The sequence below is a fragment of the Struthio camelus genome, chromosome 11 (genome assembly GCF_040807025.1).
Source record: "Struthio camelus isolate bStrCam1 chromosome 11, bStrCam1.hap1, whole genome shotgun sequence".
NCBI lineage: Eukaryota > Metazoa > Chordata > Aves > Struthioniformes > Struthionidae > Struthio > Struthio camelus.
In genome coordinates, this window is record NC_090952.1 from 28,210,623 (window position 1) to 28,281,614 (window position 70,992).

Below are 70,992 nucleotides of genomic sequence, written 5' to 3' on the forward strand. Positions count from 1 at the left end.
TGTTTCTAACAGCTCAGATGTCTCTTATGTCTCTTTTTTTCAATGCCAGACAATATCATTTTGCAGCAATTATCTCAATCATTGACCATAGATTGAGCTGGAATAAATTTTCCCAAATAGTTCCTTGCTATAAATCTCCTTAGATATTTCCATTGTAGAGTAGGCATTTCCCTTTGAATTGACAATTAAACTATCTTTGCTCAGTTGTAACCATTATATATAACCTCTGTTGAGTCTCTTTTTTTTTTAGTTTTTTATAGCCAGTGTGTTTCCCTCTCTCCATATAAGTCTCACTTAAGTTTTTCATTGTATTTTTAAGGTCCCTAACCAAAATTAAGACATTTCCCATTTTAACTTATAACACCTTGTAATGCTTCTAAACCATTACAAATATTCTTTGAAATATCTCAGGGCCAGATCTAATGCACAAATGGAGTTACAGGTTGCTAGTTTAGAGCTGAGTCATTAACTTTACTGGACAAAATGTTTCTCCTCCCTCAGGTTTTTCAACTCAACACAGGTACAGCACCTGCATTAACAATTAGAAAGCTATTAAGTGATACTGCTTTTAAAATTAATTGTAACTGTTACCTATTCACTGAAGCACTGCTGTAGATTTCTGCACCATTTCCCTAGCTACAGGATTATATATTGTGTTTTCTTTGGAAGTGTCATTCTATTGTGCTTCAGTATACACTTTAAAGGATACGATGTTACCAGTTACAAGCAGTACTTGTCAATCCCTCGCAGTTTGTTTTGGAGTTAATGAATTTAGGAAGGTTCCCATATATCTGTCCTACTCTTCAGTGCGCCTGGGAACATGCTTGGCTTGAACTGTCCAGCATGTTTCTGAGAGAGGTTTTTTTCGCCCCACTCACCAAGATTAATTTTGTATAGGCATTTTCAGATGCCGGGGGCAAAAAAAAATCCCAAAACCACCTGGAATCAATTGTCAACACAATGGAGGTTGGCATAGCTAATGCTGGGGAGAAAGGGGTGGACAATAGCTTATTTATCGGAAATATTGCTTTGGGGACAATCAAAACTATTGGTGAGTTAGTGCCAAGCTGGATGAATAGAGCAGATTGGAAAAAAAATTAAGAGGAAAAAAAACCCTGGAAAAGTCAAAATCTTTAGTCACACTATTTTCTGAAAGGAATTTGTTTTTGTTTTGGAGAGACATTGAACAATTTTCATAAATTTGAGTTTGAGATTTAAAGTGAAAACCAAGCAAACTATTTTAGTTTGGTTTGGATATAGCTTTTCGGCTGATTATAATGATTGTTTCTTCCCTTCTCTCACTTTGCTTTGAAAACAGCAATGGTAAAAACTGTCCTGGGCCACCTCAGGGGATTCCTGTGGTTCCCCGGGGTGCCCGGGCTTCCCGCGCTGCCCTGGCCGAAGGCCTGCCATGCCGTGGCGAGGAGCGAGGCCAGAGCGCCGCCGCGGCAGCCCCAGGCGTCGGCGAGGGTGCCGCCCGCTCTCCCCGGCGAGACCGCGGAAAGCTGCAGGTCTGCGCTGGGTCGCTCCCACGCCGTGCTTCCCCGGGCTCCCCTGCCGGCGCGGGGGCACAGTCACTCTGCCACTCTTCACTCTCTGGCCTGTGTTACCTTCCCTTCTTCCAGCCCTTGCCCGCTGTGTTTATTCACGCTGTAAACTCTTCGTGACAGGGTCTGTCTCACATTGCATTTGTTTTGAAGCCCTGTCCCCACTCACGGCTTATCTCTAGGCATGCTGATAACGACAACCAACAGCCCTCTTTGCCTATATCACCATCTCTCTTAAACGTTTTCATAATCTAAACCAGGGCTTCTATCTCTTCTTCGTTCCTCCGTGTAAAAGCACCCGGTGCATGTAACACTAACGGGCCCAGCTCATGGAGAAAGGTTATTGCCTGCACTTGAGCCTCATTTTCTGCAGCCCCTGTGGAAGTGAGGGAAATGTCAAACTTGTGCTTAAACTGATGCCATGTTTCTGCAAGATTCCCTTACGAATGTAGCGGCCTTGGGAGAAATAATTGCTCCATCTTTACGTCAATATAACTTTTGACATCGGGTAATGTTTAATAAGCACCCAGGAGTAGAGTTTATCAGGGGAGGAGGCACCATACTTTCACTTCAGCTCTCAGTTCGTTGTGAGTCACAACTGCCTCCTAGAAACATACCATCTGTCCTGGGTGTGCTGGAGACCGAACGTGAGGCTGTGCGGTCCTGCGCAGGCAGAGAACTTAAACAAAAAATATGACATAAGACAGAGCAGGATGCTGACAGGGTCTGAATATGGCACTCACAGCAGAGATCATGGAATTAGTCCTGAAACCCTGCACAAGAAAGAACAAGAACTGCTGTCATTTAAGCTAAGATGCTCTCTGCTTTCTCCCTTCTCCCCACAGCCACATCCCACCTCCAGGGTGGAAACTAGGAATTCTCCTCTGAAGTCTTCTTCACAGCCCCAGCACACATCTCCTGCCCAGCAGTCTTATGTCTCCTTAGGACAATGGAGGCCACATTCCCTCCAAACCAGAGAGATGGGCACAATCTTGCCTCTTGCACATTCAGGAACCAGCCCAGGATCTGCTGTGACAGTTCCTGCTGAGAAGTTTGTAAGATCTCAGCCTTTGAAAGCCAGAAGAGGTGTAATTAGGGACAGAGGCCTAGAAGAAAAAACAGGGGGTATGTCTCCCAAAGCAGCAAGAGCTTCCTTCAGATAAGGTTGGATGGCTGTGGCAGCACAGAAAGGGCTCTGCTTCCTGTCCTTTGGGTGTCCTGTCATGACTCCGTGGTTGTCTCAGCGCACATGTGACCCTGGGTATGAGAGAGATGTATCAGATACTGTTTGGAAGATGCACGCTTGTCTCTTTGCATATGTGTGCTTCCGTACATGCATTTGTGCATTTGTCTGAGTATGAGCTCCTAATGCACAGATCATGAGGGGTCACTTGTTTAGGACTGGAATTTGCTGTCTGTTCGAGCAGGCACACACCTATCTACGTGGTGCACTTTGCTTGGGTATCCACGCAAAGCTTTGATTCAGGATCACCTCCAAGATTTCTTGTTTGCTATTTTGTCTTCATTGATTTTCAGTGCCTATATCAACACAGTCTTTTTCTGTGCTACTTCCCATAGATTTGGGTCTCTCTGCTTGTGCACTATGGAAAGACAGCCATGCAACTGTATTTCAACATATGTATCAACACGTGTGCATCTGGCAATGGTGCATATTGCCTATGTGAATTCTGGGTTTCCTTATGTCCATGTTAGCGAAGATACGTGTACCAGGTTGGAGGCCTGTGAGACGCTGTCTGACTACAGGTTAATCTGTCTGCACAGCAGAATGCCTGTGGGGGTGTTTTTTTCTGTTTTTTGCCCCCATGGGAAGAGGAGTGTCTGTCTTTGTGTGCGTGTATGTGCGCGTGTGCCTGGATGTATGTCTTCGTGGGTGCAGAGCATGTGTGCGCCACTCATCTGTCAGTTTGCACTGATTACCAGAAGGGAAGTGAATACTGCCAGAGATTGAAGGTCAGCAGAAGGACATTTCAATTATTCTGTGTCATCTGCAAGGAACTCGACTCTTGTCAGAGTCCCAGTGGAGTGCAATGAAACAGTAACTCGGCTGGAGGAAAAAAAGAAAGCAGAAAAAAAAGGAAAGAAAAGGAAAAAAAGTCCCATGCAGTCTGCACAGAAGCTAAGGTCAGTGGGATTGACAGCTGCTAGGAGATATCTCTATTTCTTGTGCCGAAAATAACACCTCTCTGGGCTACAGATCTGCGTTTTCAATTAAATATTGGGCAGTGAAGAGGGGAAAAAAAATCTCAGAGATAATTTCAGAGAAGGAGGAGGAAATGGAAAACAGGCTTATGAAGGAAATTTGTCTTGCTGGTTCCAGTAACCTTATTTCCCCTGGATTGTCCTGTATATTTCTCCTTCTCTCTTGCCTCTTCTCTTTAGCTCTCCTTTTCAAGTCCTGGGAAACACTGAAGGCAGCAAATAGAGGAATAACTCTGGATACAGAGAAGAGGGAGAAAGAGTCTTTCCCTTTGCATCGCCCTCTGTGTGAAGAATAACCAATCCCCAATGGCATTTCTGATCCAAGTTAATCTGTGACTCGGTTCTGTGCTAGGCTGGGCCACAGACATCATCATGTAATCCTCGACATTTTCGATTGATTTTTATTTGTTTCATGCCAATGTGGTGTCTTCGTTAAGTACAGTTAATTCACAGCCAAGGACTCCCTCTCTGTACAGATGGGATTTTCTCATTCAGCCTGCGCTAGCACGGGCTGACGGCAAAGAGGAATAAGGTAGGCACTAAGGTTTCGTCGTTGCAGGACTGTCCCTCACACGTGCTTTGGCTGTGCCCGTTTCCATTGCCCAGGTGATGGAGTTCCCAGCGTGTTTCCGAGTGCGTCATCTGCAGCCAGCGTTTCACAGGTCCTAGTTCTCACACCGAATATTCCTTTGCAAAGTGTCTTGTCACTGTTCCCGAGAGCCTCATCGTGTCCTGGCTTCAGTGTCCTGTTGTGACATGCACACACACACACGTCTCTGTCTGCCTGTCTGTTAACGTATCGGCAGTCATACCCTGAAGTGCCTACAAATACATATAGTGACATGCCTGTTTTCATCTGTGTGCTGAGATCAGAAATTACGTCAGCTGCGCTGCAAGGACAAAAAGCGTCTGAATTTATCATGGTCCTATATTATTGGCTCCTCCCATTAGTTTCTAGGTCTGCTCATGTTCCTACAGGTCAAGCACAGCTGCCGCATCTCCCTTTACCACGTGGCCTTGCTTCCTGTCTGGGGGATTCAAAAATGAATGTGTTTCTTTAGTGCAAGAGGGATGGAAAAGTGTTTCTGGAGGGAAGAGCCCTTGAAAGCTCCATGGTGGGCTGATTTGTCAGGATGCACTTGGCCAGCAGATGTCTGGGGACTTTTCTGCAGGTAACTGTACCGATACCACTGGGAATCCCCTGTCGAAGACTCTGGGGCTTCAGAGTTTCAGCACTGACAACAGCTAAAATAACAATAGCAGACTCTGTAATTATTGCCATTGTTCTCAAGCACAAGCCTGCATCAACATCGTCATTACAAATTACTAATATGCAACACTGTTGCATGATTGCAAAAGCATTGCTATTGTTGATATAGAATTAATTAATAAAGGGCTTCAGCCTGCTAACCATGTTCAGTCAAGAACCAGGCAGGCTGCCAGGGTGCTGGTGGGAAGGCGCAGGGGAGCTGTGCTGAACAGCCAGCCCTGAGACACGGGGAGGCCAGGGCAGTCCGCTCTCCCCTCGCCCTCACGGGCGCCCATCGCTCTGAGGCCCCGAGGCTGCCCAGCCTCTCCTGCTCCCTGGAGGCTGCCGAGGAGCAGCCTGTGGTTAGCCCAGCAGTGGACGCAGGTTGAAGTATCCCCAAGAGCTGCGCAAGGCTAATGCTAATTGTTTAAGTCCAGAAGTCATTACTGAGGAATCCAGAGTATTTCTGTGCTCCTCTCCAAAATTACTGCATGTGCTAGTCCCCAGTCTTCGGCACATTATCGCATCTCTCCAGCTTCCTGTCTTTTTGCCCCTGTGTTCCTGAGCCCAAAGAGCATTGGGCCTGATCTGTCCCCCAGCCCCAGTCCAGCCCCGCAGCTCTGCCACTCGATGAGTTAAAGTGGCCGGGGTGTGGCAAATCCACCTGCTCACGACAAGAAAGCTGCAATCCACTGGGTCACAGTGACCTGAGGCTGCCTCTCTCCATCTGATTGCAGAGGAAATGCCAACATCTCAATCTGTGGGAGCGCGCTGCAGCCGCCAGGCTGTCGTCAGGGCACGCGGGCCGGCAGCCAGCGGGGCTGGGGCTGTCACGGGGCGAGCTGGAGCCAGGAGAAGGTACCGTCTTCACGGCTGGTTTGTCTGCAAGCTGCAGCAGGTGGCATTTCACGGCCTGTCTTGCTGAGCAGCAGCTCTCGCTCCTGCTTTCCCTCATCTCCTCTGAACACATCCTGTCGGGCAGCCTTTTCCTGTAGCCTGTGCCCAAATGAATGCTTCAGTTCCCGAGTCTGCTGCAAGGCTCCTGCAAGCAGGCCAAGGGGCAGACGGGCTGGCTCTGGGGCACTGCGGCAAAGCCAGCAGGCTGATGAGATTGCCGACCGTTTGGAGTCTGACACGCACATTAAAAAATTAGCTAACAGAATTGATGATGTGTGGTCTGTCAGACGATGCCCAAGAGCGGAGCCTTTGCAAAGTGATAATTCAGTGAGGGAGGTTTGTTAATACTGTCGTAAACTGCCTGGGATGGTGTTCTAGACCCCGCAGCTGGATTACAGCCCCAGGCAGCCCTAACAGTCCATGGCTTGTCAGTGGGAAGCAAACATCTAAAGAAGATTCATGACCTCAAAACACATGTATACACAGAGACGGGCAGGTTTGCAGTGATGTCTAGCCGGATGCTAAAAGGCATTGGTAATGCAATATGCAACCCTTGCCATTAGGTCAGCCTTTCAAAACCCTCTGAGACCCAGGAATAATCAAGAAGCACAACTTTCCTGTGGGTTTTGCTGTGCGATATGAAATGAACTTGCTCACATCATAGGAAAAAACATGCAAGCAAACCCAGCAGCACCCTGCTGGCATTTTTTCTTTGAGGAGGGTTTAGGCCGTACTGACAGACCTGCTCTTCTGCTCTTAGACATGGCCTATTCTACCTGGATCCCTGTGGCCCTCTGGAGAGAGGGCTGCTGCCTCTAGCTTTCCCAGTTCAGTATCTTCACCAAACAGAGCCAGCCTATCTGCCAGTATAGGCTGTATTTGCCAGGCAAGGGTTGATGCTCATTATGAAGCAATCTTTTCTCTTGAGTGTTGGCTGGAGACACCTCTTCCCCCTCTTGGCTTAAGAAACACTCTCTGTGGAATACCCCCTTCGCTGTAAATGGGTCCTTGCAAAAGGAACATAAAACCAAGGCCAGATGTGACTGCCACCATGGAGTGCCAACATATTAGAGGGCACACTTTTCACTTATCTTGCCATTGTACATACATCCTGTAGTCCCCTGGTAAAGGAGGCAGCAGTGTGACCTGTCCGTCAGAAAAGGATATGCTTTCTGCTCCAGCTAGGAGAAACTATGCTGAGCTTGAAGATGGGTGCTTGTTCCATCAGAATACTGATGTCCTCAAAGTCATGTATGCCAACTTCCTCTATTGAGTGCTTGCACTCAGGAGGTGGCCCAAAGGCCGAGAGAAATCCAGAGGATGCTTCTTGCAGAAGGCTACGAAGAAGCCAAAGGTCTCCTCTGAACAGCACACTGCCCACAGCCCAAGCATGCCCAACCGTGTCCAAGGAGGAGAAGAGGCAGTGACTGGATCATTTCCATCAATGTTTGTGCACAGCCCAGTACAGAGAAGCTGGGGTGGTGGGGCACGGGGAAGAGGAGGGCTGCTCCTGACATTGGATCCCTTTGTTCTGAACCAACCGTGGAAGACCTCTGGAGTCTTGGGACTGGCAGATGTCTTCAGATGCTGGCTAGCTATGGAAAAATGGTCTAAAAGGAGCTTATTTTATCAGCTTGAACTTTACAACTATGTGCGCCAGTTTGTGCCTTCTCTCCTTCCTCCCCTTCTTTTTTCATGAGAGAAAAGTATCTGAGCGAGCAGAGGAGAGAAGCACTGTGGAAGACACAGAAGATGCAGGGATTAGGTACGTCCCTACCAAACCCTGACAGACAGCAAAAACCATGATCTCTGAATTACACCCTACCCACCCACTCATTTTCCCATCACAGCTTATTTACATCTTCATTGTCTTCCCCATAAAAAAGAGACTAAAGCTGGATACTGTTATCCTGAGAAAGTGAGGGAAAGAAGCTGTGAGGATAAAGGCAAAGACAAAGCAATCAGCTACCAGGCTTCCTGCTGGATGGAGAAGTGTGCGGTGTAAGGGAGAGACAGAGAATCGGGCAGGGCTGAACAGGCAGAGTATTGTGTACCTTCTATGAACCCGGGAAAACCCTAAACACTTCTGCACTATTAGGACTGAAGAGACATCACATGATTTTTGAATGTGAATCTGTGTGCAAACACTGCTTCCAGATGGAGAGAGCAGTCAGCCCAGGCACACGGGGAACCTGAGCTCTGCCATCGTGGAGAGCTCACATACTGGAAGTGTGGAACACAGAGGGATACGAGAGCAAGGAAAGGGAAGTGTGATGCACAGGCTTGAGAAGCTGGGAGGTGTTTTGCCTGTGGAGCAATTTGTGAGCTTCTGGTTCTTGCCAGAAGAGGCCTGCTTGCCATTTAGAAATGCCAGACCAAACGACTTAAATTTCTCTCGATCTGGTTTCCTCTCTGTCATTTCCAATGGTGATGCTGGTTTTCCAGAGAGGCTCCACCTTTCATCCTGACCATCTGGACGCCCTGTGTGCCAGTGCATGGATGGCACAGTGGGCTGGAAAGATAGCTGGGGAGATGCAGCTGTGAGGCCAGGCAGTGAAGCACATCAAGTGTTTTCTCTCCCACGCAGCTGTCATCCCCACATGCATTTGCCTTCTAGGAGTCTAGAAGGAGACAGTCTTCCTTTTGCCCTTTGGCTTTCTGTTGGGGAGCTGAATAAAGCAAGTAACCAAGGAGTCATCTGCTTTGTGAGGAGGCTCTGCTCCCTTTTCCCTCACTCTTGAACCAATGCACTGGGAATCATGCTCACACATCATAAATTGTATCCGCTGTTGCACTGACAGGCTTCCCTGGAACATGGGCCTATTTATTTTATATGCCGAGAAACATAAATGTTTGCACTAAGCAGCAGACATGATGGGAGCAGATGCAGGTACTTCACCTTTGAATCCTGGCCTTGCCGGCTTGCTAGGAGCTAAGCGGGAGGCTGATGAATTGCAAACACATTAAGACCCCGACTTGCTGGCAGACCTCTTGCCTGGCTCTGTAAGCTGTTTAGCCGATGAGTTGTTTAAGTGGTCTTTTTATTGTGCTTCCTTTCCAGTCGTTCAGATGTTGTAATGGTAGGAGACTTTACTGAGCTCTGGGCAGCCTTCTCAAAGCCTTCAGGCCTATCTTTTACACCAGTATGTCATTCTGAGCCCTTTTGGGCTGGCCCAGCCAATGGCCGGTAGAAAGAAAGCCTGTACTGCGCCCACCTTTACACTGACTCTGCTGGGTCCAGGGTTTTTGTAACATAGATCACCTATTGTGATTTGACTTAGGTTTGTTTTTATTAGAGTCATGTGAACTCGTTTGTTACCATCCTGAACTTCTGCCCACAACCTGAACAACCATTCTTTCCCCTCAAAAGCTTCTATTGAGATGCCAAAGCATTTAAGTGAAATTGATGTTATTTCCTGGCCTAACATTGCCTCTCTGCTTCTTCCGAGCTTTGTCCAGAAAATCAGAAGTTCCCATGAGAATGTGTTTACCTGGAACTAGGAGCTGATGTCTAATCTCTCAAGATTTGCAGCCCAGTTTTGCAGACACATCACATTAGCAGTTTTGCCCCTGGATGTGCTTCTCAGAACTCACCTTGCGGATCTGCCAAGCTTCCCCCACCATTGGCCTTCACCTGCACAGAAAGAAAGCAGTCCACGCTGCTTTTGAATTATAAGAAAAACCTTAGAGGCTTTCTAGCCCACATGGCCAGGAATGCTGATTCCCAGAGCACACTGTGCCATCATTGGGGTCCCCTCCTACGGCAGGTGTGAAAGGTGGTGGCTCTGAACACAAAAATCTGACTTCATGGAAAAACGATAACCATATAAGCTGAGTTCAGCTACCCAGAGCACTATGCAGGCCTGATGTTTTTGGGGTTGGAAATACTGAGCTGTTCTCTGGGCTCTCAGGGTATTGCCACACTGAAGTAGGTCAGAGACTTAAAGAAAGCTGAGCAGGAGAAGTTGTGGCAGAGAGAGAGGGGAGCTGCACAGGAATGGCAGGATGGCGAGACAGAAGCACCTGGAAAGAATTAACACTTACTCTCAGCAATAGCTGGTAAGGCGAAAGAACAAAGCCTGCGAGGAAAAACCAGAACAAGAACAAAATGGTGCTAGTGGGAAAAGGCATTCCTACTTCTCTGTAAGGGGAAAAGAAGTCTGAGTAGTACTTCAGTACTTTTTAGGAAGAGCTGCTCCCTGGAAGAGTTTCAGCCTTTCTCACATTTTCTTTACTAGTAACTTCTGCCTCACTTTTTCTCCCCTTTGCCTTTCTTTCCCTTTCTGATTTTTTTCCCATCTTCCCTTCTCTATTATCTCTGCTTTTTTGTCTGTATCTTTCTCACGCTCTCCTCCCTTTTTTGGTTTATCATTCCAGATGGTAGTAAGATGGTAGTTATTTCTGTGCCCAAAGACCATTTCCATTTTCTCAGGAGCGTGTGGATTTAGTATCCCCCATTGTCCTTTCTCCAAGATGGAACCTGAATTCTAATTCTTACCATCAGTTCCCTGTGTTGAGATGCAAAAAGGGGGATGAGTAGAGTCTGAACATTGCTGCCTTTAGGTAACTTAACAGACCTTCTGCAAATTGTCCCTGATTTGAGATGACCCATTTTTGCAAGAGATACTGTGCATGTGTACCTCCAGTGAGCTCCAGCTAGCACCCCACTCCCCTAGCCTACCATTAACATTTCAGCTGTCTGCAGGGGACATGAGTGGAAGAGCACAGCTTCAGGGAGGGAAAAGCCTGAGGGAGACCCAGAAGGTCAGTCGGTTTGCACAGGGCTTCAGCGCTAGAGACATACTGTTGCAGACAGTTCCAGCTAAAGAGCCAGCGCAACATCCTATCATGTTACTATCCCACAGATCATCCATAAAACACTCAGCACCTCTGAAAAGCACACACTGAGAGCCAGAGCTCCTTCAAATCTGTAGGTGCTCTTGTCTGTTCTGAGAGCCACTATCTCTGTGATGCACCTACAGGACTTTCTGCTGGACCCCTACTCTGCTTAGGTGCAAGCTTCCTGCCAACTAAGGAAGAGAAAAGTTGTCATTCAATGGAAAATTCAACTGAGAAGACAAAGGAGCAGTGAATAATATCTCCTTAAGACTGCTGATGTTATTTGTTTTTACCCCTCCAAGTCACGTGCTACCTGCTTCCCGAAGATCTTTAAGTAAATACGATCGTTAGCCTCCTGACTGATTTCTGCTTGCAGTCTACCAGGCCTGATCACACCAACTATTCAAAGAGGAAAAAAATTGCATTTCACAAAGGAGTTTTTCTCCTTTGTATCTTCCTTGTGCATTTTGTTTTGGAAGGAGGCATTCTTCATACTATGAAGGCCACCGAGTTGCGAGCCAGACTCTGTGCCAGTTTATTCCAATCGACAGTCTTGAATACACTTTTCAGAGGAATTTATTTCCTAAGCCTAGTATGCGTAGCAGTAATAACATTTGCAACCCTCCTTACTCTTTGATTGTGCTGGAGCTCTGGCTGAGTGTAACTCTGGCTCAGTTACCATACAAAATTCTGGAGTAGAAGAGCAGAGCTGAGGTTATAAAACAGAGCTCTTGGACCTAGGAAATTGCTGGGCCTTTTTAGGGAGCAGATAAAATGAAAACCCCTCCTGAGTCCCCAAAACACTCAGCTGCAAAACAAAGTAAAGCCATACATTTGGGCAGTTGAGAAGGGTTTCTGTAATCTTTCTTTCTCTAACCTTGTTTTCAGTGTTGCTGAGACCAGTTTATCTGTTGATATTTCTGGCCTGACTGAGAGCAGAAGTCACCTGAGATCTCCAACAAGGTCCTGCAGCCAGGAGAGTTTTAGCCAATTTTGTTGGCTTGAGGTGCTCGACAAGCTTGGAGAAGTACACAAACATCTGAGTGTTTTACCCAAACTTGAACTCTAGTAGAGTTAGTGACAGAAAGGACCTATATAACTCATCCACTCCATCTCCCTGAAATTTCCAACTTCCTGAGTTTCTCCCACCACCATCTTCTGTCCCAATAGGGCCTGATGTAATAGGGTAGCAGTAAAAAGTTACTAGGTATAAATGAACTGATGGGGATTAAAGAACCAGCACATGCCTCCTGGAAGGCTTTAAAAGCATCCTGTTTAGAAACAGCTCTGTTTCTGCATCCCACATTCTTAGTAATTTTCTTTCTCCTGTTTTTTCATTTATATGTAGGAATTACAGATGGAGCAGACTCACCAGGTCCCATTTCAACCATCCTCCCTAGGGCAAGAGGAGTACTGTCCCACACAGGGTCTTCCATAGGATTTTGCTTAGTTCAGTTTTGAACTGCTCATGTTTCTGGTGGATTCAGAGATCATTATTACTGGTGAAATTTGCACAGACGGGGTACAGGGCTCCTGGGGCAGCGCAGACCTTTGCTATGCACTGGATGGTGCTCATAGCACCTGTATATCACTCCTTGCAGTCAGGATCCCTTGAGAACAAATCAGACTCAACCTAGTAGGGCAAGCAGGTCATGGCCGGGGTTACTAAGTGTTGTAATGATGCCTACTGGGTAGTTCTCCCATTGGATCTAGCCTTTCAGAAGGGAAATTCATTTCTTCCCACCTGGAGATACACACTGCTAAGCTGGAGCAGAACATTCTCTGCAGGTTGAAATGAACATTTATTTGCTTTAAACGGCACTTCTGTTCACACTGCACTGACAAGTACTGTGATTTGTCTTTTATAGCCAGGTAGCAACAGAGGCTCCCCAGGCAGAGGCCAGCACCTCGCTCTTCTAGGTGCTGCTCACAGTGTACGCCAGGCTGGAAGTTTGAGGCAAGAGACAGGAGGTGGATACCAGCAAGGAGGTAGTGACCAGACAAAGTAACACTTGTGAGATAACCTCCACACAGAGGTTTGAATTTCTAGCAGTCTGGTGTAGATACATTTGGTTGCTTAGGTCGTGTGGAATAATCTCTACTCAATGAGTGAGTGAGCATGATTAGTTGGGAAGAGTGTATGAAGAAGCCAGTCTTCATTTATATCTCTTGGGAGGTAAAAGTTGAAGCGGATGGAACTGGAATGCATGGGGGCATTTTAGGTCATTTACAGTCTTGTCTTTTCTAGGCCACATAGTTTTGCCTAAAACAGTTCCTAGAAGCACCAAGCTGTTGCTGGACTTTGGAACTTCACAGACACATTCATTAAAGCCACGTGTAACTATTGGCCTGTTTGGGAAGGATTTGGTCAGTTCTGTGTGTGCCTCATTTGATTTATTCTAGAATTTTGGTCTTGTCTCCCTACTGTATCAAGATACTCATCCTCATGGATATATACCGTATGTACTATGTGGCAAACAAACAGTGTGGTTAGATTTTTTTTTCCTTATTTGAGTGTCAGACTGTGGCAAGGGTCCCTGACAGTTCCTTCCCTTACAGCTGTGGTCAAGAGTTTTTCATCCCTACCAAAATGTATGGCTTTCAATCAATCCTTAAAAGTATGATGTTATGTCTAACTTCAGTGTGTGATCAAATTATGCACAAGATTAGCTGACCTTGGTCAATGCTGATTTTTTTGCCAAAGCTGGATGTTTGTTCTTGCATTTCTGTGTCATGCAGAAAGTCATAATGACTACGAAGAGCCAGTCTTGGCATAGTGTACGCCCTTGCAGTTTAAATGGAGTCAGAGGAGCTATGCCATGTTCCTTAGCTTAGGATCTGGTTCTCAGTGTCACTTAGAGAATCTCACGTGAGACTTTCTAAAGAGTTAGAGATGAATCTCAAGAGGTTTGTAAATTCTGCTGGCTTTGGGAATGGGCTGTTCAGGCAGCTCATCTGAATGTATTGAAAAGAGCTTTGATTTGAGAATTAAGTCAGAAAGTTTCGCAAGATCTCTCTTCCCCTGAGATTTCATGCACGTCCTGGTTCTACTCGGACCAAAAATGCAGCACCAAAACAAAAGGGTTTTCTCATCACACCTTGCTACTTGAGAATCCAACAAACTTCAGAGGGAGTGAGACCATTGGATATGTCTTTCTGAATGAGAGCGAACCAAACATTTTCAAACGGTATCAGCTGAGGTTTGGTTTGAGTTTCAAAGCAAAGGCCTGGGCCAGATCATGTTTCTTCCAAATAGCTTGGAAAAAACAGAAGCTTAGGCCATACCTACTTTGAGAAAATCATCCACCTTGGATGAAGTCCCTCTAGCTGCCCTTATGTGCTCTATTTGCGTTCTGGGTGGCCTGAAGCTTTTTTCCATGGTCTCTGAGAGAAAACAGAAATGGGGTAGGTAGAAAACCAGTGACAGTGGAATACTATTTAGGTATATCATCATGCCTTCATACACCCACTTGCAACTGAACAGAGCACCCGCCTCTCTCTGGCTGAGTCTAATGGCATATCTGTACATTGGCATCTCTCTCCACCTGTTTAATGCATGTGTAGATAATGTTAGCAGGCACTTTTCTAAAATGAAGTGTGGGGAGGATGGTTTGTTTTTTCCCTGGCAAGCTGCACTTGATGAGTTGCATGTGCTTCTGCAGCGACAACAGTGATAAGGGAGTGTTAATATCAGCACGAATCCCTCTTTTTAAGAAAAAAATTTGGCTTTTTATTCTAGACTGTTAAAGCATTTTACAGAGCTCTTACAAATGTAACCCAGGAGCTGTGTCTGTGTCCAGCTGCTCTACATGATCCTCGCTGAACAAACCTGCTGTCAAAACCTGGTGCCCGCCTGAAACGATGAGACATTTCTGAGACAGAAATATTCTGCATTAAAACAGACATTGATCCAATCTGAGGTGTCTGTTCTGTTATAGCTAGTTTCAGTCTTAATTTCTCTTTGTCATGCTTCCTGCATCTGTCTGCTTTCTTCTCTGCATGTGCATTCTAAGCATCATCAGAGTTGGGCGGTTTGAGAATCGTGTGCATGGGTTTTGTATTACATTGCTATACATTTTGCAGATGAGGTACCCTGAATAAGATATGCGTGTGAATTTTTTCTGGGTTTCTGTGATGCTCTGCCTCCCTTCTCCCTCATCTCGCCTTTGGCTGTATGCGTTTATGATACAGACTCTTTCCCATCTGCCGTCAGTGCTGCTTTGCAGACAGGCAAGGGGCAGTTTCTCCTCTGCCCTGGAGACAAGAACTCTCTGACTCCCCTCCGCAGCCTCAGGTATCACCTTCCCAGGAAGAAGGAGCACCAGGATCTTGAGCATAGATGTTGAGTGGAGAATGCTGAGTTGCACAGCAGGTGTTTGGCCGAGGTTCAGAAGCTCCTCTCACTGACATGGTGTGACTCAGCCATCTTTTTAGCTGGGGTGGCGATCAGTATTTGCTCAGGTCAGGGGAATCCAGAGCTGCTCTTACAGTGGGAAGGCACCAAGGAGATGAGTGAAGCTGTGCTGAGCCACTTCCACAAGCTCTGAAGGGTGCTTAAGACCTTCCTCTGCCACATTGATGATGTTATTTGGGAGCATTTTTGGCTAAGCCCTCTACCAGCCAGCATGCCCTCCCACCCTGTTCAGCCCCCAGGGCGCAAGCTGCTGGAGCTTCGCATCGCAGGCAGCTAGATATATTCCAACCCTGACATAGATTTGAATTCCCTGAATTTTGTGGCTTTTATCAGACATAAACCACCAATTTCCACCTAACTATTCCGCTGCCTTTAGGGTAGCTCTTACTCCCTTTTCTCTCCCCATTCTTGTTGCCAGTAGGGTAAGACCCTCCCACCTCTCTGCTGTGCTTGCTCTGCCCAGCCTCTTGAAAGAGCTTTCACACCAAGGTATGGAGTGGATTTTCTACGGTTCAGTGTAATCTTGGGCACATCCAGTTAGTGCTCCCCTCCATCTGCTTAACTCCTTGGGAAAAAATAAACCAAACGATGAGTGAGTACAAAAGCGTATGTGGAGAATTGGCAGTGAGCACTCCCTGACTCACAGCATCCATGCTTCTGCATGTCGGCTCCACGCACAGCTCACTGCCTCTCCTTACCCCTGCTTTAATTAGTAAGGGCTGAGCACACTCTGGGAACATGCTGGAAGAGGAGTGATGAACAAAACAGCAGCTTTAGATGAACAAAAGCATCCGAGGAGTTTGAGATGGAAAAATTGGTTGGTCTGTGTTCTCCGATCATGTGTGAATGTTACCATTGGACAACAGCAGCAGGAGGTAGGGGCAATGTGCTTTCCATCCACAGATGAAGTCAAGCTCTGTGAGAAAGAATTCACAGTGCTGGAGACTGCAGAGTTGTGGGTCTGTGTACACTGTGCTGGTGACCACTCCAGCAAATGAACATCTTCCCTCCCAAGAGTAGACCGAGGTACAGTAAAGCAGAGAAACTGTCTGCATCAATTACCTGTGCAAGTGCACAATCCTGAAAGCGTCATTTCTCAACATGGTATTTAGCTCACACTCTTCTGATGCTAGATTAGGGGTCTGGAAAGTCTCTCTCCTTGGGCCCTGGCCAAGGCTATTCTCAAATGCCTCCAGCAATGTGCTGCTGCTCTTTCTTGAAGGGGCTGACATGCTGGAGAGGTGGCCTATTATTCCAGTTAAATTTTCCTCTGCTTAGTTCCATCCAAGCACCCCTAACCAGACCATTTCATTCCCTATATGGTGGACGGAGACCCATGGTTTCTTCTCCCGGTTGCCCCCCCCACAAATCCATGCAGACCATCAGTCTGTTGTCATGTAATTTTGGCTAGTACTTAGCCGTGCTAAAGATTATTTTTCTTAATCTTTAATTGGGAAGTCACAGACTTTTTTCAAAAGTGCTCCGGGAATGCAGCCTAGTGGCCTCCTTGTTGCTTGCCTCAGTGTATCCCCTTGCTCCTGGTTGTGACAGACTCTCAGGTGATGAAGGAAGAGGCTGTGTATGCCGGGAAGGGAAAGGCTTTAACAGGCAGCTGCAGCCCCCCCCTCTCCATCTCCAAGAGTAAGATCAGGGCAATGATAATGGCTTTGTTTAAAAGGAAGAAGAGGAAGGAAAATGGAAGTGGTGTCTAAAAGGACAGGAGTTGCCTCACCCAAGTATCCCAAGGACTTTGGCTGCCAATACTGCATGGAAATAAACGATCCAAACAATGCACAGCCCTATCTGGAAGCTGCAGGAATCTGGACAGCCCCCTCTTTCCTTGCAAGATCTGATAGGATTGTTTGCTGGCACAGAACAAAGCGCACCGGTCATTGTTCTTCAAGTTGGCTCGCTCTGCTCGTAGCCAATAGCATTGTCCTGGGATTCCTCGCTGTCTCGCGAAGACAACAACATTGCAGGAAATCAGACCAGATCATATCCGACATTTAACTACGTGACATCTGAGGGCATTATTTTTTCCCCACTATCCTTGTTGGCTCTTTTTGGACATGAGGAATGGGGCCACATACAAACAGTGGATCTCCCAAAATAACTAAAAGTTTAATCATTGCTGGACTGATTCATGGTCTGCCTACGTCCATATCCTCTCCCTGACAAAGGTCGAAACCATATAGTTTGAAAAAAAATCAGGGCAAAACATCCGGCACAGTTGCTCACTCTTTACCCAAGACAAGCGGGGAGTGTTCATGCAGCACTTCCCCATGAGGGGTTCTTTGTGCCTCATCTCAGGAGCACTGGTGTGCAGCATGGTAATTGCTGCCTTCCCCAAGGAAGCTGTCCTCTCCACCGCAATGAGCAGAGCAGAAAGAAGAAACCACTCTTTCTTGCCATTTCTCTTTGCAAATATGCCTTAATTATTGTGACAAAACTGCCAGTTCCTGCAAGGGAATGGAAATTCTCCCTCCCCTCTCAAAATCCCCAGAGCAAGGAAACCTAATAATTACCAAGTGGAGCAATTCAAGCTTCGCTGTTGGCTCATCACATTGGAGGGTCCCAACAGGCAGATTCGGGGAAGGGGCCTTTAGTGGTGCCACTCCTGGCAAGGTCTTGCCGAAATCCTTTGAGGGGGCGTGGGTGGGACATGTGCTGCATTTCCCATTTGCTGTGTGGCTCTCCAAGCCAGCTTACCGGCATCGCAGTCCCAGCCCTGGGGTGCCAGAGAGAAAAGCTCCACTGGAGCTGCTATAGCTGAGCTGAATGGGGCACAGCCCTTGCTAGAGTGCTGGCCTTGTACCAGCGCTTTCTTTGCACGGTAGCAAACCAGCAAGGGGCTGGTTAGGGAACAGAAGCTGTCTGGCTGCTGAAAAGCGAGAGCCACTTTTCCCTGCCTGTGTCCCAGGGGGCTGCAGGAAGACAAGTGAGAGATTAGGGCAGGTTTGTCTGGCAGGCTGCTCCTGCAGGGGCTGGGAGATGAAGGCAGAAGGCACTCCTTCCTCCCCTCACCGTGGGTGGCAGTGGCTCTCCTCGCCCGCCCTGCCTGGCGCATCCCGCACCTCCGGCTTTCCCCACCCCGGGGCAGCGCGGGAGCTGCGGCCGGCAAGGGCCGGGGCAGCGCGGCCCCCGGCACGCAGTCCCCCGGCTCGGCTGCAGCCATCGCCGATGGCCAGGGCAAGGGGAAGGGAGATGGCGGCCCCAGCGCTTCGCAGCCCCCTGCAGCCCTCTGCCCGGCAGCAGCAGCCGTGCTCGCTCTGCAGAGCGGCGCTCGTGCCGGCAGCAGGAAAGGATCCGCAGTACCTGCAGGCCAGGGAGAGCCTTTCATCAGAGCCCCCCAGACACTTTGACACATCTTTAAATAACATTTAAACGGCTTTACTTTCTGTGTAGACAGTCTATTTAAGGTAAAAGGTCTTCCCTCTGCAGATGGTGAAGGAGCCGCGATCGATAGCTCTGGCAGCAGTTCCTGAATGTCAGGGAGACGGTTGTATTCAGGTGGGGCTGCAGCCGGTGGTCCAGGCGCTTCAGCTCTCAGGCAGAAGGATGGTCTTCTGGCTCCTCATGATGCAAGGAGCTGGGTTTCTTAGTTCCAGCCTTTCCACAGACCAACTGCATGGCTTTGGGCAAGTCCACTGAGGTCCAATTTTTGGTCAAATTAGGCAAGATAAGTCCTTGCAAGTGCCACAATTGCCTGAACAAAGTGGGCCACTGAGTACACAAACAGGCCTCATCCATCACTGCAGGGGCAGTTCCCCCTTACTCCCCTCCTGCCCCTCTCTGCAGCTGACAATATGACCCAACAGCTTTTCATCTTTAAAATAATGCTCTTAACTAATTTATCTGTACTGATGCTCTTGCTAGTACTATTATTTGTAATACCTCCGCGCATCCCTAGGGAAGGGCACTGGTCTTAATTAACAGCTGTGAAACTGCCTGAGCACCATGCCTGGAAATGACAGAGGAGGTTACTGTCATATCAAGATTTTTTTTAAACTTTTTTAAAATTTATTTGTAGACCCCTTTCTTTTTTCCCAGCAGATACACAAGCCTCCATCTCCTCCGCTGAAAGCCACAGCAGGCTTGCTTTTCAGCCTCACCTTTTGTAGCAGAGACCGCCTGGGCCCCCCTGCCTCGAGCATCAGCTACCGCCAGGCTGATTGAAGTTGCATGCCCCCGTCCAAACTTTGGGGTGCCAGAAGTTGTCATGTGTTTTGTCAGCGTGTGTCTGCACACAGGACTCGCCAGTGTGCGCATCTGCGCGCGCGCGCACACACACACACACACTGGGTATACAAATGTGTCCCAACAATAGTTTAAAGCCCCCAGTGATTTGCAGAACCTCACAAATTGCCTTCTTCCTCCTCTGTGAAGCAATTTAAGCTTGCCTTTGCATGGGGTTTATATGAACAGTCACAGTAATGAGCAAACTGAAAGCACACATCTTCTGTCCATTTCTGTAAATAGATCAGAAGTCCTCGTTTCTATCTACTTGCTAATTGAGAAATTAGACACAAATCAAATGTAAACCCTCTGATTTGCAGGCAACAGCAGTAAACTGTGAATAACATTCCTGAGCAGCCGCACTGCTCCTTCAGAGAGCGGGTCCTTGCAGAGCAATACAGGCAGACAGAGATATCCCAGCTAGCGCTGAATGAACTAACCTGCTAGTGCTGAAGCACAACCAGTCTGGCCTCATTAGTGTGAGGCTGTCCCTGAACTAATTAGCTCTCCTAGAAAGCCACGTATGTTATTAGGCTGGGTGAAGTTCCACAGTGCTACAGGTAGATCGCTTGGGCACTGGCATCTGCGTGGATGACGCTGTGAAGGCATACCCGTGGCAAGCATGCCATGGACATTTAACAGCTCCCCGGCGCAGTGCGACCTTAGGCTCACCTGCCAGGGAGGGAATAAACTAACTGCTTCCTTTCTCCATGCAAAGGAGTAGGAGCTTTGATCTGGCTGGTAACTGCACTTCAGCTGAGAACCCGTGCCGGTTCTCTCTGGTCTTCTCCGAGGAGGCAGCTCTGCCCCTGGAGAGGACTGTTTCCCCCCGCCCTCACACACTCCCTGGCTGCGCCCTGGGGAAGAGCACGGCATGGAAGCCCTCATTCCCCGTGTGCAGTCAGGTGCCTGTGCCTGCAGAGCCAGAACAGTTTTGCAGTTCCAGCCAGCGTATCCTTCCAACAAGCTGAGGCCCCTGATTCTGCTTGCTGCTTGCTGTCGAATCTTTTCAGCCAAATCTCCAAAGTCTTGGCTGAGCTGTGCTCCAAAGCCAGCCAGATTTCTGATGCTTAGCAAAAATATTCATTAACGACTTAATCTGCACACACACAGGGGATGCTTTTAGTGTATTTGTTCTAGGTCCGTGAAACAGTGATCTGGCCACTGCTTTAAACTCTGCCTTGATCTGTGATCTCAGAGATGAAGAATTCAGAAAAATGCTGTTAGGGGAGACAGCCCAAAGTATCCCTTGTGCTCACACCACAAAGCACATAACCACCGACACACACCACTCGTCCGAAAAAGCACATGTGTTGCAAAATGCACTTCGCATCAGATAATTCATGACAAATACTCTCCTGAAAGCCCTCAATTGCACGAGGCGTGCTGTCCCCTCCTATCCCACCGGAGAAACCCAGCGTGCACAGACTACTCAGGCTGTGCAGCAGGGGTTGGGGACTGGGAGGCGGGGAGCAGGGGGGCACTAGGCAGGGAATGATCAGTGATTTTCCTCTAAATCATTTCATCAGTGCTGAAGGAAGCAGAAAGGATAGATGTAGTCTAGTCCCTCAAGGTGGGGGACAGGATGCCTGCTTCAGCTCCCAGCTCTCTTGAGGATGGGTTTACTGGGGGGACATGAGATTCCCTTTTAGAGAGTCAAAAGGGAGAACTTTGCCCTGAAATTGAGAAATTCAGGGATTTCTTCAGGATTTGACTGCATTTTCTCAAATGTGTTCCCTCCAAGGCTCAGCTGCTTCAAAATTCAGGCAGCGTTGTTTGGTGGGGGTTGGCAGAAGTCATATGGCATAGTTTCTGCCTTGCAGTCTGTGAGCCTTGCTGCTAAGCAGGTCTTTGGAGGAAGCCAAGAAAACCTGCTAAACCTGTGTTCCAGGACTGGAGGAGTGGGTGAGCTTCAAGGTTACCTTTTGCAAATTAAACTGAAGTATTTTCAGGAAATGAAATGTGCTGGAACTCTGAGCAGAGGTGGGGGAAGCCTGCTCACAAAACCAGATGCATTTCCTTGAGAGTTGTTTGTCAGCTCTGTGTGATTTGTACATGCAGCCAGGTAAAACCCCCCCCGCCATGCGCTTCGTGCTCACAAGACACAGTGTCCCAGAGTCTGAATTCGTACAGGAAAACCCTATTGACCTGGATAGATGTGTGACTATCTCTCTAAATGGAAGGCCAGAGGAAAGGTTGTTTCCTGGGACCAAAGGCAAGGTATTGAGATAAATTCCCTCTAGTCCTAGATTCACAAAGCCAACACATCTCCCCACGTTTGCCTTGGCCTGCGCCAGCACTAAAGCAGGCAAACACAGCAGCTGACATTTTGTAGAAGAGCACCCCCCTCCCCTCAGCTGGCTAAACACGCACGAGGAGGTCTGCGTTTGAACTGCTGGAGCTGCTTGCAAGCAGCCGCTGCCAGTAAAAGTCAGGCAGCACTTTCACTTCTTCCTTGCTGGGGTTTTGAAGTCCTGGTGATTCCCAGCCCCAAGGCTGCTGTTCAGGGGGAGCAGGAAGAGGTTAATACAGGGAGGGAGGAGTTGAGGGCATAGGGCAGATAGCAACGTAGTGATTTTCTGCAAAATTATCGCCTTGGTGCTGTGGAAGCAGAGGCACGAGATGTTTTGGGAGGGAAGGTGTCAGGGGACTGTAATCCGTCCATTAGCCCAACTCAGGATAAGTATTACACGATGCAGAAAAGGATGCCTTAATGTGCAAACCCCTGCAACTTTGTGGCAATATGTCCCATCTTCTGTGGCCTTTGGTATACCCCACCCTGCTTCTCAGTTTCCTTGCCAGTGGAATCAGGCTAATCTTCCCCTTCTATCACCAGGGACCTAGGTGGCTTTGTTAAGAGGAAGCTCTGAGAGCATCCTCCATGCACAAAGCAAGAGAAGGAGCGTACTGGAAACAGGGAGAGCAAATATGTGGGGTCTGAAAGCATTTCCTGGGACATTAATGCGTTTGCTTCCTCTCCTCCCCATCCGCCCTGATCCGTCCCAGGATCAAATGCTCTCTCCAAACAGTGCAGGCAAAGCAATACTGGCATTGCATTCAGATTGGTGTGCCTTCCTCCGCTGAAGAGCTGAGCTACCAGCTCTCTAAAAAAGCAGCTGACACCTCCTCACGTCTGCTGTCTGGGAGTGGGGCTGGGCCAGCCTCTCCAGACACCAGTCGTTAAGAATAGTTCTTGCCACTGCTGAAGGGCACCTGCCATTGGGCATCTTTGCAGGTTGCAAGCAGTGTGAGCCATTCCCAAAATACCAGTGGGACAGCTGCTCCTTAACCCCTTTTTCTGATGGCTTCTGGTCCACGGGCCTCTGAGATTAGCAGCTCTTGCAGACAAGCCAAATCTCCTGAGGGTCCTGCAGCGGCTGGAGGAGTGGATCTACAATGAAAAGAGTTGGCACAGCAGAGAGGATGAGTCTCAACCCTCCCTTGGCTTGCATGGAAAAAGAGAGTGGGATGGGAGTGTGGGAAGGGAAGGGAAGGGAAGGGAAGGGAAGGGAAGGGAAGGGAAGGGAAGGGAAGGGAAGGGAAGGGAAGGGAAGGGAAGGGAAGGGAAGGGAAGGGAAGGGAAGGGAAGGGAAGGGAAGGGAAGGGAAGGGAAAGAATGAAGGAGGTACTAAGATGAAAAGCTGCCAGCGTTGGGTGGTTAGATGCAGAATGCTGCGAGGGCTGGTTGGTAAAAGAAATGTAAGCTTATAATGCAGCCAGGAGACGTGAAATCATGTGTAAAGATCCCAGCTGTCCTCCGCAACGCCATCATTCGTATCCTGCTCAGCCCGGATGTGACCATCAGGTGGGTGTCTGAGTCCTGTTAACTTCTTCCAGGCCATGGCAACATTGAGCCTCACAAACTCTGGTCCAAAATGGCTACATTCAGTGCGGCCTGTTCTTTAGTGGGAAAATACTCAAAGCCATTGAACTTTCCGATTGCTTACTACCCCTCCAACCTTGCATAAGTGGGGGCACATACCTACCCCATCTATGGTGGCTGGGGATCTGAGGTGAGGGAGTCTGTTGGCCTGGGCCTTTCTCATCTTCTCCATCTGTATTGCTAAGGCCTTTCTTCCCAAAAAGGGACTGCAGTCATTATGTGAATGTGAATTTTATGCTTGCTGGGGTGCCCCCAGCAGCTCCTCAGCCACTGTCAGCCATATGTAGGCAGCAGGCAATGCAAGGAGAAGAGAGCTCTGTTTCTTGACACCATATGTCTGCCCAGATACTTTGGGGAACTTGTGTGGGTGCAAATAAGAAACTGGGGACATCCTGGTATTTCCAAAGAGGTGATGTCGGATGAGGACAGACACCCTTCTGGGATAACACTGTCCTGCTGGACTGAAACAAGGCGTTGATAAATGGTGCATTTTGGTCCCCCTCCTCTGGCAGACACTATTATGTCTAACGCTAACCTGTAACAGCTGATAACAGCCACAAACCCTGCTGATGTTGCTTTCCTAAAAATTCATGGGATACCAGATGATTTCCATACACAGCAGGGGGCCTGAGGCTGTGTCTGCACTAACCTCTTCCCCTAACAGCTCCCACCGCTGCCACTACCGGTTCGAGTGCAGGAGCAAGGGGAACGAGCTGCTGATGGTCGTGGGGCCTTCCAATATCTGTGCCTGAAATGCCAACTGCTTGCCTCAGCTAGAGCACCCACTGTGGAAGCTGAATGGTGGCAGCTGGGTAAGGAGCAGAGCAGTACACGCGCGTGCGCGCACACACACACACACACACTGGATTTTATAGGCGTTCCTAGGTGACTAGGGGACTCTGCATAAACCCCTTTAGAAGCTAAGGTCCTAAATCGCATAGGAACATCAAAATGGGTCCAGCCGACAGTTCCCCCGCCGCGCTCTGTGCGCCGCCGTGTCTAAGCCCCAGAGAAGGGGGGTGCGCTCAGAAAGCAATCTGCAAAGGGCCCGCAGCGAACAACTGGCAGAAGTGCAGCTGCGGCTTGGTATGAATTTCTGGGGAAATTTTTGTAGAGGGAATGCTGATGAGTAATAAACAAGGTGCTGCCTGATTCTTGTTTGGAGGAACGAGGGGAGGGAGCGAGGGGCTGAGAGAAAGACGCACAAGGAAGAAGAGAAGGAGAAAGAAATGACCTTGGTGAGCTTTCTTGGCTGCTGTCCAGGTCACACTCTGATGCCAGAAAAAGCTCTGAGTCCCTTTTGGCTGGAAGTGCGCTGCCTGCGTTAGGTGAATCACATACACATTTCTGGAACATTACATGTTCACAGTTGCAAAGCTAACAGTAATTAGAAAAACTACAAGACCAAGGCAGGGGGAAAAAAATGAGTCACACATGGAAGTGGTGGTATTGTACTGCAGGAAAATCAGCTTTGCAGATTTCCAAAGGTAAACGTACATCAGGCTCCTCCACTGCCAGAAAGGGCTCTTTTGCGACTGCCTGCAGCCTGCCGGGCTGTCAGCGTCACAGGGAGAACAGCAGCTTTGGAGTAAGACAGGATACATTAAAACTTGTCCACACAGGGAGGCTAAATTGCATTCAGGTAGGGCGTGAAATTCGTGTGGAATGACTCCGGCCAGTGAATAGTTGTGCAGTCAGCTCTCAGTGGGGATGTTCTTATTCCACACAGTGGAATTCCATGAAGCGTAATCCACTTCCACCCATGAATTTAGCCGTTTCAAAGTATGCTATTCTCATGCCAGAGTAAGAGCAGCCGTGCCAGGAGTTGATCACAAAGAGTTATTCCAGAATAACTTCCTGAACGAGCAAGTCCATAGAGTCCAGAGGGAGGCAGCTGTTGCCACCTAGATGATGTGCAGCTCAGGAGCCTTTCTCTGTCCTCCAGCACATACCAACAGTGAATGGTGACCTGCTATGGCTCGCTCACTTCAACACTGGGTCTGGATGCTGCTCATTTCTGAAAAGAAGAAAGAGTCCCATACCAACTCCCTATGTTCAGGCAAGTTTCATAAATCATGCGGACAGTCTTGTTTCAGATGAATGGATGGATAGAGCTTTCATCCCTTTCTTTGCATGACCCTTATGCTGCTATTCATAAACAGCACAAAGGGTGTTTTAACCTGGGAGCAAACCAGGTTCTCGTTTGTTTAGTTTGCTCTCCTTCTGAGTCATCCCATTTGGCACATGCAAAATCAGTCTAAGCAGCCTGCAGAATCTCCTACCGGGGCTGTGCTCTCCGTAACAGAGCACCTCCGGCATGACACATCACCAAGCCATATGGAAGAGCATTGCATTGCAAGGCAGCATACGTCATCACACCTTCAGGTGACACTGTGGACAGAAGAGCCAGGCCTCAAGAGTGCTGCGTGGCCACGCATTGCAACACAGCGGCGTTGCTTCCAAGATGTATGAGTTCATGCCAGTCCTAGGTATAAGGCTCTTATCTTCAGGTTAAATTACTAACCAGCTGAACGATGCTGTGGCAGGCTCTCTGCCTTCAGTGGAGACTCCGTTCAGAGAAATCCAAACAGTGGAGAAAGCATCAAACAATGAAGTGATGCTGCGGACAAACTGTGCGGAGCGTGCAATCTTCCTGCAATATTCCGAGACAGATTGTTACATATCTCTGCCAAGATATCAAACATTCCTGCTGCAGTTGGGGCTTTCACAGAAGCCCCCTCTGGGACATCAAGTGAGGCTAAGACAACAGTCCAGAGCTTTGCTAGCAAATCATGAGTCCCGAGTGTCTCTCCAGCTGGCAGGACCATCACTGACCTAAATGGCCTTGTCCTCCCTGACGCAGCTCTGCTAATTTGGCCACAATCCACTTAATAATGTAGCTAGAGTATAAAGATATATCCAGGCCCAACCACAAAACAGCTGGAGACTATAGGGTTGACTTAATCCTGGTAGAATAAAACAGGGAAACTGGTGGGAGTCAATAAGGATGTTGCTGGCTGGGTTTTGAGCAGTGTTGAGTAATAAAAGGGATCAAATGTGTTAGGCACAATCTGTCTGGAGCCGCAGTTGTTGTTGTTGTTTTAACTAATTGAATTTTAGTGCTGGTGAAAGGTACCGGATTGACAGCTCTGGGGAATACTGTCTGTTTTTTAGACCAGGTACAGCATAGGCAGTGAATCCCCTCTTAATCCCCATCTTCATCCAGACATTGTGCTCTCCTCTCATGGGGGAGAAAGAGGTTCAGTCCCTGACACAGTCAGCCTTTCCCTTGCGCAGCTGGGACCTCAGGCAGAGGGGCTCTTGCAGCCATCCGAAAGATCCTGGACAGACCCCTACCTAATTTCACAGCAGCGTTCAGGCGGCCGCCCATGGGAATGACTTTGGGCTGGGGCAGGACTGGAGGCGACGGGTCTGATCCCGGCGGCCGGGAGCTGTGGTTCTCTGCCTGCCAGAAGCAGCCGCGTACGTGATGGCAGCCCAGGAGGGCCTGGAGGCTGGGGAACGGCAGGGACGCCGCAGGCTGCCTTGGGGCAAAACCGGGGGAAGTTGCTGTTCACCATAAGAAACCTGCTTTGGCCAGCTGCCAGGAAGGCCGGGGAGAGAGCGCGGTGGCCAGGCCTGCGAGCGCCGAGGAAACCTGGAGCGCCGAGGCCAAGAGGGGGTTGCGATAGGAGAGCCGGAGGGAGCAGGAGCAGCATCCATGAGACGAGAGCAGCCTGTTGTGTCCTTCCAGAGCACAGCCAGGGCCTGGGGCAGGGCTGGAGGCAGAGATACGGGTGCAGGCAGCCGCTTGGTGACTTCCACTCTCTGGACAGGAGCTCTGCCCCTTGCGAGATGGAGATTGTTTGTATCCAACTTTGTGAAGTACTGAAGGGTTGAAAGCACTGAGTATTTTACTGCTGAAGGTACAAAAAGCAAGGCAATACCGGTGTTGCACACGCATCTGCCACAAGTTTTGAACGGGGTCAGATACTGGAGGGTTCAATGTCGAGGAGGTCCCTGGGGAAAGCGGTGAGGGTTGGCAGTGCACCCCATCCTGCCCACACACAGGGGCACGAAGGCTGCACCGAGGACGCTGGGATGAGCTGTGCTCCCTGCAAACCAGGGGGAGGTGGCTGTTTCCCAAGGGGATGCTATTAGCAGGGCACCTCATTAGCCCTGCTCTATAAATAGATGGGAAAAAGCCCAGGCAGGAAACAGTTGATTTTAGGAAGGGCTAGGTTTCAGGCTTGCCAAGTCTTGCTCAGGCAGGAGGGTCGCTCCTGCGCTTCGGAGGAGTTTTAAGGCAGCGTTGACAGCACTTCCCTCCACAAGGCACGGCTGCGCTTCCAGCTGCAGCTCTTAAATGCTCTTTGAATTCTTCTTGCTGTCTTCCTTGCTCAGCTTGCCACAGGGTGATGGGCAGCTCTGTAGCTCAGTTGTTAGGGACAAGCTGAGCCTTGGTTTTTACACGACTACTCTACTGCTCATATAGGTAGAGGCTTTGGAAGTTGTTCAGCAGAGAGCCTCTGCTAGGCAGGGATAAAAGCATCCAGGTCAGTCTGCCTTAAGGGAGGCTTGGACCGTCCAGGCACAGAATTTGAGGTTATTAAGTCAGTGAGCCTGATGGGCACAGAAAAGCAATTCCCCACAGGGCAGGTCTTCTTGTGACACTTCCTCAAGCTTAGGTTAAGTCTTGTCCCGTTTACTGAACTGAATAGAGCACTAGTTTGCTTTGCTGCATTGATTTCTATATTCTGACCCATATCTTACGGGCGTTTATTGGGAACTGGCTTTGGTGTGAGACTTGCATGATATCATATTTCCAGCTGGGTCAGCCGCATGGGAAAACAGGCCTTGTTAATAATAAGGTGTGCCTCATCCCTGACAGTCCTGGGAGGAGGGAAAAGAAAACAAGGAAAGTTTTAAAAAAAGCCATTGCATTTCTGCATCTCAGACTGGACTATAGTTCAGGATTTTTTTCTATGGGGTCAAGCTCACTTTTAAAAGCGATCCTAAAGCAGCTGATCTGCCCAGACCCACGTGCTCCCGCTATGCGGGGTAAAGCTTCAGTCTATAGCTCTTACCTGGAGAAGCAATTGAGAAGGAAGGTCCCCAGCAGGTCTTGTCACTAGTTGTTTTTCGGTACTACCAGTTCTTGATACACAAATGCAGACAGGGGAATGTCATAAGTTTCTCTCTAAGAGAGCAGCCAGGTAGGGGCAGGTTACCCAGCTCCTATATAACTTTTTTTAAAACAAAAAGATAAACACAGCCTTTCACATCTGGATCTCTCCTGTGGGAGGGATGTCTGGGCTGGAGGACATGGGGATCTGCTGTCTTTCAATGTCACCTCAGTAATCAAAGTCCCGCAGATGAAGCTCTCGCTTCAGATGCTGAGGGCTCTGGCTGGTAACAACACACGGTATCTTCTCTCCACTTGTGGCCAGCCTGTTCTGCTAATTACTGAGCCAGTGTTCTTTGCAAATCACGCATACGTCACAGTCCCAGCATCAAGAAGAGCCAGCGTGAGTCAGACTTGAAAGCCCTGGAAAACACTGTGAGCTTCGTAGCTGGCTGTAGTCACGGTGGTATCTGAGCACTTCTGAAGCAGGAGTGAGCGGCGGCTGGAGGGAAGGAGCTGAGCTCTCTCCTGCCCTCCGAGTCCAATGACCCTTCTTGTGCGGAGCGATGGAAGGTGGAGCCAGACAAAACTCTCTGAGTTAAATCTGTTCAGGGCCCTGGTGCCAGCTCAGGCTGAGGCGCTCGGGGGCAGAGAGGCTGCGTGCTTCTGAGCCGACGTGGCAGCTAAAAGCTGTTTGTCGCTACGCTTCCCTGTCTCTGGGGTCTGTGTAGGCCACCTGGGCTACTTCTCGCTTGCCTGCAAAAGCTCCTCTGCCTCCTCGTAACGGTCAGCTCCGGAGGGGCAGTGGGCCCGGTCGGGTGTCCCACAGCCCCAGCGGTGGGGGGTGTCCCACAGCCCCGGCGCTGGGGGATGTCCCACAGCCCCGGCGCTGGGGATGTCCCACAGCTGGTGCGAGCAGCTGGCGCCAGCCGGGAGTGTGGGGAAGGGCAGAGTTGCCGGTGAAGGCTCAGGCTCCCTGTCTCTGCCTGCCCTGCTGTGTCCGTCTCCGGTTTAGGGTATCCGTCACACCTCGCTCGGGAGCAGAGAGACAGCAGCACCCGCTCCTTCCTACAGAAGGAGCGCAACATAACCAATCCCAAAAGGGCAAAGAAAGGGTTAAGCTGATCCTCTGCTCCCGCCCCAATCCCTAGTGCAAGCCATAGAGAAGCCTGTTATTTCCCTTAGTGCCTGCAGTCTCCTGTGGGCCAGCAGCCCGGCGCGGTGCCGGGCCGGCGGGCCGGTGGGGAGGCAGCCAGCGGGCAGCAGCGCTCGCCCCTGCGCCCAGGAGTGGCTGGTGCTCAGAGCCCAGACGCAATTGAAATGCAGACAGTAATGGCTCACAACAAAGTCGGATGGGGAGAGCGTCCTTGTAAGCTGGCCTTGCATGCCACCTACGGTTCCTTCGGTGGAGGTGATACGCTGCTCTTTGTTTGACGGAGCAGCAGTTTATTTGCAGTCAGGCTGAGGCATCAGTGGCAGACAGAGGTTCCCTGACGGGTCTCTCTTTATTTGGAGTAAAACTCCAATATAAAACCCATAATAGGTAGTACTGGCTCTTCGCCACAGCTTGGCTGCACTTGACGGCCACATGCTCTTCCACGGTTCGCAGTGGTTACAAAGCTAGTGCTCATTTGGCAGAAACTCACTGTAAATAAGTTATGTTTAAGAAATGAGCCACACGTTATTAAGACGCATGGCCAGAAATCACAGGGGCATGCAGATCTCACAGGGGCACAGGCCAGGGAGACTTTTCAGAACCGGTGGAGCACCTGTCCTCTGAAAGTCACCCCGTGAAAGCCGCTCCGGGTGGGGCACGTGGCACCAGAGGCACCTGGAGTCGCGGGTCTTTGAGCCCTGGCGCGACGCCCCCGGCTCGCTGCCCCGCCGCAGCCTCAGCCCCCCAGCCCCTGCTTGCAAACACCCTTTCCTCGTCCCGGCACCAAGAGATCCCTCTCCTTCCAGCCAGAGACGAGCTCGAGCCTCAGTGTCCAGGTCTGAATTTTGGATGTCTCCAAAGTGTTCAGTGTTTCCAAAATGTTCAGATTTGGGTTTCTGGTTCTCCTTGACAGGAAGAGAAACAGTAACGGCGCATGAAATCCAGGGCCCTTCAGGCCCCCTGCTGCACTCCTGCCCTTTGCCTGTGAGGCCTATTTTGTGCACGCTGTCCCGTAGGAATGGTTGTATCTGTCAGAGCAAGTATCCTTCTGTCCCAATATGGTGTGGCCATTAGTGGAGGCCCTGGGGAAAAAGCAGATAAACAGAGCATATAGAGAGAGAAACACACGTGCAGCTTGCAGCGTCTGAAGCTGAGGCCTGCCGAGCGTCTGGACTGTGTCGCTATTAGCTGCTGATGGTGAATGAATGTGCTGTTTGAATTTGCGTCACTCCATTTCCAACGCGCTTCTCCTTTTGACCTCTGCAGCAACCTGTGGCAGTGAGCGCGGTGGCCAGCTGGTGTGAAGAGGAGATGTCTCCCGTCAGTAATTGCAGGAAGAAGCTCTAGCAGGTGGGATGAGGAATCACACTGAAGATCACAGAGCAGAGGGAAGCAGTGGCAAATAGCAGAAGAGAAGGGGAGAGACAAATGGCTGTGTCCTGCTCGCCAGCACGAATGGGAGGAGGATGTGCTCACCATAGTAATAGCGTGGCAGCAGTAGTCATTGTCTGAAGAGCGAGCTCCCCGCGATCTGGCAACGCGGAGGTGATGGACCAAAGCTGAGAATCCAGGTCAAATCCAGGGGAACAAGCTGAGTTTGTCTGACAGCGTCTCACTTTTCGATGCGCTGTGCAAAGAGGCAGTGACTTGGAAATCTGAATTTCGGAGGCTGAACTTCATCAGTCAGACTACTTCTACCTCATTATGTTTAAAGAGGACTGCATCCCAGCGTCAGAAAGGAGCGCTGCTGGTCTCCCAGCTGGGTTTGAAGCAGATCAATACGAATGCTGAGCCATCTAAGAAGCTCTTCCTGAAGCAATAAATATGGGAAGTGTGCTTTCAGTCTCCCTTTTCTGAGGATGAAGGGCACACGATCGAAGCTGCGGGAGGCGCAGCGTTTAATATTTATCAGAACCAAATGGCAGCGCATCCGGAGGCGCTGCTGAAGAACAGCGAACCAGAGTGGTGACCCTGCCGAAGAGCCCGCTCCCAAAAGCTAACGCCGCCAGGCCGAGAGCGGGATCCGGGCAGGAGCGGCGCTGCGGAGCTCTGGCCGGGCCGGGCCACGCCGTGCACCAGCCGCGGCGAGGAAGGGCACAGCAGCCAGGGGACACTCTGGTGGCACCCTGGCTCTGTGCCTTGCGCCTTTCTAATGCAGATGCGATGTTGCCTTGGTGACAGCGGGACACGTTCAGTCCTGGTGGCTGGGATGGCTCTGGGAGGAGTGGAAGCTCTTGCTCCAAGGCTGCCGCCCCCGACACATCCATGCCTCGTAGCGCGTTATTCCCAAAGAGAGGCACCTTGCTGTATGCTGTTAGCCCCGGGGCAGGTGTTTGCCTGGTAGCTGCGCACCTTGTTGCGTGGCATCACCCAGCACGAAGATAATCCCACTCCTTGCAAGGCAGTAACACCTCCAGGGCAAGCAGATGTGCATCCGACCTCGTTGCGGTGGTCCCCGCGAGGCGCGTGGCTGTCCCGCGTCGCTGGCCGAGCCGCGCCGCGCCGGGCAGGCAGCCCCTGCCGCCCGTCCTGCCCGGCGCTCCGGCCGGCGCTGGGTTGCTGGGCAGTCCCACTGCCTGGGCAGTTTAAGCCTGATCACTGTATTCTTGCAGCTGGCAATATTCAGATGCCCCTACATCCTGCAGACCCTCTGAAGCCATCTCTGTCCCGAGTTAAAGAGCTAAGCTCAAACAATAAGGGTAATGGACAGGAAATTAGAGATAAGTAGGTGGTTTGACAGGATTAGGGATAAGCAAAAGAAACATAATTATGTGATAGCTGCTATCGGACAAGGGCTCCTACGAAAGAGAATGTAAATGACCTAAAAAAAGCACTACACCAGATCAAACAGCTACACTTTGCAGATAACAGCCCAAAAACACAGGGTATAAATATTTATCACAAATGAATTCTCCAAACACTCCCTACTCGGGATCACATTAACAATAGATGGGATTGAGGATAATAGAGGCTTTTCACAATCTTTTCTCTCTTTTTTTTTCCTGGAGCTTTTATACTTGTACAGCTGTGTGTATGTGTGTGAGAGATAGGAGCGCCTGTCTGTGCGTGTGTGCCCGTGTTCATGCTGGAGGAGGGGATCGTCGGCTGGTGCCAACGTTGCTCAGCCTCGATTCATTCTTCTGCCGCTTCAGTGGCTCAGGGCAAGTCAGAGAAAATACGAAATCCCCCAGGCTTCTGTCCAGACCTCATTCGACACCTACATCCTAGGCTCTGTCTAAGATGGACCAAAATGCTCAGGTTCAGTTTCGCGCTGGTGGTGGGTGGCAAGGTGGGTGCAAAGGCACGGTGATCCTCGACCAAGCTCCTGGGGTGGGAGCCCAGCTGCAGCAGAGGGGGAAGCTTTCCAGCCCAAAACACTAGCTGAAACTTGGACGATTCCTGTTGCTTCTACCTCTGTGAGGAGGGAGGGGGAAATTAATTAATGGTGGGCATGTTCCTGTACAATCGTTGGGAAGCCTCTGCCTTGAATGAGAGCAAGGCTGGGCCCTTTAATGTCTACAAAGCACTTTGAAGATGTAAAGCTCTTTTGCATGTAAGTGCTAAGTGTGATTTTGACCTTAAATTAACCTGAAACCTCTGTCTGTCGGAGGGAAGGCAGTCCCTCCTACTCTGGTCCCCCGTGCAGCTCTCTGTCCCTTTGCGCTGGCAAATGACTGTCTCTCACTTGTTCAGCAGGACGGCTGCCAACAGAAAACTGCCCCTTTCGGAGAGCCATCCCACTCTTCTTTATGGTTTATTTTGGTTGTTGTTATTTATTTAACAAGCGGGAACACAAAGCCTCCATAACCTGGGCTTGCAAATTACTGAAGCCCAGGAAATGAAAACTCCACAGCAGCATTAATTGGAGGGCTTTTTAATTAAAATCAGCTTGTTTCCCGATCAAAGATTAAAGGAAGGAAGAAAGCTGAAAGAAAAAATAATAATAAAACAATTCCCTCTCTGCCCCTCTCTGGCATTCATGAGGTGCGGGCTGAGCGCCATGCGTCATCCCTGCTGCTTCGCTCTGATACCTTTTGATTTTTTTTTTCCAAATGTCTTTTTCATCTCCTGTTTCTACCTGACTTTGTCTTCATCTGCTTCTTTTCCATCTGTCTGGGGCCTTGGAAAGGTGCCCGCAGAGGCAGCCTTTGGGATCCTGCTTTGCCCTTTGCCGGGGCGCCGTGGGGACCTGCCCGTGCAGGGAGACGGGGCAGGCGCCCGGGAGCAGGAGTACGAAACATGTTGCAGAGACGAGCCTGGTGTTTCTTACTGTGGCCCTTGTTAGTTAAATGCACTAAGCAGGTAACAGCGTTGCCTTCTACCGAAACCTACAGGCAGCTCGGCGTTCCTGTCTCTCCAGGTGTCTCCTCTGTCTTTCGTCCAGCGGGAGGAGCTGGAGAAGCTCCAGCCAGCAGCCCCACCAGGAGCTTGGGTGTGCGCCCGCACGGCGCCAGCGTGTCCTGTGCCCTGGCCCCCGCAGGCGCTCCTGATTTCCAAAAAACGGCTGTCACAGTGAGCAAAAGGTACCTCAGCTAGTCTGGAGTTAGTCTGTTTGGGACCTTTTCTGGAGAGTTGGATTCTAGAGAAATTAGTGCTGCCTAAGGTTTAGTTAGTGTGACTAAATGACATTCAATGAGGCTAAACGAAGTGTGTTGCTAATGAAAACATATATTTGTTGCTTCGGAAAGACTGATGCCCCCAAGGCTGCTGAGAATCACTGAGGAGGAAAAATTAGATGGAAAAATTTGAGTGAAAAAAGGAAATTCTTTAATGAAAATTTATAATTGACCAAAAATCCAAAATTTCTTAAGTAGATAATGAGGATCATTTGGGTCAGACATTGATCTTTTTTTCAGTGCTGATTGTAACTGAGCACAAAATACCCCCCAAAAAACACAGGAACAGGAAACAGCCAACAGGAAAGCAAGGGAAATTGATAGCAACTGAGATAGATGAGAGACTTTGAAGTTTAGAAAGTTGGTAAGGGAAGGTAAAGGCACTGAAGAAAAATCCATAACTGGCTGGGCTATGGACATTAGTAGTGAGAAAAGTTAGGCAAAATAAGTAACCTAGCAATAATTGAGACTCATTTCTAGCTAACAGTAGTGACTGTGTTTGTACTGGTACAGGGAGGGGAGAGGTGCTCAATCAGCATTTCTGTGCCATTCCTGAAGGAAGCAGGGTGATGGGCTGCTGTCATGCAAGGCTGCTGAGGCATCTCATGGTCTGGTAGCAAACACTGAAGATTGTCCTACGTCCTAGAAAATAAATACTTTGAAATCTCTTGGCATTAGCCCCAAGAATTCTCCAAGCACTGGCAGAAAACTCCTGTGCTCGGAGGAGGGCTTGTTTCTAATTGCCCTGGAGTACCTGAGAAATAGCAGAGACCTGGAAGAGCACTAAGGCTCTGTCTGTCTTCAGAAGGAGCAAAAGGGATGACCCGGCTTCAGCACAAGACTGGAAAAAACATGATACCGAATTGAATTGAGGAAGAATTAGTGTCAGTCAGCATGGCTTTCTGGAAATAGATCTTGCCAAACAAACCTGATTTCATTCTATAATGAGATTATACTTTTGGTTGTAAAGATAGCTGTGTAGATGTAATATACTTAGACTTCTGGAAGGCACTTTGCTTAGTATGGCACGGCATTCTGATTAAACAGTTAGCACCCTGAATAAAGCACTTAGTCAATGGTCAATTATTTCCAAGTGAGGGGGTGAAGGCAGAGATCCTTTTGGAGATCTCCTCTTCACCTGTTGCTATCACATGCCCTTATATTGCAAAGGTGGATATCTCGGATTGGAGCTTGTACCTTGGCAAACAGCGACTCCGGAAGGAGCCTATGGAAAAGCAGCTGGGAATCTTCCCATGAAGCTGTCCTTCGTACAAATGGGGCAAAGCAAGAACTCTGAACACGAGGGCCACAGAGGCTGCTATGGCATGAAGGACGGCTGAGGGTGGACAGCAGAATGGTGAGCAAGGACAGCAGGGTGCACCAGCCATCTGGACGAGGCGTTTGCATGAGACTGACCCTGAGTGCTTCCTCCAGTTCTGTTGCCCGTGTTTTTAAAAATCATTGAAAAATGGAAGGGGTCCAGAAAAAAGCCCCAGAAATGGCTGACAAAAAATACTTCTATTGTACATTACGTATTAGTGTATAAGCATAGGTTTAGGGAGATTAGAGAGGATACCAGAAGTCTATTTGTCTATTGGATAAAAGCATAACAGAAAGTAATGAGTAGAAGCTGAGACTGGACAAAGTCATACTGAAAATAATGGTGTAGGAGATTCCCTATTGGAAGAAGGAAGGTGCATTCTCCATCTCTTAGTGTTTGCTTCTCAACTGCGGGTGTCTTTCTAGAGATGTTTTCCCCAAACACGTACTAGGTACAGTACCCAGTAACACATAAAGGCTGCTAAAACAGGCAATGAAGCAGGCAGTCCAAGAGAGAGCATCCCCCTTCATTGCTGCACTGGCAGAAGGGCAGCACCAACACGGAGATGGCGGCATGATCCTGACCAGGACAGGAAGCAACGCCAAGAGAGATGCCACCAGATCTCAGCAGGGCTCAGCTGCCTCCCAGCATGGCCCCGTCCCACAGGCCTGCTGGGACCCCCTCTCCAGCCATGACTGGCTCAGTGCTCCCCATCCCACTGTCCTCCAGGGCGCACTGGACATGCCTGGCTCCTGGGATTCAGGCAACCTTCGACAGGCAGCTCTGAAAGCTGGGAAAGATGGGTCATCCTCAGAATAGACTGTCTTAAGGTCACCTTTGGCTCTCAGACCTCTATTTAAAGATGCAAGAGCTTCATTTAATGCTGAACACAGGACACCCCAGGGGTGCATTCACATGCCCTTCAGTTCAGATCTCTCTTCTGGAGATGCTGCTGCAAATCTCCAAGGAAAAGTCTGGACCAGTAGCCCTTCTCCAGAACCAGGCAATGGGGGCCGGGAGATCCTGGCCCCAGAAAGCCAGGGCTTAACTCTGCTCCCAGACATGAGCAGCAAGGAGGCAGACCCTGTGTCCTGCGTTCAGTGAGGAAGGGACAGAGTGGTGGGGAGATGAGGATTTCTTACTGACTTCTGGGAACTGGAGCTCTTGTCTGTGTCAAGGATATTATTTATGCTCACGAGATGCAGACTGATTATGAGAAACATATTGATTGAGGTTTCACAGCTACTGAACACAGTAGATATGTATCAGTTACACCACAGCCCAAACCTGTATCAATGTGTTTCTAATAATCAGCTGGCATCTCATTAACATAAATAACTGTCTTATCCCATTTGGGAGAGCGGCTCCGTGGCTTGCTAACTGCACATTACTGAAATGCCAATTGCTTATTAGAACAATCTTTCTGCAGGTCTAACTCCCAGGGAATGGTGGCGTAATAAGACATCACTTGTTACATAGTTGTTAGACCTTGGTAAATATGTTTCTAATCAGCAATTAGTACTCAATTAACACAATGAAAATATCATTTTCAGTCTAAATGAAGCTTTTACAGAAATCTGGAAAGAAAAGTGAGAAGATGCAAGTAAACAAAGCTTGGATTACGAGCTAAAATCAAAAAGACGCATATGGAAGAACAGCTCAAGTGCTCACTCGATGCTTAGGACAAATTTTCATGTCATGTCAATATAGCTCCAGGAAAAATGGTGTTGTTCACTTTGTCATAGAGACAAAAGGCCAAAACTGGCCAGGAAACCTTGGTAGCCCATCGCAAAATTGCAGGAGGTAAAGCTGGGACTGACTTGCGGGCTAAGCCTTGCCAAGAGCCATCCCTTCATGACCCTGCCCGTATAGTCTCCCTGTTTACTACTGGGAGTCTAAAAGTGGGACCAGGTGTCATTCACATGTGCTCAGGAAGGTGGAAGAAAAGATGCTCCACTTCAAAATAAATGGTGCGTTTCAGTTTTCCTCCAGTGGAAATTTCTTTGCTGATGCTGCCATTCCTGCCTTCCCTCCATCAACGCGTTTTTGTTGGATGCCGCTCTAATTTTCCCTTGTTTCGGTAAGTTCTCCTTCACTCACTCCTTCCCGTTTTTGTAGTGATGGACACCATCAGAACAGGGTGGAGAGAGGAGCGGCAGGTTGCGTGCCACAGAGCAAGGCGGGCTTGTGCCAAGAAGGAAGCAGGCAGAGCCCCCGTGTCCAGTGGCACCCTGCCAACCCCGGACCCAAACTGCAGGGTGCTCCAGCGTCGCCCCGACAGAGGTGTGAACGAGACTGCCCGCGTGCAGGCAGCCAGCACAGCATTAGTATGCTTGCAGGTGTACGGATTCAGGGCTTTAATCTCCTCCTCGATGTGTTTGTCCTTTCATTTCTCAAGTGGTTCAGCGAGAACCTTGGCTCAACGCGGATCGTTAATGCAGAGCAAACAATGGGGCTCTTTAGGTCCTTTTCAGATAATCACCATTGATCCAGGCTGACCTTTCTGTGCCTCTCCTAATCCTGAAATCTGGATTCCGATTTGCATTAAGCCACCTCCGAGGGAAGGTATCAGAAGAGATAAACCGTCACTCCTGCTCGAGAGCTGGACCACCCGCCTGTGCCGGGGACGGGATGCAAACGCTGGCAGGGGGTTAGGGATAGCAGTACCCTCTTTCAGAGATAGCCCCTCTCACACAGCTGCTAACGATGGACACGCCACAGCTGCAGGGCAATGAGACTCCTGCCCTTGCTCCTTGCTGCTCAGGCTGGACCGAGGCCCAGTTCGATGGGAGAAGAGTGGAGAGTCCTGGGGGCACCTGCATGTCAAGAAGGGGCTGGATCCCGAGGTCGCTGCGACTGGAGGAGCAGCAGTGAGGCTGGGGGTCAGCCTGGAGGACGAGTGGTGTCCCTGTCCCTGCAGGGTAAGATCTGCTCACCTCGGCCCTCACCCCAGCACCCCAGGCTCTTCCGAAATGTCTCCTGTGGCAGGGACCCCATCCCCCCACCCAGGCTGCCTGTCCCTGTAGTCCTCCGAGCTTAGAGCCGAACGCTCTCCCTCGACCTCAGCACCACTTGAGACCAGTCGCAGATGTCTCATGATCTCCTGGCTTTAGTCCCATGGATTCACCCTTACATGGGACACAATCGCCCTGTCTCCAGGCATGTTGAGCCTCCCTGGAGCATGTTCCCTCTCTCCGCACAGCTGGATGGGAAGTGCCAGCATGGAGCTGCTGCCTCCTGCCCCTGGATACCAGCCATAGCTTTTCCTCTCCTTCCCGAGCCAGCCAGGCTCCTGCCAGCCACTGGCAGGTATATTTGAAGGAGTTTCTAGATCGGAATGTGTTAGATAGAGCTTGACAGCGTTTTTTCCCCAATACCAAATTTGCTAAGAAATATAGCTGTGACTCAAGGAGAGAAATAAAACCGCTTGTGAACGCAGGCTAAGTTCCAATAGCTCTTATCCTGTTGGAAATGGCAGACGTGTTCAAATAATCAAAATGTTTTGAAATGGAATACTGTAACTTTTTTTCCTGTGTTAAATCACAGGTTTTATTTCAAATAAATGGCCCAGATTTTGAAAAGGAGAAAGAGTAAAATGATCTGATCAGTAAACAAAATGTATGGTTTCATGCACAAACAGGACATTGGGGGTGCGCGTGGAGGGGCTGGTCTGTGTCCTCCTGGAATAAATACATACATTAAGGCCTAGATCAGCTGCCTGGGCCTGGGCTGACCCAGATCTAACATCTGCCCAGCAGTACTGACCGCAGGAAGCGGGGTTGAGCCCGCTCAGGGGTGCACAGTCCTGAACCGGGAGCGGAGGAGCCGTACCCTCACTAACTGCGGGCAGCGCAGGCTGTGCCCTCTGCTTTCTCCGGAGTTTGGCCCCGTCCGAGAGGTCCTATTTGAAACCCCTGGGGGAGGGGATTATTGCACAGGCTCCCACACTTCACTATTTGCTATATTCTTAAGCTTAAATTCTTTCGCTCTCTTAAGGGATGTCCAGGAGGGATGGGAGTGAGGGAAAGGGATGGGAGGGCATCACAGCTAGAGGCATGTGCCCTCCTATGCCACCGCCTCGCCCTCGCTCGCGTTGGGACGGCAGCGCTAGCACGCCTGGTGCCCCCCTCCCTGCCGCGCTCCAAATTACAAAGCCCAGCTTGTAACACGTCCATCCGTCCCCCTGCACACCCCTCTTCTGCCGAGTTTCGGCGCCCGCCCTGGGGCCAGGCTCCCTGAGCCAGTAGCTGCCGTGTTAGTCTCAGAAGAAGGGTTGCCTCGTCTTTATTGGGATAGCTTTTCCCCGCACTTAGTTCTTCTGAGTGCAAAGGGCGGATGAGCCCCCTTTTGCACAAGGGATTTGAAACTATCTGAATATTGAACAACCGCAGCTCACGGCTCAGCTGAAGAATGAGAGTCCTCCCAGGAACGGTGAGCCAGGCTCAAGATAGCTTCTCCCAGGTCTTGCTCCATGGTGCTCTCTGCCTATGGCATAAAACTGTGAGTAAATAATTTAGTGGCAGAGTTATTTCACCTTTTCTGAGAAGCCGCCTGCGTCTGCCCTGCGTGGAGAGCACCGCGCCCTGGCGAGCAGCGGGGAGGACCGGGTGGCTGGGGCTGCACGCCCAGCCTGTTGCCAGGCTGTCAGCCTTCCTCGCAGCCTCCGTCTTCATCTGACAAGGCTGAAGCAGTGTAAAACCTGATGCAGCATCTCCCTCTTGGACCAGGTTGTTCCTGAGCTACCTGGGGCCACCCCACTGCCATCCACACAGCTGCAGGTGACACTGGTGGCCTCCTATCCCTGCTCCGTCCCTGCCGAGGGATGCCCTGAGGCCCTTCACAGGGAAGCGTTGGCACGCAGATGCGATCGCAGTGTGCCCGCTGGGGCTGAAGCAATCCCCTTACAGCAGGCAGCAGCCAGCCTGCTGCCAAACCAAGCATATTTGGCACCACTTTAAAGGCTGAGAGCAGACATTGCCCATCGCTGTGTGCATCAGGGCTGCAGGTGGAGACCTGGGTTCAGGTCCCCGTCCCTGCCCCGTCCCCTTCTCCTTCCCCACCTGCACAAAGGGCACTCTCCACAGCTGGTGCGAGCAGAAAAGCAGAAGTCCTGACCCACAGCCCTCCTGAATATACTCAAAACCCTCCCCATACAGGCCTGAAAAGAAGGTGGCAATCTTAACTAATTGACCTAATTAAGCTCCCAGCTGGTAGGAAGCTGGATTTCACGACAGCTGGGCTCACTGCGAGGGAGGTAATAAAAACTTCAGTAAGCACAAGGGGTGTAAAGTGAGCGATGAGGAGTTTAGGCAGCTGAGTGGTGTGTGGGGCCATTGAGACCACTAGGGACCCGGCAACGGCTTTCCCCCTTGTCAGGCCTGTCTGCAAGGGGCCTGCTCCCCTCCTTGCCCCCCGATTGCCTCCAGGACCTGGTTTAGTCTCCTGGCTTGGGCTGAGCACAACATGAGGCAACTTGAACTGTGAAGCCCTTGGATCCTGCTTGCCCGGGTCAGCACAGACCTCATGTTGCTGGAGCATCTGCTGCCTTGGCCACCCCCCTGCTCAGCACCTGGCTGCTCCCTGGCCCTGCTGCACCCCTCCTGTACCCCCAGCCCATGCCCAGGCCTCTGGCTAAGGGACAGGCTGTTTTGCTATATTTAAATTCTTTTTAAATTGTTTTTTCTTTCCCAAATCGCTCCCTGCATGTCTCTTTCTCTCTTCTTCCAGCTCTGAAATTTCCACAGCCGTGCCTTTATTGGTGTTGCACAGCCCCTGTCGGTGCTTAGCGCTAAAGTGAGTGACTTTAACAGGTAGGATATGCCACCAATTGGATACCTGGTGCTTGGCTTCACTTGAGTGGAAGGACAGCTGCTTCTCTCAGTCAAATGGTTAGAAACTAGCTTTATTTTTTTTCCTTTTTTTTTTTTTTTCTAAAATTCATCCCTGATGCACTCCTCTTTCACTTCTGTTTCCCAATGCTCCTGGAAGATGGTTGTGCTCTGACGTGGATGTTGGTTTAACAACCAAAAGCAGCATGACTGGGCAATGTGTGAATGTGGCCTCTGTGGTTTAGATGCTGGAGTTTTTGTTGGCTCCTGCAGTGCAATGGTGACGCCCAGGATCACGTCTCTGTTGGGTGAGATGTGGGTGGGAGAGCTGTGGGAAAAGAGGGTGTTTTGAGTGCTATCTGTGCTAGAGTGCTCTCTGCTTTTCTCAGTCAACAGCTAGGTTTGCTTGAGCTGCCCCGGCTGGCCGTATTGCATCGTATTGCTGTCCGGCCCGGTTTCTGCGCTGGGCCAGATGTGCCTGTGTGGAAGGGCAGCGGCGTGGGACCAAGGTTTCTTTTTTTCAGCGTTGTAGGCTGAGGTACCATCCGCCTCCTTAACATGCTACAGTGCAGCAGGAGGTTTGTGCTGTACTTGAAAAGCTATGATAAATAGCATAACAGGAAGAAATTTAGTTGACTACATAAAGTGGCTCCTTTCAAGCCAGAGTGCAGGGACTGTGACCCAGCCATTGATATACAATCCATGACAAATAAACAATTATTCAAACATCATAAAAACAGACTATAAAGCTATATAAAGCTCTGCAAACACTGGCAAAGCAGCTATTAAAACTCTGTGTGAGAGAGAAGAGTGTGAACGTCCGTGTGCTTCTGTCTGAAAAATGTGTCTATGGTAAGGCTGCAACTGCAAGTGTGTGGGATTTGGGCAGTGTAAGAGTGAAGCGGTGCTCAGAGTCGCTCCTTGGCCTGGGAAACCAGCTGAGTGCCACTGGCAGCACAGAGGTCGGTGATGGCTGTGATAGCTTTGCTTGGAAGACATGGGACAGTCTATGACGGGAACCACAGCAGCAACTAACACTCTCTGGAGGGAGGATTGAACCCTGGCAAGAGGAGATGGTCCATCTCTCCGTGTTCCTGCGATATTTCCCAGTCTGTGCTCCTGCATCTCGAGCTGCTTCCCTCACTCTGACAAATCTCTTCTCCATGCCATTGTCAAAAACAGTTTCCCTACTGTGCATCTCAGCTGCACAACAGAAACAAATATTCAGACACAGCTGAATCAAGAGGGGCAGTCTTTTGTACATCAGTCTGGAGCTTTCTGCTGACAGAATTAACTGGAGTGCAATTTTATCAGATTTTAACAACAGATAGAGTGATCTGGAGTGTCTTCTGCAGAGGGCCTTTGTCGGACCAGCCGGAGAATAAATACCAAAGACAGTGCGGCCTTCCCTTTTGAGACCTATTGTTATGGATCCTGTTCTCTCCTGCTTGGCTATGAAGGGAGAAACTGCACACTTCTCCCTAGTTGTTTGTTTTGCCCTTGGATCTGAAGCGAAGCACTGGGAGAGGTCCCAAGGTGTATGAGCTCAATTCCGACCTGGGAGTAGCTTAACCAGTCCGTCTCGTGTGTTGTCCAGCTCTCCCTCGATTTGACAGTGCTGTCAATATATTTTTGGTTAGCTGCTGCTTTTCTGTTGTTGGGGGGGAGGGGTTTGGTGATTTATTAGTTCTTTGTGCCATTGAAAGCCCAACGTGACAGAAGGTGTGGGAATGAAACTGAGCTTTGTATGGACTTTCATGTCATGGCTTAATCTGCTCATAGGCTGCTAACAGCACTAAGCTACTCCGTAAATGGCAGAGGAGCAGCAATAAGACTACATTACTGGCTGAGGAAGAGCTTTCGTCTCCGCATGTTTTCAGTGGATTGCAAGAACAGGAGAGCTGCCATGTAGCTCCAACCAAAGATCCGTCCAACTCCGTATCTCCTCTGCAGCAACAGACACTAACAGGTGCTACGGGAGCTGCATAAGAGGCAGAGCATGCACAGTGATCTGCCTCCTGTTCATGCCCTTCCAGGTTCTGGTAGTCACCAAATCGAGGGACTTCCTGAGCCAGAGGTTTTATCACGATCATTCTTTGTAGGAGTCCTTCATACACCTTTCCCCCTGAACCTGACTGTTGGCTCTGTTATCTGGGCTATTGTTCTGTTGTCCGCAGCATCCTGTGGCACTGAGTCCCACTGTGTATCCTTTGATTTGTTTTAAATCTCCTGCTGGATAATTTTATTGGATGTACTGAGGGTTTTATGTTTTGAGAAAATGTGAATAATTGTTTCTTACTCACCTCATCTGAATTGTTCATGATGTTATTGAACTGTCTCACTTCTTCCTCTTTCCTCTGTAGCCACTTTGTTCCTCCCGGAATAGAACCGTTCCATTCTTGTCATTCTTCTTTCCTTTCATTATTTCCAAAACTTGTACAAGTTTTCTTCACAAATCCCCTAGCACTTGAACCTATTCCCCCCCTCTCCTCTTGAACCTATTCCCCCCTCTCCTGTGCTCCTGCTGCCCCATACTGTTCTGAGCTAGACTTTTCCTGTAAGTCTTGTCCACATCCAGAAACCTTCCCCTTTCCTGGAGGGAACCTTGTTGCCCTTCTGTTTTCTGCTAATGTAAGCCTGGAAGGTTCCCTAGTGATACAAGTAGTTTTTTCTTTTATTTTTCAGGTGATAGAAATCTCTGTGGCAGGGAAACTCTTTGCTAATAAACCTCTACTTTTTTCCAATGACAGTGACAACAAACACAACACAAACTCCTCTCCTGCATCAGGGGCCATGGGGGATATTGTGTCTGTGACTGTCTTTCTGTTTCTCTCAAAATACTCTGCCTCATTATTGAAGTCGACAGCCTGGGAACGTCTTTGGGATTGATCAGCGATGCGCTTTTCAGGCCGCTGACACAGGATGCAGGTCCAGCTCCCATCCCCAGGGTCACTGCGACTTTCCTGTCTCCGTGGCAACTCAAAATGTTTGATACCTGTTTGCAGGAGATGTATGGAGCAAAGCTGAGAGCAGGAAAGCAGCAACAAACATGCAAAGCTGGCAAAGAGCAAAACGTCAGTACGGCTCTCTGCCTCATCTCAGGGAAAAAAAGGAGAACAGGAACAAAAGGAGTTGAGGGAGGGAGAGAATCGGGAGGACTTACTGCATCTTCACACAGCTTGAACGTAAGCACCAGCTTTTGGCAGTGTCAGAACTGAGTCTCTGAAACACAGCTGAAAACAAAGGATGGGAGGAAGAGGAACTGGTGTCTCGATAAACACGAGGTTGAAAGGGTGGTAGGTCAAGGGATTTGGGCTCCAAGAACTTTCTCAAACCGTAAATTTTCAATAGCAGTGCTGAAGCCAGGAAACCTGAACTGGCTTTTGGAGATGTATTATTTCAGGAGCAGACAAGGTCAGTTCTCAGCCTCCTCCCTAAGTTCCCACCTTGTCTTTGTTACAGCTGTGATCTGTGCTTGCACACTGTGAGTGTGCACTTGTGCCTGCGGGTGCCCAGGCCTTTGGGGACCCCCTCGGCGGGAAGCACGCGGGGCTGGGGCTGTGCCACCAGCTGTGTAGTGCAACCTCTGCTCGGCCAGGCGCAAGGCCGCTTTACAGCAGTCCTGCTGTGGCCTGTAGCCCACTGTGCAGCGCTCAGCATGGGCTGGAGCAGGACTAAATTGGCCCTTTAGAGCAGACATCTCATCGGGGCTTGTCTGCTCCCCTTTCAGTTGAAGAAGCTTTGAAAATTGAAAACATCTGTTACTGTTGTGATGCTCTATATTGCATTCCTTCAAGTGGCACCCACATGCCCTGGGCAAGAGCAGGGAAAATGTTCCTCGTTGCCTAAACCCCCTCAGCTATGAGGAAAAGCCTCCTTGTTAGCTGTAGAGCAGCTCCCCAAGAAGAGCAGTCCAGGGGGGTGTCTGATCACAGATGAATGGCACCCCCACAACCACGCTGGGTGACCCAGGCTGGAACAAGGGAATGGTGCACTTGAAAAAACAGACTCTTCTCCAATATTTAAACCAAAGGAAGTGGCTGTGATCATCCAGTGTGCCAAATAAGCCCTTCAGCCTTGCTTGAGTCATTTGAACTAGGATGTGTTGTCAGTGGAAGATGTTGGCCAGGCTGAGGGGACATCAGCAGAGATGCGTTGGGGCCCTGCTGTAGCAAGGCCATCGCTAACCCCATCCTTGTGCCTTCCCTTTGACTCAAGCCTGTTAGCCCGGGAGGCGGCTGCTGCTGTGCAAGAAAAAACATCCCTGTTATCAGGGACTGAGAGCTGTAAGTGCAAATACATGGGTGCTACCTCGCTCCCACGGTTCTGCAAGGAAATGTGCCATTATTGGCATCCGCTCTAGAGAAGCAGCTCGCCTGGGAGTGTCAGGGCCCAGACTGCCTGCTTCCTCACTGCGACCAGGCACGGCTCCCCTAACGGCCCACTGATGTTGCTCAGAAAAAAGGGTAACGAGGTTAGAGAGAATAAAGTGGTTTTTGTATCGTTTTCTCTCTTCCCCCATTATGCAGCACTAAATAGCGGTAATGATGCAAGACACCAAGCTTGCACCCTGTCAAGCGATCAGGAGTCAGGGCCATCACCTGATTATTTGATGTCATCTGGTTGCTCAAGAGCGTAGCATTGGGGGAAGCACAGCTCCTGCCCCTCTCGCTCCTGCCATTGCCAGCCAAGGGAAGGTCCAGCCTCAGCAGTAGCTACATTGATTACCTTCTTTAAAAGCTGTTAGCAATTTCTCTGTGGGTTATCACAGCGGAAGGTAGTATCCACCCCGTTGTAGCGAGGCAGACAGCAGCGCGGTTCCCTTGCGGAGCAGCAAACAATTAAACCACTCGTCAGTGAACAAACGGCGCTAGCACAGCTTACCGGAGCGACGGCGCTCTGCTGGGTGACTGGCAGCTGGCCTTTTCCTCCGTCTGGGGCACGCTCCCGTTCCAGGGATTTGGCCTGTAGAGGTGGGCTGGGCTGGGAAAGGCTCAGTTTTGCTCTTTAATTGCACTGTGCATGAAGCCTCTCCCGGTTGCTTTGCTCAGAAGTGGTTCGAGCCGTACCCTGTGACCTCTCTGTGGCTGGGTGCCCCCCTCTCCTCTAAGTTATTAAACTATCAGAGGCAGCATTTGAGCTACAGGGAGCGGCGTGAGAACAGCGGCCGCTCCGGGGGTGTGCGGGTGTTTGCGTCGAAGAGGGGACGGGAGAGGTGGTTTTCCTTGCTGCCTGGGAGCGCGAGCCGCAGCGAGGTGCAGTCCAGCAGCGACAGCCTTTGCTGGGAACCAGGCTGAATTTATCTCCAGCTTGCTGACTCTCTCCGTGACCTGGGGAGGGAAGCTGCTCTCATTCATCAGCTTCCTTTGCCGTAGCAATGGGCCTGATACTAGCAGCTCCTGAAAGGTGCTGTGCGGGTCAACCACGTACTGTTTGTGGGCTAAGCTTTGGTTAAACGCAGAGCGGATTGGGGTGAAAACCCCATGGCAGAAGTTGCCTTTCTATTTCCTGCAGTTTGTTTCCCTGGGTTTTGTGTCCCTTTTGCATTTGCTTTATGCGACTTCTCGACAGCAAGTTCTCTGGCAGGAATGTTCATGGAAACAGCTCATGTAAAATGTAATCTGGCCCAAGAACTAGTTATTGAAATTATTTGATGAATAATTTAGAATAACAATTAAAGTCAAAAAAAATCATAAATAGCTCATGAGCAATTCATGAACCGGAAGAGAGGCTGAAGTTTGTCTGATAAGTGATTTGCTGCCAATTAGTCTTGCAGCCCTAGTGCTGAGCTGCGCTATTTAGGAAGGACAGCTGTTACCATACCCGCACAGCTCTGGATGCTGCTCAGATGCGCCTCTGATGACACCAGTCTCAAGGACATGGAGAAGTGGGCACAGAGTACTCATGATGCAGAGGACCTCCCTGAGTGAGGAGAGCTGGAAATCTGCCTTTGGTTGTCTTGAAACTGTTTGTGAGTTTGTCAAGTACAGCGTCAGGCTGGCAAAACAGCGCCAGGGTGAGGTTAGTGAGGTTGCTCGCAGTAAGGTCCTCTTTTACCCAGCTTTCAGAGGTGAAGGCACTTGACCCAGCCCTGGTGGATCTTGTTTAAGCCCCTCTACATTTGATGAATGTGTCCCCCAGAGCCTGGAGAGGTCCTGTGACCACTGAGCTTTCTTGAGGGCTTTCTTGTTGGAGGGGGGGTCTTGGCCCTCCCAGTGCTCATCTTCCTTGCAGGAGCTATGTGAGCACAGGCTATGGAGGCCATGTCTGTCCTTCCAGCTGGCCTGTCCGTCCCCAGCCCCCCCCTCTCCAGAGGCGGTGGGCAAAGGGAAGAGTCCCCTGGGCCACAATAGCACTGTTAGAAGTGTCAGGGAGCACCGAGGCTCCCGGCTCTGCCTCCTGTTCTTCCCAAGGAACCTCTCCAGGAGACACTGCTGAGTCTATGCTGTCTTCCCACCTACCTGTGGTGTGGCGTCTCCCTGCTTGGGTGCAGGCTGACCTGCCCCAAGAGGTGCTGTCTCGTCGTGCGTCTTGGCTTGCTAGCTGGTATAGACCAAACTTGCTCTTGAGGATGGCCACTTGGTGCTGGCTCCACAAAGAGTGCCAAAACGCCACCACGATCTGATGATGCCAAAGAGCTCAGGGACACTGGCAGTGAGGTGCTACCAGCAAGCGCGTTTCCCGTCTTGCCTGCTCTCCCGGTGCCCCTGTCTCCTCAGGAGCCCCTGGACAGCAAACAGCAACAACAACAACAGAATTAAGTTTTATTTGAACTGGAATGAACTGTTTCCTGGCTGCTGAAATGACCCATTCTCTCTCTTCTCTCCCCCCTCCAACCACATTCTTTTCAGATCAAACAAAATGCTTTGCTCAAAATGAAACAAAATGTTTCGATTCCCATTTGGGTCATTTTTACCAAAAGAAATGAAGGACTAGAGCGAGCAATCTGATTAAAAGAGTCAGCGTTCTCACTCTGTACTTTTTCCAGGGAGTTTGTGTCTCCCTTATGGGTGATTCCCTTCGCTGCCCGCGGGGCTGAGCCGGGAGCGGGTCTGCGGAGCAGCGGGGCGTGCAGGACGGTGCGAACGCGGCCCCAGCCCGCCCCGCCGCAAGCCTCTCGCCGGCCCTGCTGGCCATGCCTGCCTCTCCCCGGGCTTTTGCAGCAGAACTGCGCAATGTATCGTTTCCAGAGGAACCCGGGCAAAGATCCCACCAACGGGGGTATCTTAGCTCCTGCTGAAGGGAACTGATGGGAGTTGTTGGAGCAAATTCTCTGGGATTTCTGCTTTTTCCGCAGGCTGTTCCTGAATGCCTGGCAGATCCAGCTTGGCTGTACAGAGAAGTGTTTCCCCAAACCTCTTCCAGGCTGCTTGGTCCGACTTCAGTAAAGAGGGAGGATAAGCAGCCTCCTGCACCTTGTTCCTAGGCTCTCTGCGAGTTCATAACTTTGTCAGTTTGGCAGATAATCGTGTCTGTGCTTGGGAGCTGGAGAGAACAGTCCACCCTGGAGGAGTGTGCACAGGGGGTGTAAATCACGGAGGAGTGTGCACGTGTTATTTTTAGTGGGCTGCCTCTGCTGGGGCGGGGGGAGATGGGGAGCGGGCTGCGGGGCTGCAGCGTGCCCGGCTCGCAGCGCGGGGAAGGGGAGCGCTGCCCCGTGCCGCCGCTCGGGCTCGCCGCAGCCTCTCGGGCCGGTGCAGCTCGGCCGCGGCGGCCAGGAGCGCCGCCGTGAGCAGCTCGGCTCCCAGCCGCTGCCGCTCGGAGGGATGCTCGGGCAGTTGGCGGCCAGAAACCCCCTGGCCTGGCGCAGGCTGTGGCGAAGACCCAGCAATGTGCAGCTTTAACTGCTTTTGCAAACGCTGCCGGTTTGGTAGAGGACTCCAGTCTCGGGGGAGCTGTGCAGTTAGATGCCTTTTTAAGTTGGATGTGTCCCCCACGCTAGAGGCGGAGGCCTGCACAAGCAGATCTCTGCCAGAGGTCCTTGTCCCAGCCAGGGCGCGTTCCCGAGCCGGGAGCGCAGGAGGTGCCCCGATGCCTGGGGCGCGACCGCATCCCCGAGCATCACGAGGCTCCGCAGCGGGCGGCGAGGCAGCGCGACCCGCCGTGGCTCCCGCCGGCGGGGACGCCCCTCTGCCCCGCGGGGAGCCCGCGGCAGCCCCGAGGCTGCGCTGCGGGGCGCTCGGCGCTCCAGCGCGGGTGGCGACGTTCCCCCCCTTGTCCTCGGTGCCCTCGCGGCCCGAACGGGCGAGGGGGTCTGTTCCCTGGGCTGAGAGGACCCGTCACAGCAGGAAGGAGGGCGGAGGCAGGAGGAGAGACTGTGCTGCTGCGCCTCAGTTTGCCCAGCTGTAAACTGGGGCTAGTAATAGGCCGACGTTCAGAGGAAGTAGTTAATAGGATTAACATTTGGCTGCAGGCTTCCTGCCTGCAACAGGAACGTTTTTTGGGACTACGTTCATAGCTGACGTTTTAGCAGAAAATTTCCGGAACTATTTAAAATGGAAATAGAAGGCTTGGTTTCAATTTCCGTGATTTTCTCTGTGGGACGACATCGCACCCGTTGCAAGGTGAACAGAAAGCTTTGATGAGCCTTTTATTTTCTAAGCTATTTCAGGATTTCAAACTTTTTTGTCCTGACTTGGGATTAAAGAAAAGCCAAAACAAAACAAAGAAAATTTGAAATGTCAGAATTTCCCAGCGGGGAGAAATTCCATTTCCTGAGCAGCTCTCCCTGCCAGTGCGCAGAGAGCGCTTGCAAAGCCTTGCGTGTAACAAAGGTGCCGAGCATTGCGAGGCGGAAGATGACCAGTTTGGAAATTCCTCCGGAAAAGGACAGATTGTTTTCCCTGGGTCATTTCCCCTGTTTATGGCACCACATATTGCACCGCGGAGGAATTTTAGAATTCAGATGGTGACAATCAAGAGAAACGGCCCCAAACTGTCCTATTTGCATATGTATTTCCTTCCAGCACGTGAGCACATCGTTCCAAGTCATTTTACTGAGCGCGAAGGGTGATTGTGCTCTGGGCTAACGGCCCCGGCGCGCCCGGTGACTGCACCCCGACACCGCCAGCGGCAGCCCTGGCAGATCGGTTTGCCCACTCACCTTCCTCTACCTCGTCGCCGGCTGCCAGCCTAGCTCGCGTTTGCCTCTTGCGCCGTCCCCGCCGCGGTGCATCGCCTGGCGTGGACGGCAGCGCTCGACCCCGGCGGCGCGGTCTCGGCGGGTGCTGCTCCCCAGCGAGGCCCCGTGGCGGCTGCTGGCCCTCGCTGGCGGCGGCGCGCGGGCGCGCGGGTGGGAAATCTCTCCTCCTGCCGGCATGGCCACCTGCTCCACCAGCAGTGACAGGAGTCCAGTCAGCAGATGACACATTTACAGGCATTTCCAGGGTGAGGGTTTATGTAGATTTATGTTAAAATATTCCTGCGTCTTCTCTCCACATTTATTTTTATTGATTTGCAAATGCAAACCTTTGTTCTGCATGCAGTCCATAAGCTTGACAGTTTGTCAGTAACTTCAGACTGAACATTTTAATATCTTCTTTCTCCCTTTCCCCCCGTTCCCCCCCCCCCCATGCTCTCCCTACCCTTCCCCCCAGCACCGCAGGCTGGCGCTGGGAAATGCTAGACGATCTCCAGGCTCCAGTCCTGCATCCCGATTCCTTCTTCCCAGCCCGCATCCTTCGCTCCCGTTTCTCCTCCCGACGGCCTTTCGGGCTGCTGCAGGTTTTGAAGTTCTCAGCTCCCATGATGATTTGATTCATGCAAGATGCTAAGGGAGAAGAGAAAGGGGAGAGAGAGCAAAAATGTAACCCCCCCTTTCCTTGCTGCCTCCTTGATGTCGGCTCAACCGGGTTTCTGCCTGTCACTTTAAATGGATGTATTTAAAGCAAATGCAGAATTTGCCATTCAAAGCAAGGCTTGTAATAAAGATGACATTTACATTTCCAATATATATTTATATATATTTTAGGTTTTGTCTAGGGGGACTTGGGGAAAGTAACGGGAAATGCCAAGTGTTGACATGTCCGTGATAGAAAATAACTCCGTCCTTTTAATGTGAAGTGCGTGGTATTTTCCAAAGTGACATTTAACTGCAGGGAACCTGCAGGCAGAGCTCTTGCTCGAGGTGGCATGGTGATGGGTCCGCAGCCCTGCTTTACGCTTGGTGGAGGGCTCCTCACCGCGGGGCTCCCCATGCGTTGCGGCAAAGTAACCAGGCGCGTTCATCTGTCGTGCTGTAAAGGAGGGACTTATGAGGAAAGGTTTAAAGAGCTAAATGTGCCTGGCTTGGCCAAGAGACAGCCATGGGGGAAGAGGAGATGAAGAATGGTCTATGTGGCATGGAGGGATACAAGCTGCAGGGAGCGAGGGAGTTGTTTTGTAAGACTGGGGATGAAATCCGAGAAGGGGAAAAATAGGCTGGTTAGTGAAAAAGCAGCTCTCCAGTGTGGAGATGCTCCTCTTGCAGTGAGGCCTGCAAACCCCACTGCTCAGCTCCTTCCCATGTAGGGCTGAAGGGCCTGGCCCCGGGAAAGGCGACCTCCTGCCGTGGTCTGTCCTCCACTCGGGCCAGCCCTGTCCCCTTCCAGTGGGCCAGAGGGGGGCAAATTGACAGGGCCACAGGGGACCTCCTGTCCAATGCCCCATCCCTCAGGGGCCACAGGACCTCCCCAGTCCCAGCCGGCTGCAGGATGGCACCTGCCCTAAACATGCTATGGACAGGCTGGAAACCCGGCGCTGCACATCCCGTCCCGCCGTGTTCGAGGCAGAGCTGTTCATGCAGTGGCTTCAACCGGCCTGCATCCCTCCCTGGCACATAGGCGTGCAGGCGCTCACTGGCCTCGGGAATTAAGTTTATAGTTACTCAGTCTATTCGCTATGACTATGGCTCCCCAGTTCCCCAGTCATCAAAGCCCCTCAGCCAGTCGGCAGCCTGGATGCATCCATTTAATGGACTGCTATGAGACATATCCTTAGCTCACTACTTCATTATTTATAGGACAAGGCCTTTCGCATGGGGGCTAGCAGCCCGGAGCCAGGGCTCTGGCTTCCCAAACACATATTTGTTTGTTGGCTGAGCTACCGGGGACGGCAGGCCCAGGAACACCAGCACAATAAAGCCCCCCAAAGCCCTGGATTACAAAGTCATTAGACATTATTGCGTTTAGAATTTTAAAATAAAAGGATTTATATCCTGGATGAGGAATTCCCATCTTTTTTTTTTTTTTTTGCCTGATTGCTATAGTATTCTTTTCCATAGTCAGGTCATTCCAGTGGCCAGAGCCAGCTGATCATTTACAGTCTTTGGAAGCATGAGGAAAAGCAACATCCCCGGAGCAGCACGGAATGGGGAGCAGCAGGAAAGGGAAGAAGTCTGACCTCCTGTGAGGTCCCTCAACTTCCAGAAGACTTTTCCAGCCATCCCTGGTCCTCGCTGTTCCTTTCCCAGGGACACAGTCTCCTTCGTTTCACACACAGCTCATAGGATAAGCCTGCCGTCTCCTGGTAGGCATTTCATCACATGCGATGAAGTCTCTGCAAACCCAGGTCGGCTGAGGGAAGACAGACATCTCTTTCTCGTGAAATGTTGCCTTTTTACCTCTTCTGGAAACAGAGTGCCTATGGTCCTTGTGCCTCGTCTGAGGCTGACAGCGGAGCCTGGGCATGTTTCTATCCCAAAGACCAACCTCAGGAGAGGCTCCAGGGCTGCAGGCAGGGCCAGGGCTTCTCCTTCCCCCATGCCAGACTCTGGCCGTCACCATTCCCTGCTCCCTGGGGCTTAACTATCTTTGCAGCTCTCCTGACAGAGATGTGATACTTCGGAGAGCCCAGACAAATGGGACTGTGGGACCGGCCTGCAGGAGATCTTTGAGACAACCAGCGTAACAGGATATTCTGAAGAACTGGATCATTTTATGACCATTAATAACATTTGCAGCTACTGAACATAATCCAGGTTTACAGGAATAGCAAGACCTGATGCTGCAGGGTGAAGGCTGGCTGAACTTGTTGAGGGGGAGCATTTTGCTCCCCATATTGTAACACTGGCTATTTGGCCAGCTATGGTCTGGCTTACTTTCTCCTCAGAAGCAGGAATTGCTGGAGGTGGGATGCACGCTAGATGAATCAAAGGAGACGGCCAGAAAAATGGGGTTGCGCACAACAGTGATCTGCTCTGCTATGCAATGAGAGAGGTTACTAAGGCTTAAATTCTTCTCCTGACAGGTTAAAGGGAGTGAGGGGAGGCAAATCAGTGTTTTACAGTCAAATTCACTCTCCCTGTGCAATTATAGATATGTTCCCTTTGCTAGTTCTATCAGATCCTTCTATCTGTCCATCTATATATATTATATGTACACACACATGCCGTTCATCACACCAGAATCCAAGTGACCTGGAGTAGCACAGTGCAAACATTGTAGATCTTATGTAAACAGAGGTTATATATATTTTCCTCATTTATTCCTCTCCAACAGAAAAGTGGCCTCTTTTGCAAGAAAAAATAAACCAACACAATGGCAATCTCAAGTTCAGCAAGTGTTTCCTAGCAGATTTTAACCATGTTAAGTTAGGTGGTTGTAAACAGACTGACAGCGTGCCTCCTAACCTTTGGAATTCCTTACAGTCAGTTTCCTGTCTCAAATTCACACCATAGGATTTCCACCAAGGCCTTAAATTAATGCCCGGCTGGGGTGCATAATTACCAGCTCCCTAATGGGCCAAAACATCCTGAAGGGCTGAAGTTTCCTTTTTGATTTGTGGCTCTGAGTCGGAGTTGTAATTACCAAATTGATTTTAAATGCAGGCTCCGTTGACAGACTATTGGCAAAAGACATCTCCGAGTCTTCAGCCATTCATAAAAAAAAAAGAGGAAGCCCTTGATGAATATACCTTGATGTGCAGCTGCTGTTTATTTAATACAATTTATGGGCAACGGTATTAGGTTTTATCAGGGAGCTGCAGCTTTGGAAACACTGCTTTGGCAGGAGCGGTTGAGCTGAAAAGTTGGGTCATAGCTGTGAGCTGCCGGAATCGCTTTTTCACATGACGACCCCTCTCCTCTCCACTCCTCAGCCCTGCTCTGCTCACAGCTTGGACATTATGATTGATTCAGTGGTAATGGGAGAGCGCGCAGGGTTCCTGGGCTGCCCGATCATAAGCAGGTAGATGATCGGCTTCCAAAAAAGCAAATAATTCCAGAGGCAGCACATTTTCTGGGTGCTGATGCAATGCTGGCAGGTGGCCTAAACATCATTCACCATCCAATTAGGTCACATGTAGACCCAGGGATCTGCTGGGCAACTGCATCTCTGTGCTCGGCACGCTGCTTCCCGCCCCAGAATGAACAGTGCACAACTGGGCGCAGGGGTTAACCAAGGGCTTCCCACCAGCGCTCAGTCTGGCCCTCTGGTCTCCTCAGCAGCAGCAGAGGTAGGGCTGCGATGACCCCTTCTTTCCAATTCCTCTTCTTCCAGCCAGTTTTCTCTTTCTCCTGGAGGCAGGTTATCTGTTTCTCCTTGGACTTACAGTGCACAGCACAATGGGGCCCGGACCTCCTACAGATTACTGTCAGCTCCTGTGTTGCACAAGAGAGGTGGCTGGCAGAGAGAGGGCGGTGAGAGGTTGCATGGGTAGAACTGCATGGCACTGTCCCAAAGGCACAGTAAAGACGAATGCAAAAGCGTTCTCCTCTGTGATCCACCCACCTAGCTTAACACCAGCCAGATCCACTAGTCTGCATATCCGTTCCCACCATCCATCGGTCAAGAAGTCTGTACGTATCCTTTTCTGCACCAAACCCTACTGTGCTTCATCAGGGAGAGGTGAGATTGAGACCTTGCTGGGGAACTTTTCAGAGAGACTAAGTGCTCTCTTCCTCTTGCCTTGGGAAGTGATGTGGAGACGCAGTCAGTGCTCTTGCCTCTGAGTGGGGGTTCAGCAGCAGGCAGGACACGGGCAACCTGCAGGCAAACAGGAATTCTCTGAGAGGTGCCCTCAGTGCAAGCTCTCCTTTGGAGGTGAAAGCACTCCTTCAGAGCTGCTTGATGAGCTGAACCTCCCCTCCAGGCTTGCTGCTGAGAGCCTCCAGCAGGCATAAGTCTATCTAGAGATACTGGAGGGCCTCTCTCTACTGTCCATTCAGTGCTGTATGCATGCAGTGCTTGCAGGGCCTTCCCCTCATTTCTCATACTAAGGCTGCATCTGTCCTGCCACAAGCCTTCTGAGCTCTGTGGAGGATATGAGTTCTCCAGCACTGAGGACCAGGCCTCTAGCATCTGGGCTTCTCCAGCACAGAGAGGATATTCAGGAAGAGCTAAGTCAGAAGCCTTTGCTCCCTTCATTCAGCACTTCTGTTCAAGGAAATGATGTTCCTTGAGAACTGAGCACCTTTCTCTGGTGGCTCCATTTTTTATTTCAGAGAATCTTGTACTGCTTACCCATCTGCAGAAGGGATGACAGAGTTTATCTTGCCTTCACCCAGCACTGGAAGCTGCTGATTAAAGCCGAAAGTATGAAGGATCTTAAAAACTAAGGTGCATCACATCTGTCAGCCTTTCCCTTCCCTCTCTTTGGATGGGGAGGATGGATTGCTCTGGTGACACCCCGCAGGCCTGAGAGACTGGATATCTTAGGGGTGACTCAGGGGGCAGGGCAGAATGACTCAAGTCAGGAGGGAGGATGAAATGAAACAGAGGGTGAGGAACTTAGGGACCCCAGTGTGTAGGAACGAAGGGTTAACAGGACAGTGATTACTCTCTGGGAGCAGAGGCCAAGGGTACAGCAATGAGGACAAATACATTTGTTAGGAGAAGGGGATGTCAGCTGTGTGCAATATCTCATCTGGTCACGATGATCTCAGAGACCAGGAATCTGAAAGCAGTTCAGGGATGCATTTGGCCTAAGCGCCAAAGAGTAAGAGAAAGCGCAGAGGAGAATTGGGCAAGCCTGCGCTCTGGATAAAACAAAGGGCAGGCTGAGGTGTCACCCAGATCTTCATGAAGATCTATGAGGTCTGTGTCCTAGTTTGATTCTTTTTTTTTAATGTGTGCATCGCCCAGGGTGTTCCTGCCAGGACCAGCAGCAGGATGGGTGCAGCATCACCAGAAGTGGTAAGCAGCCAGTACATGCTTCCCAGATATATTGTGCTGTGTCACAGAGATCCACGTGCATTGTGGGAGAGCCGCTAAGACTCACCACTCTTGGGAGCCGCAGGTCTAGATCAGCTCCAGGAGCTGCCAAACTGTGGTATGCATGAGCAGGGGCTGGGGAAGAGGGGGAAAGATGGTGTCTAGCAGGCCACAGAGGACAGCTGAGAAGACAGAGGAGTTTCCAGACAAGTGGGTGTCTCTGGGGTCAGCAAGGCCCGGGGAAGGGTGTGGGAGGGGCAGGCTGATAGGAAAGCAAATAGTTTGGCTGCCTCCATGGAAAAGTACCTGGTCTGTTTTGTTTCCTAGATTAGTGATGAAGGATAAGGATTTAGGAGAAAGGGAGGGAGAGCTGCAGTTAATCCACTGATTAACCTGAGGAGAGATAGGCAGAAGCTAAATCAAAGGAGAAGGGCAAAAGAGAGAGGAGCCAGTATCACCTACACAACAACAGCCGGAGCATGGAGATGGCTTAGCTCAAGTGAGGTTTTCAGTGTGGAGGCCAAGATCCGTGAGGGAACGAACTGGCAAGATTAGAAACAGTGTGTAAAGCCAGAGGAAAGGGGAATAACACGAGAGAGCAGAGACAAAAAGGGGACGCGGGTATGAGTTTCCAGACAGAAATGATGTGGGTGTGTGTTGGCATTTCATCTGTTGTACCTTGGTTCTGGAGGGATTTACTCCCTTTTTGTGCCTGTGGTGGGACTGGGACAGCAGCAATGCTCCGGACCTGGGTAGCTGCTATTTAAAAGTTAATCTCAATTATTAAGACAAATCCACTGAAAGAAGGAAGGAGGGAAGAGAAAAAATCGCTGCCATAGCACGTGGCAGGCACCATGACTGGCTCCAGGGCAGGTGAACGTCCCAGGTGCCTCTTGGCAAAAACCACTTGCTCTGAAGCTGCGTGGGACAGGTCTGCCAGCAGTCCCCGAAACGCATCAATGATGGCAGTGCCAGTGACGGCTCACCAGAGCCTAGCTCAGATGTCGAAGCTTGTCTCATTAAAAATGAGTCTGAACAGAGAAAAAAGAACATGGGAAGAAACCCACCCTAAATCAACTCATCCTTTCTGTGGATAAAGTTCTTCCCCTCCTATTGTGTTGCTAGATTTAATTGTTAGCACATTGTTGTCCAGCATGTGGAAACGTGTGTGTGAGATGTTTGTCTGTGAGCTGAAGCCGATACCGGGCAGCATTGCAAAGGGCATGCAATTGCGTGGGGCTTTCGGTATGTGCACAGTTTGTGTATTGCATCTGTGTGTGCCTCCGTGCGTTGTGTGTTTGCTGTTGTGTATAATTTGTGTGTGCACACACACACATGTTTCTGCTTTGGTTACTATCATTACAATGTATTTACCACTGTGCATTTCACAAATATGCTATTTATACTCCAATAGAGTGTGTCATGCTTTGCATTAGTCCAGCCAAATTACAACTTCAAAGTTCTCAAATTCAGTGGGGGCTCTTCGTCTCTCCCCTGATGGAGGAGCAGTCACAGGTCTGAAAGGTTTCTTATTTATTTTTTTCAATGTGAAGTTAAGGAACCACTTTCCATCTGGAACCATGTGGAATTTTTGCATTTGAGATATTTAACCTGACTTTAATTTGAGTCGAAACGTCTGATATTTCTGATAGTAATAACATGCCCTGGATGTGGAGGGGGTGGGGAGGAGGGAACACCAAAGCCCTCACTGTTCGCTCCACAGAAGCATTCCAGCCGGTCCCTGTTAAGCGATTGCTGGCATGCGAGCGCGCGGCAGACAGTAATGGAGAGCCTAATCAGATCTGGGGAGCTCGGGAATCGCTGGAGCGGTGGCGGAGTACGTGGGTGTCCGTGAGAATCCCAGTCGTTCTGGATTCATTTTTCTCCTGGACACCATCCGTCTCCCAGGCATGGGTGCCCTTCTGCGCCGCGGCCTCACAGCTGTGCCAGCGGCATTCGGGGCGCTGCCCGGAGCGGTGGCAGCTTCGGGATCCCTCCAGCTCGTTGTGCCGGGTGACTGGCACCTGGCAGAAGCTGAGAAAGTGTGACACATCCCTTTTTTTTTTTTTTTTTCTTTTCTTGAAATGCCAGTGAAGTGCCTCTCAAATACATTATTTAAATCAGGAGAAAATGAGGCATTTGCCATTTATATCTCAGTAGGTTCATTAAAAGGAGACTGCATTTATGCCGTGCACATGATTTACCTCATTGCTCTTTTAAAAATATTGTTACTGCTGGGGCTGGTAGAGACCCAGATCAGAGCTATTGGTAAAGTCTGCGCAATCCTTTCTAGGTGGGCTTTCTTAAATTAAATAAGGAGAAAGATAGACTGAAAGGAAAAAGAGTAAGAGAGACCTGGGAAAGCTCCATTTGGAGGCCAAGTCAGTAACTGAAAGCCCACGCTGATGGGTAACCCTCTGATAGCAAACCTCTGGGGACTGTCTACGGCTTATCAGCAGCCTTCGGAAAGCAAACCCGCACGTGCACGGAGCGGAAGGACCCTTGTTCTTCAGCAGCTGACGCAGAGTTCTGTTTCAGCCTTGCAAGGGTTAAACAACAGTAGTCAAGAAAATAATGGCAAAAACTAAAATTAAAGCTACCCTGCCATGTGGCCCCCTTTTTAAACTTCACTAATGTCTTTTAAGAAAATGTTACTTAAAGGAACATTATGTTATTGCAAATCAGATTTCCTGACTCTGGTGCAGACATTGTGAACAACTCAGTAATTTCACTCCTGATCCTGAGATAAGGACCAACCTTTAACCCACTGCTCGGGAGCAGGGTTTGAATGTCACATATATTAAGGAAATCCTCCCTCCTTCCACAAAGGACCCAGACTGACTGGGGATCAGGAGAGAGACTTTCCCACCCTGACGCACTGGATCCAGATGGAAACGGGCCAGAACTCAGACACCAAACTGGGGGGATGATGCATGGGGAGAGGGTCAGGGAAGTGGGGGCCAGCAGGCCAGGGAGCAGTTGCTTAGCCAAGTGCCCGGATGGACAGAGCGGCTTTGGTGGAGAAGGTTCTCCAGCCTGCAAAGCAGGAGTTAGAGCTGTGTCCTGGCTCAGGCATTAAAAACTAGCTGAGTTGCTATAATCTGTATTAGATTTAAACAGTGCAATAAATGTTTCAGTTTATTGATACCAGACTGCAGCCAATTACAGCTGAAGTCACCAATGGATTAGTGCATGACGAGAGACCAAACGACTCGGAGAGGGAGATGAAGGGAGGTAGCAGGGGACTGGTCAGCGTGTACACCAGCATCTCGCCTCCTGGCTCACCAAGCCTTTCCTAAATAGCAAACTGACCCAGAAAACACAGCAGGAGGTGTTGTGTCAGTCCTGTTACACACGTTGCAAAGCCGTCAGGCCATTGTGGTGAGGTGCTGGAAAGGCAGGGCGTGCGCAGAGCAGCGGGTGTGCGTGGGGCTGCCAGCGTCCCTGGAGAGGAGTCAGCCCCTTTCCAGGCCGTGCTCTGAGCGGTACCAGTGGTGCTCAAAGTGGCCCCTAGGGCTGTGTTAATGATGGCCAGCACCCCATTGCTCTGCAGCAGTTTGACTCTGTAAGGAAGTACTTCAAAGCAACAGGATTTCTGCCCCTTGCCCATGTCTTTGCTCCTTTTTTTTGGTTGTGCTCTTCTCTGCCCCATGCTTTCTTCGTCGCTGTGCTTCCCCTGCTTTCCGCAGCCTGGATGCACTGCCCTTTGCTGCCTCGGGAGGACAAGGCCTCCTCTGGCCCACAGATGTTCCCTGCAGGTAGGAGGTCGAAGGCTGGTTTGCTGACACATCAGGACCACACATAAGGCCTGACTCCTCATGGCTTCTGCTGAAGGAAGGGTAGAATTTCTGCCATGTGTTGCTTCCACGCTTTCCAAAGACAGCCTGAACTGGCCACGGGCCTGCCGAACCACCACACGATTGTGGCCACGCTAAACTCTAGCATGCTCAGCATTCAGGTGCATTGCTGGTGCAAAAAAAACCCCAAATCCTGCCCCTCTGGAAAACAGATCGATGCAAGATGAAAGACCACCATCACTGGAGACCCATTCAGAGCATTATTCCCTGAGGTAGCAGGCTCCCTCCGTGTGATGTCCTGGTGGGACAGCTTAGAAGTCATTCAGGCCATGCTGACCAGTGAGATGGGGTGGATCTGCAGGACCTGGAAACACTTCTAAAGCTGATCTTTAATCAGCCTAGCCCCTTGCCAGCTTCGCACAGGAACATGGCAACATATAAATACCACCAGTCCTCAATAGCGTGGGCAGGTAAAAAGTGATAGCCCAAGTCCTGCTGGTACTGCTGCTGCCCAAGAGGGGACATAGTGGTGAAGGGGTGGGTGGGATATTGTCTGGACAGAGTCCAAAGCAGGGGAACAGCACCGGAGGAGACAATTTACCTTGCTTTATAGCTCTGTACAAGTTTGGAGTGGACTAGAGGGCTGCTCAACAGTGAGTGGTAGGCATGAGCCCAGAAAATATAGCCCATGTGGCAAACTCCACTTTGGTTAGAAAGAGTGCAAGGCTTGGTGTAGTCCAGTGGGGTTTTACCTGCTCCCCGTGGTGCTGCATTATACCTTGAATACCTATGCATGCTGCTGGCCCTGACAAGACGTAGGTTGGAATAGGAAGTTAATGTTGAAGCCAGAGGGATGGAAAAAAAAAAGTGCATTTCCAGGGCCTCTGCCATGGGAGGATTAGAGTAAAACCCGTAGATTTCTCAATATTTTCCTGACCCAAAGTGCTGAGTTTGTTTTGCCTTGATTTATGGGATCCTGTTACTCGCTCTTTGTGAATAGCGAGACAATCACTGGGGATTTATTAAAACATTCACAAGTCCCAAAACTCTGTCAGATTTTTGCATGAGTAATAATTTGCCTGAGAATTCAGACAAGAAGGCAAGTTACTCGCTACTCCTTATTCATTACCCTGGCCGCCAGGAACGCTCCCCGCATCCAACCGGGGAGCCACCAGAAGGGCATGTGCCTTGGCCAGCCAACCACGCACGAGAAACAGCAGAAAGCCAAAGCCAACACTTTGCAAATAACCCAGAGGCTGAGTGGTTTTTGTCCCAGCTATTCCGTGCATGTGACTAATGGATCCACTAGAAGAAAATCAAGTTCAGATAACAAACAATTCACTACTCCCAAAGGGTGCCTAACTCATAATGAACTGTGTTCATTTTTAACAGTTGCCCAGCTCCGTGCAGCATCATAACTGACCCACAGCTTATTTTCCACCACCTTAAGCTCCAAATAAACGCCAAACAGACCTACATTAAAATAACATTAAGAAACAATCCAAACCATGAGGGGAAGGAAATTCCTTTTTTTTTTTTTTTTTTTAATTCAGATTGAGTTTTTTTCTGATCAGAGTCCTGGCAAACAAACAGCTGAAATCAGTTCCCGGCTACGTTCTTCTGGCCTCTCTGAGCTGTGAGAAATGACCTAACTGATTTCAGTCATTTCCTCAAGCTCCTTGCAGAAAAGCCCTTGCGAAGCTCAGGTCCAGGGCTTGGATCTGAGGTGCAGAAGCTTTCCTTGGTGATCACCAAAGCTGCCTGACGGTAACAAGCGTCACAGGGCTGGAGCCACCCGTGACATCCCTCCACAGCAGGACTTTCCTCAATGCACCCCGTGCCCCCAGCTCAGGGTCCCCAGGCCTCACAGCTGCCAATGCTCCCCATTGACCTCATTCTCCAGAAAAAAGACCCTTGGTAGCATTGTCTTCACTAAGTCTTACCTGCTAAAAATAACATCCCCCCCACAAATCCCCGTCCCTGGATTTTGTTCTTATTCCCCTTCTGCTTCAGGTTGCTAAACACAGTTGCTTTGAAATAACTGCCCGCTTTGGTCCCAGAAGTGACTGCCTTCTAGTCGTGACTAGATCAGCCCCCATGAAAAGCAATTTGGAAAGCAACTGGCTGAAAGGTGCTTGGGCAACGAGGATCCGATGGCGCTCGCGCGTGCTGAGTCACTGACAGTGTGTAAGCACTCTTCAAAGGGCTGCAAAGGCTGCCCACAGCAGACAGCACAGATCCACGCACTGCGCCAGGAAATTTTGTAAGCATATCACAAATTTCTATTGGCAAAACAGGCCAAAGAGAGGCTACAAAATAAATAATCGCTCTCGTCCGAACTGCAGCAGAAGAGGCAATAAAATGAAATGAAAGCACTGAGCAAAGCTGTTGTGTCTAACAGGAATCCTGACCCCTGATCTCAGCTCCCCTCTTTTATGTTTTTCTGACTTCAGCGCTATTGTGGGCAGATGCCTTTGAATATGATTTATCTGTTTGTCTTGGCATCAAAACAAGGAGTCCTGAGACCAGAAAAGACTATCAAGAGCCCACTTCCGAATTCTCCTTCCCTTTTAATCCATGTGCACACACTGCCCTGTGTGCCGTTGCAAAGGCTTTGTTACACGCGTCAGCAGGGGGAAAGAAGAACGCAACAGTTGAGCGTCTTAAAACAATACACTTTGCTGGCCCGTGGCCCAAAGGGTTGGACTCTATTACTCTAACTGTCAGAGTAATGGGGCCAGATTCAGGAGAGGAAAGTGCCTCTGTCCAAACCCATCAATACACCCATCACAACAAGGGCATCAAGGGGCTGAGCTCTAAATTCCTCTCTTAGGATCCAGGATTGTGCTGTCCATGCATGGAGGAGCAGAGTCCCTTACTCTCCAGGGAGCCACATTGAAATCAAAACCTCACCAATAGCAAACTGAGCAAGGACTGCTTCAGGGTTTGGCCCAACGACGCTATCAGAAATGACTCCAAGAACTTTTTGGTGCAGTTCCAAAAGTCTTTGTGTTTCCCAGATTTTTGCTGTTGGATTGCTGAGGATGATTTAAAGCCAGAGCCAACTATCTACCAGAATGAAATAGTTTCACAAGTTGTAAGGCCAAAGGGACCATTAGATTACTCAGTCTAACCTTCTGTACATGCACAGGCCTATGCTCTGTCTCATTTGTGCCTTAATGCTTGCTATTGCTGCAACTGCTTCCGTCTGCTGATAGTTTCTTCTCTCTCTAACCCTCTCCCAGAGACCACAGTTCTCCCCGACAGCTGGGTCCAAGACTGAGGAGAAATAAAGTCACCTCAGGCAAAAAGAAACTTTCACCTTTGATGCTTGCCAGCATAACAGTCTCATGTTCCAAGGGGCTCTGCTGTGAGTATTTATCTTTCTTCCTCCCATAGGCATTTCTCATGCTCATCACAGGGTCCAGCAGTGATGATTGCAGTGGCTGACAGGCTTGGCAAGAGATGTCCCTGGGGTATAGGGGGGGCATGATGGGCTGAATACTGACGGGAGGTTTAACCTCTGCTCCACGACAAACTTCGAGGGAGTTGGGAACCCAAACTTTTGCAACAATTGCTAGGAAGTGGGACAGTTCATCACCTCCCTGCCACTGGTGAAACACCCTTGGAGTTAATAGTTTTGATTGCTCCTTAGTGAGATGGAGAGGGCTGGACAGAGGTAGACTGAAGCTCACCTCTCATCAGCCAAACAGTCTATGTGGGACAATCTCTCAGAGGGCATTTCCACCCAGAGAGCCTGGTTTCTTTCGGGACCAAAGTCCAGGAGGACAGAATACTGTTCTGCTATCCCTGCTGTGGCTGCAGCTCTGTAGACACTGCTTTGAGCACAACATAGAGGTCATCAAAAATTCCCCCGTCTTCCGGCTCAGGGGAAAAAAAAGAATCAAAGTCCATGGAGGCTCTTCCTCAGTAAAAACTAGTTTACCTGCCCTGGAGACCTGCACACAAGCTGCGATGAGAACATACTCATCTGAGTGCGCCTAAAAGTTGCGGGCACTAGGTTCACCAGTCAGAGCAGGCCCATGACATAGGCACCGTCTCCTCATAGAGGGAAGCTGTGGCCAGCCTTCTCTATCTGTGTTGCTATCCCTTTCTGGGCATCCTGAGGGTCCTATCCTGTTTCACATCTCCCTTGTGGCTATGACCTGCTGACAGCCCCCACCAGCAGACTCTCCACCACCAACGAAGGCTGCGCTGAGCTCCTTCCAGGGGCCCAAGCGTGCTTCTGACTCCTTGCTCTCTACCTGGCTCCCAGTTCTTTGGCCTGCAAACCCAGGCCCAACGCACGGCAGTTCAAAATGCAAACCTCACAACCACCAGCTGATGTTTTCTGGAAGCTATGTATGTCACATACTTGGGGAATGTATATTTATTTCTCTTCCTCTCTCCGTAGTGTCCCCCTCAGCTCAGGAACGTGACGTTGAATTTTCTGCCTGGAATATGCAGCTCTGTTTGAACAGGTTTTTCTATTCCCCAATCACTCACCATCTCCACTGCACAAGATTTATTGACTTTTATTTATTTATTTTGACTCAGTCATTTTTCATTTGGGACAGAGCAGTGTGCCGAGTGAAGACGGCCTGGGAAGCCCTCTGCATGAGTCAGTGCTTTAAGCCTTTGAGCTACTTTGTTTTCTTTGGTTTAATCTCTTGACTGCAGTAAACACACTGGACAAAGCTCTGCTTGTTCACGGACAACCAGGGCTGGTGCTTCATGGGGGTCAGATAAGGGGGTCCAGCAGCGGGTGGGGAGAAAAAGAGTAGAGTATTTCTGCCTTAGCAGTTCAGACTTCTCTCTCACTCTCGCCAGAGATCACCGCGCTCTGCTGATCCTTACCCCTTGCTTGCTTTGCGGCTCTTTGGCCCTGACAGGGAAGCTGGTCCACTGGAGGCACGGGGTGTCAGGAAGCTGTACTCCCAAGCCGTATACCAAGGTGATTATTCAGATCACATATAGAAAACACAAATATTGGCTCCTTGAGTTGCAGTAAGTCTCCTAGTCTGTTCCTACAGCTCTTAGTCATGAAATTCCTTTCACACTTGAGTGCCACCAGCACAGACTGCTGCTGAAAAGAGCTGGTGAGCAGCCCATGAGGAGGGCCGCAGAGCTTGCTGGGAACCAGGAGACATCCTTGTCATTTCCATTATGAGGGAGAGGCAGGTCAGGGCGTGAAGATGGGGCTGGAGCTGAACCTGGAGCTCCTGAATGGTGCGTGTGCAGGGATTGCCACACACAATTGCTTCAGCTCCAAAAGCATTCGCCAGCCCCTTGTAAAAGCCTCCAGCCACTGCTTTTCCTATCCCTTCTGTCAGAACAGCTGTCGGTGGTTCTCTTCCAAAATGGTTGGCTGCTGGCAAGGAATTCACACTGGAAGAGCCTGTTCCAGATGTGCACAGCTGTATGCATGCTACCGCAGCTCCTTCTGCACTGCTGGACTTGCTGTGTGCCAGGCTGAGCAGGGAAGCGGGTGGGAAGCCTATCAAAGAGGCAAAGTCCACATCTGTCAGGCGATGGTGTCACCCCATTACATGTTGCAGGGCCATCAGGACAGGAGCTACTGTGCGCATGACCCAGGCAATCCTTCATGCCTGCCAAAGCAGGCACGTCCCCCCCAGCACATCCCCCTCTGGGTTTGCTTTGCCTAGCTCTAACTGAGTCCAGTGAGTGGGACTTCCCGTATTTCCCTTGGCAGAGGAACCTACAGCCTCATTATCTCACCATTGCGTCATTTGTGTTTGTCTAAGCTAAGATTTCCCTGACTCGTTCTCACCCTAATGCTTCTGGTTATGCCTTTGGTCTGTAAGTTTAACTGTTCTCCCTCCTTCAAACACCTGTAGATATCAGCTGTCCTTGTCTTCCTGCCCCCACCCGCTCAGTGCATACCCAGGATTTAGGGCTTGTGTTCACCGGACCACTGCCTGAATTATTCTGGAATATGCATTTCAGTCTAAATCTCCAAGCAAATATTCCTACTAATTCCAAAACAGACTGAGATTAAACCAGGAAGGGGCACCCTTACTGAGGAATAAGAGCGTTAACATGAAGTGGCTATTGCCAACAACTCTTCGAGACTAGCTGTTCTAGTAAATTTTTGTAGAGTACCTCTGAGGCCAGATTCCGCAAAATGATGAGTAATCTGGATGCACTTTGTTGTCTTAAGAACGCAGCAGAAATCTTCACATCCCTCCAGACCTTTGCTTTCTCACAGATCTTCCACCGAAGCCTTCCAGAGCGTCAGGCAAGCAGCCTCTGCAAGGCAGTTTCTCCTACCAAACACTGAAAACCCATATGAAGCGTAGTCATCAGAAGAAGGAATGGTAGTGATTTCTTTTCTCTCCCTGCTTCAGACTGCTCTCTGCCAGAAAGGACCCCACTAGCAAAGGGTTAAAAATCTTTGCCAGTGTCTTCTGCTGAAAATTGGCTGAACGAAGAGCGAAGCCAGGAGAGTCCTGCCTTGCGGCGAGTGCATGGCTGCAGTACCTAGGGCCAGATGCGAGCAGTGCTGAGACATAATTTCTGATCTTAGCCCTATTTTGAAGCGTGCAGGGCAAGGGCGGAGGAGCAAGTGACCACGGGAAGTTCAAACCACTTCCTGTGGCTTTTCCTCAGCCTGCAGCTTTGATCTATTTTTAACAAGAACTGTTGAAACGCACAGATTTCAGTCATCGGCCATGTGCTGCGTTTGGCAACGGCAGGGCGACGGGAGGCCAAAGGGGAAGCAGCTCAGCCAGACCTCGACGGGATCTGCTCCTGCCAGTCCCCAAGTCAGCAAAACTGGCCACCGAGCAGCGAGGCAACGACCGATCTTCCCCAGTCGCTTCCTCTAGCTGCTCTGCTCCGCATGGGGACAGGGCTGGCCAGGTGGAGAGATGGAGGAAAGGGTAAATTCTTCTAACTGGTCCTCTTGGCCAGCCAGAGCCTGTTGCTCCAGCAGGGTTATTTTTTTAATCGCATTAGGGAAGGATGCGTTTGTTTTTTCATGTCCGGTTGTTGTGTCCCTTGGGGCCCACTCGCTGCAGCTCCTTTGTTTGCGAGCAGAAAATACTTCCAAAACCAGAGCTTGGCTTAGAAATCCTGAAACAGGTTGTAAATCTCTGTGGCCAGCCGACTGACACACACCTGCTGGCTGCTATTATGCAGCTGGGGAGAGGGGGAAAGGGGGGGAACACAGAGAGAAACTTGGTGTTTTTTTTTTTTCTTTTTCATAAAACTAGCATAATTTTCATTCAGATTTTCAAAAGAAATTGTATTACTGCAAACCAGGAGGTAGTAGCAACCATCCACAATGGCTTTCCCACCTCTTCAAAGCCCAGCAGCCTGGGCTGGGTCTAATTTACCCTCATGAGCAGGCACCAAAAAAGGAGTCAAATAACAGGGCATTTGGGGTGATGGCAGTAATTGGGGTTATGGGACCAGGACGGACTTTCTGGGTGATGGGATCCCTGTCCTGGGCTGGGAGAGGGACCTGGCCTCCAACACCTCCTGCGGTGGTTGCCCACCGTGGACAGAGGTTGTTAGAGTAGCTGGAGCTGGTTTAGGCTAACGGGACCACAAAGGCCTATCCTTGGGGTCAGACTTTGAGGTTGTATTTGACTGAAAGATTGTCTCTGGCCACCCTAAAAAACAGGAAAGTGGTGTTTCTTTTTTGGGTTTGTCTTTTTTTTTTAATTGTGTTGGGATAAAACAACCCTAATAGAGCAGTAGGAATAGGTTTCAAATGAAAGATTTTTTTTATTTAATTGGCATCTTTCTGCCACAGGAAAGGAAAAGAAATCTGTGCCGAGTTGCAGACCCTAATAAAAGCCTCGTTTTTGCAAGTGATTCATTAACTTTACTAGGAGCGCGTTTAAAAAATAATTTAAGAAAGAAAAGAAAAAAGGGCCAAGATTTCCTGTGCCTGCCTGTAATATTAAACCTGCTTAAGCTACAAGGAGACGCCTGTGGATGTAATTGCACGTTTCCAAAAGCCTGTGTCCGCACAGCCGGCTCCAAACGGCCTCTGAAGCTACAGTGGTTTCCCCAGCTGCAAAAGGAGCAGGAAGGCGGGAGGGAATCTGACGGATAGGCATTTCTGTCCCTTTTTATTATTTCCAGCGTGTAGGATGCAGAGTCATTCCTTTCCCTGCCTCTGTCTTTCCTGGATTGAGATTAAAACAAGAAAATGGCCACAACCCCATTTGGTCAGTGGTCCCAGCACATAAGCTGCTTATTCGAGCCCAAGTTGCTTTCCCTCAAGCCCTGCAAACCAGACCTTCTGCAGTTCAGGACTTTGCCAGACATTCCCAGCACATATTAATGCATATGAAATAACTAAGCTGTTTGTGATGCGATGGCAGTAGATCTCTGGTCTGATCTCTAAAACAACGGGCATAAGTACACATACCTGCCCAGCCGTCCGTTATCCAGGCTCCGTGGACTCACCCAGAGTTTTCTGGAGGAGAAAGACAAAACTGTGGAGCTGGGCCATTTCTTTGCAATGGAGGAGGAATTTTTCAACAAAGGATATATTTTTTTTTTGTCAGAAAATGCTGATGCATGGAAATCAAAACCTTTTGTGGAAACATAGTGATTTCAATGAAAATTTAGTTAGTTAGGATTTCCTCAAGTCCAGGATGGAATTTCTCATCAAAATGAGTGAGAATGACTTTAAACCCCTGCTTCTCAGCCTCTCTTGTGGATGCTCTTACGCTGCGGTTGTCCCCACCTTGGGCCAGCATCAGGGAGGGAAGGGGACATCTTGGGGTGGCGTGTCCCACAGACAGGCTCAGGGCCAAGTCTGCCCCCTCTGCCTCCGAGCAGTGGCTCTGGGACTCGAGGAGGCTGAATGGGGAGTCACAATGGCTCCTCTCCGAAATGCAAATGCGGGCAGGGCGACCCAGCACCCCTCCGAGCGATGCCTACATTTTCCTACTTACGCTTGAATGAACAATTGAACTCGGCTGAATCACTGAGGAGGAAAAAAGAAGCCACTGACACCCTGTAGTTAGCAATGAGAAAGCTAAATATAGCTCTTACGATGGATTGTCGGGTCGAGTAAGGGAGAATTGAGTATGCATGATGTTCTGTCACTTCAGTTAATCTTATTATACCCAAAAGATTAAAGGAACACTGCCCATTTCCATTTGCTCTCACTCCAGCCCTCCTCCCCGGTGGCTTTGCAGGGCTCTGGACCCATTCTCGGTCTGCACCTCCATTTGGGTGAGATCCTTTTCTCAGTGTCTTCCATCCTGCCTCGGTCCTGCTCATCATGTCTCACTGCTCCCTCCAAGAGCCTTCTCCTCCCTCAGTATTTCCCTTACAAGGTCCCAGTCTCAGATCCCCCCTAAACTGCTCTCACTCCCAAAATGCCCATTCTCGTATGCTTCTTCCAGCCCTGGTTTCGTTCTTCTTCGTTACCCCACCCCACCCCAGCGCCCCCACCTACTTCTGCCCATCCCCACATCCAGCTCCTGTCTCCTACTGCAGTCTGTGGGGTGCTGAAAGGGGAAGGGAGGGAGCGTGCTCCCCTGGGAGGGAGGCTAGGTACCCTTGCCTGGCCTGTAAATTGGCATTTCTCAGAGGAAATCAAACTTGGGGCAGCTTCCCTCAGAAAAAGCAAAAGGCATATCTGCAACAAAAGCTGTCTCGTGCAAAATGCTGAGCATCTGTTCCACATCATGGGAGAGCAAGAACTTCTCAATAAGATAAAATAAATATCGTAGGAAATTAAGTTGTTTTCTTTTTTTAATGGCAATACATAGTGTTTTTCCTTACCCGTATTCTCAGAAATGGCTGTACCATGTAGACTGGAATGTTTCCTTAGCTTCAGCCTGAGGCAGATACCAAACATGGGAAATTTCAGCCCATTCGATTCAAGTCTGGCAAAGCTCTACACAAGTGAATGCAGAGCCTCCTAATGGGAAGTGTCAGGCAAACTTAATCATAAGTGGTGTTACCACAGAAAAGATTGTGCTCTAAACCCTGGAAAGTTGGCACAGCAGCACCACATACTCACTCCCTCTTTCCTGTTTAGATGTTATACAATTTGTGTTTTGTGTTTTCTCATTGCATTGTTCCACTCCTCCCTCTCTCTTTTCTCCTCCTTCTCTCTCTTTTTTTTCCACCTCTCTTTGGCTTTCTGGCTCTTGTGGCTATTTGGCCAGAGTGAAGCATGCCAAGATTTAGATGACAAATCATCTTGTAGCATCTGCTAGAAACTGATAAGAGAGAAGCCTGATAAGCCTAAAGTGCTGCCCCAGCTGGACAGTGGGAAGAGGCTTTTATCTGTGGACTGGGGGAGGGGGGGGGGGGTTCATTCTGCCCTCTCAATCCCAAAGCCGTGGCATCCGAAGAAACTCGGCTGGGCTACAGCCAAACACCCCAAATTGGAAAATCAGGCCTAGGGCTTGGGAGCCTTGGGCAGCCTCTGCCTTTGAGCGTGGTGTTTCCTTTCCAGGCTGTTGACTATTTCACAAGGTTATACACATATTTAAAACCAAACCACAATCCCAACTAGTCATTCTGCCTTAAGTGAGTGTCTGCAGTTTTTTGGAATAGATAACAATGCTGTCTTTGTTTCTTTCTCGCGTCCCTCCCTCCCTACCTCTGTCTTCCTGTTCCATCTCTCCTAGCATGCAAACCATGATAGCAACAGTATTTCATTCCACAAATAGTCAGGGAAATGGGGCCGAGTATGTGGGGAGTCAAAGGGAAGGCATGTACCAGTTTAAGAATCG

The 70,992-nt window shown here is 50.0% G+C and overlaps 1 long non-coding RNA gene across 2 annotated transcripts; it reads left to right on the forward strand.

Moving 5' to 3' along the window:
* The first annotated feature begins 23,029 nt into the window (after positions 1-23,029).
* LOC104145682 (uncharacterized) lies at positions 23,030-32,048 on the forward strand. 2 transcript variants are annotated; one of them, XR_694390.2, is made up of 4 exons: positions 23,030-23,207; positions 23,950-24,097; positions 25,231-25,344; positions 30,833-32,048. It is a non-coding gene; the product is annotated as an uncharacterized lncRNA (long non-coding RNA). The 2 variants fall into 2 exon arrangements; XR_694391.2 differs by lacking the exon at positions 25,231-25,344.
* Positions 32,049-70,992: the final 38,944 nt, after the last annotated feature.